The sequence below is a fragment of the Narcine bancroftii genome, chromosome 10 (genome assembly GCF_036971445.1).
Source record: "Narcine bancroftii isolate sNarBan1 chromosome 10, sNarBan1.hap1, whole genome shotgun sequence".
NCBI classification, from domain to species: domain Eukaryota; kingdom Metazoa; phylum Chordata; class Chondrichthyes; order Torpediniformes; family Narcinidae; genus Narcine; species Narcine bancroftii.
The window spans coordinates 54,632,797-54,704,885 of NC_091478.1; the positions used below are offsets into that span (position 1 = coordinate 54,632,797).

Here is a 72,089-nt window from a genome sequence, read left to right on the forward strand (position 1 = left end):
CCTTGCTCTAAAATCTTACCTTATAAGACTTAATTTCCATTCCAGACAGCATGCTGGTGAATGTCCTCTGCACCCTCTCCATCGTTTCCAATCCTTCCTATAATGAGATGACCAGAACTGAACACAATATTCTCAATGCGGTCTCACCACAGATTAGTAGAGTTGCAACATGATCTCTCAACTCCTGAGCACAAGCCCCCCAATTAATGAAGCCCAGCATCCCGTAGGCCTCATTAACCTTCCTCTAAGGTCATTTTGTTCCTGACTTTATAATCAGCTTCGACAGAACATTGATGCAAATTTTTCCTGCATTGACAAGATAAAAATTTAACAATCTTTACAATTTCCCCCATTCACATTTTCTCTCTTCCCTTTGCATAAATTAAAAGGATCGTGCAACATTTTTAGAACTCCAAATATTCACACCCTTTATTAACAGATAAAACAGCTTAAAACACAATTGTATGCACTTTAAGGATATTTTTACTTATTAAGCCTTTGAAACAAAGGATGCAAGGGTAAGTAAGTCAGGCAACATCGTGACAAGAGAGACTGAGCCAAGCTTTTCTCATCCCCTCACATTCCTGGAGGAAGATTTGAGGGGATAAAAGTGGCAAGAATTGTCCACAAAGGGTGGTGGGGAGCATGGAATGAGCTGCCAGAGGAAACATAGAAACAGAAGATAAGAGCAGGAGTAGGTCATTCGACCCTTCAAGCCTGCTCCGCCATTCAACGAGATCATGGCTGATCTTAAAGTTCAGTACCCCGTCCCCGCCTTCTCTCCGTAACCTTTAATACCCTATTACTGAAGAAATATATCTAATTCCCTCTTAAATATATTTAATGAACCTGCCTCTACTGCCCTCTGTGGCAATGAATTCCACAGATTCACCACCCTCTGGGTAAAGAAATTCCTCCTCATCTCGGTCCTAAATGGTTTGCCTATTATCCTCAAACCATGGCCCCGGGTTCTGGATTTTCCCATAATTGGAAACATCCCATCTGCATCCATTCTGTCCAGTCCTGCCAGAATTTTATATGTCTCTATGAGATCCCCTCTCAATGTTCTAAACTCCAGCGAGTACAATCCCAATTTGCGCAATCTTTAACTCCAGGGAGTACAATCCCAATTTGTCAATCTTTGCGAAAGTTTTAGAGGTGGGGTCAGTTCCAAAGTCAAGAAGACATTTGGTGGAGCACTTGGTTCAGAATGCAGCGAGAGGATATGGGCCAAATGCAGGTGAATGGGATGAGGTTAGATTAGCATCCTGTCCAGAGGTTGAGTTGGGCTGTAGAGCCTTATAATTCCATAACAAAAATTGTTGAGGGCATTTAATTTACATTCATTAGTCTACATTCACCAATAAGGCCTTTGACAAGGTCCCACATTGTACACTAATTCAGGAGGTTAGAATGTGCAGGATGCAGGGCAAATGAGATCCAAAACAGAGTTGGGAAAAGGAGGCAGAATATAGTGGAGGGTAGTTTACCTATGATGGGAAGCCTGCAACCAGTGCTAATCCACAGGGGTTGGTGCTGGGATGTTTGCTGTTTGTACATCCATTGTACATGAAGTAATTAAAAGGTTTGCAGGTGAGCAAAGTGTTCACTTTGTAGACAGCGATGAAGATGATTGTGGCCGGTCAGTTGGTGAGATTGTCAGATCAATGACAAAGGGGACTTGATGTGAAGTATGAGGGGATTAGGTATGTCACCGAAGCCTCTCAAAAACTTTTACGGGTGTACTGTGGAGAGCATTCTGGCTGGTTGCATCACTGCCTGGTATGGAGCACCAACTCTCAGGACAAGAATAAACTCCAGAGGGTTGTTATCTCAGCCTGCGACATCACAGACACCAGACTTCACTCCATTGAACACATCTACAAGAGGCGATAAATGAAGAAAGCAGCCTCTATCCTCAAAGACCCCCACCAGCCAGGCCATGCCGTCTTCACTCTACTACCTTCGGGGAAAATGTACAGGAGCCTGAAGTCGAGCACTCAGCGGCACAAGGACAGCTTCTTCCCCACTGCCATCAGATTCCTGAATAATCAATGAGCCACAGACACTGCCTCACTTTGACTTTTTCTTTTTCTGGCACTATTTTTATGTATTTTTGTAAGGTGGTTTATATAAATGTTTACACTGTCACGCTGCCACAAAACAACAAATTCTGATTCACTTTGAGAAGACCAATGAGGTTGGATGGTGAGTGGTAGGGTCCAAGGAGGTACCACGGAGCAGAGAAACCCCGATGTACAAGTTCAAGGATCTCTGACAGAGGCAGCACAAGTGATGGGCTAGTGACGAAGGCCGTGGGATAGACAGAGATATCATGGTACACGTTGGCAAGATGTGGTTTCAGTCAGGCCTGGAGTGTTGTGGTTGCTACAGTGCAAGAGTGAGGTGACGGTGCTGGAGAGGGTGCGAAAGACTCACCAGGTCCCTTGGAATGGGGGAGGCTGGTGGGGACGTGAACAGAGGCAGAAAAGGGATATTGGGGAACGTCACCATGGCAGAAGGATTAGAAATCAGAGAACCCTGGTTTAGGGTAAAATGGGTCTGAGGAGGTATGAGGTAAATTGAGGAATCTGTGTGAGCTTGGACTGTGGAGCATAGTTGGGGGTGGGGGGGATGAAGTCAGAGTCTCTTGCAGTACTTGTCAAACACCAATTTTGGTCACTTACCTACATGAAAGAAATTAATAAGATTGAAAGAGTGCTGAGAAAATTTACAAGGATGTAGCCAGGAACTGAGCAACAGGTTGGGACTTTATTACCTGGAGACGGAGGGTGACTTGATAGAGCAATACAAAATTATGAGGGGTGCAGATGAAGTCAATAAAAGCAGACTTTTCCACTGGGATTGGGGTGAGACAAGAATGAGAGGACATGAGCCAAGTGTGAAAGGTGAATCATTTAGGGGGTACGTGAGGGGAAACTTCTTCCCGTGGAGTGGTGAGAGTGTGGACAAGCTACCAGAGGAGGCGGTGAGTATAGGTTTAAGTTTGAGGTTTCCGAGAAGATTGGTTATGTCGGTGGATGAGCGGGGGGGGGGGGGGGGGTATGGAGGGCTATGGTCCAGGTGCAGGTCAGTGGGATTAGGCAGAATAATAGTTTGGCACAGATTAGTCGGGTCGAAGCTGTAATATTCTGTGGTTCCATAAACAATCAAATTACCAAAAAACAGAAATATGAAATTTTGGGAAAGGTGGGGGGAAATTCTGAGTTATCAGCATGGACTAGATGGGCCAAAGAGCCTGTTTCTGAACTGAGCATCAGACTGTATCACTGACCCTAACTCCTCATCCTACCAGAACCATTTGTGACCTGTCCTCCCTAATTTATTGCAGGACCACTTACGATGAATACAAGGACACGGCAGATTGGCTGCTGGCTCAGACCAGTAGACAGCCATGAGTGGCCGTGATCTGTGGCTCAGGTCTTGGGGGACTCACTGACTGGTTGGGCAACAAGATCGAGATTCCATACGAGAAGATTCCGAGATTCCCCCAGAGCACAGGTCAGTAGGCATGTTACATGCACCAAATGCACCTGGCCAAGACCACATAGAGCCGACAGACCACAGTACACCGCACTAACAGCACACACTACAGTCCCCAGTAAACCCCAAAAACGACACCCACTACAGGTCACAGTAAAACCCACCAAATGCAACCACTAAAGACCACAGTAAACCCCAGCAACAGCACCCACTACAGACCACAGTTAAGTCCAGCAACAGTACCCACTACAGACCAGAGTAAACCCCACCAACAGCACCCAATACAGTCCCCAGTAAACCACACAAAAGGAACCCACTACAGACCACAGTACACCCCACCAACAGCACACACTATAGTCCCCAGAACACACCACCAACTGCACCCATTTCAGTCCAAGTACACACCACCAACAGCACTCACTAGAGTCCCCAGAACACACCACCAACTGCACCCATTTCAGTCCAAGTACACACCACCAACAGCACTCACTAGAGTCCCAAGTGCACCCATCCAACAGCACGCACTAAAGTTCCCAGACCCCACCACCAACAGCACACACTACAGTACCCAGAAGACACCACTAACAGCACCCACTATAGTCCCTAGTACACACCTGCAACAGTACAGACTACACTCCCCAGTACACTCCACCAACAGCACCCAATACATTGCCCTGTACACCCCACCAACAACACCCACTATAGTTCCCAATACGCACCTGCAACTGTACAGACTACAGACCCAAGTACACTCCACTAACAGCACCCAATACAGTCCCCAGAACACCCCACCAACAACACCCACTACAGACCCCTGTACACCCCACCAACAGCACCCACTATAGACCCCAGTACACACCTGCAACAGTACAGACTACACTCCCCAGTACACTCCACCAACAGCACCAGTACAGATTCCAGAATACCCCACCAACAGCACTCCCTACAGTCCCCAGTACACCCCACCAACTAGACCCACTACAATACCCTGTACACCCCACCAACAGCACGCAATACAGTTCCACTTTCAGCCCTCCAACAGTGCTCACTACAGTCCTAGTACTTAACATCAACAGCACCCATTACAGTTCCCAGTACACCCCACCAACTGAACCCCATACAGTCCCCTGTACACCCCACCAACGACACACAATACAGTTCCAAATGCACCCCTCCAACAGCAATCACTACAGTCCCAGTACTCAACACCAACAGCATCCAATACACTTCCCAGTACACACCACCAATAGCACCCACTACAGTGCCCAGTTCACACCAATAAAAGCACCCACTACACTCCCCAGAACACACCATTAACAGTACCAACTACAGTCAGAAGTACACCCCACCAGCAGTATACCTCCAACAGCACTCACTACAGTCCCAATACTCAACACCAACAGCATCCACCACAGTCCACATTACACACCAACAAAGGCACCCACTGCAGTCCCCATTGCACCCCACCAACGGCACCCACTATATTCCCCAGTACAACCCACCAAGAGCACCCACTACAGTCCCCAGACACCACCAGCAACATCATGCACTACAGTCCCCGGAACACACCACCAACAGCACCCAATACAGTCCACTGTACACCCCACCAACAGCACCCACTACAGACCCCAGTTCACACCACCAACAGTATCCACTACAATCCCCATTACACTCCACCAACAGCACCCTCTACTGTCCCCAGTACATTGCCCAACAACACCCACTACAGTCCCCAGTACACAGCACAAACTACACACACTACAGTCCCCAGTACACACCATCAACAGTACCCACTACAGTCCTCATTACATCCCACCAACGGCACCCACTATATTCCCCAGTACAACCCACCAACATTCCCCAGTACAACCCAACAACATGCACAACAATCAACATTACTCCACACCATCACCCACTACAGACCCCACTATATTCCACTAACTGTACACACCACAGTCACCAGTACAGCGCCCAACAACACCCACTACAGTCCGCATTACACCCCAGAAACAGCACGCACTCCAGTCCCCAATACACATCAACAACAGTACGTACTACAGTCCCCAGAGCACATCATCAATATTACCGTCTACAGTCCACATTACACACCAACAAACGTACCCTTACACTCCAAACTACACTCCACCAACTGCAGCCACTACATTCCCCATTACCCACCAGCAATTGCACCCAATACAGTTCCCACTGCTCCCCTCCAACAGCACTCACTCCAGTCCCCAGTAGTCACCACCAACGGCACCCACTACAATCCTCATTACACACCAACAATGCCATGCATTACAGTCCTCATTACACCCCACCAACGGCACCCACTACATTCCCGAGTACACACCACCAATGGCACCCAATACAGTCCCCAGTACACGTCCCCAACTGGATCCACTACAGTCCCCTGTACACCCCACCAATGGCACCCAATACAGTTCCGACTTCACCGCTCCAACAACACTCACTACATTCCCCAGTATTCACCACCAACGGTACCCATTACATTCCCCAGTACACACCGCCAACGGCACCCACTACAGTCCCTAGTACACCCCTCCAACAGCACGCACTTAAGTCCCCAGACCCAACCACCAACAGCACGCACTAGAGTGCCCAAAAAACCCCACCAACAGCACCCACTATAGTCCCCAGTGCACACCTGCAACAGTACAGACTACAGTCCCCAATACACCACCCAACACCCACTACAGTCCCCAGTAAACACCACCAACAGCACCGATTATAGTCCCCAGTACACACCACCAACAGCTCCCACTACAGTTCCCAGTACACACCATCAACAGTGCCCACTACAGTCCACATTACACACCAACAATGGCACCCACTACAGTCCACATTACACACCACCAATGGCACCCACTACAGTCCACAGGACACGTCACCAACAGCACCCACTTCAGTCCCCAGTACACACTACCAACTGCACCCATTCGTGTCACCAGTAAACAGAACCAACAGCACCCATTCCATTCCCCAGTACTCCCCAACAATAGCAGCCACTACAGTCCCTTGTACGCACCACCAACAGCACCCACTACATTCCCCAAATCCCACCACTAACAGCACGCACTACAGTCCCCAGTACACCCCACCAACGGCACCCACTACAGACCCTAGTACACCCCTCAAACACCATGCACTAAAGTCTCCAGACCCTACCACCAACAGCACGCACTACAGTCCCCAAAACTGTACCCACTATAGTCCCCAGTACACACCTGCAACAGTACAGACTGCAGTCCCCAGTACACGCCACCAACAGTATCCACTACAGTCCCCACTACACTCCACAAAGTGCACCCAATACACCACCCAACACCCACTACAGTCCCCAGTAAACACCACCAATAGCATCCACTATAGTCCCCAGTACACACCTAAACATTACAGACTACAGTCGCCAGTACACGTCACTAACAGCACCCAATTCAGTCCTCAGAACACCCAAACAACAGCACCCACTACAGACCCCTGTAAACACCACGAACAGCACCCACTACAGTCCCCAGTACACACCATCTACATTACAGTCTACAGTCCACATTACACACCAACAAAGGCACCTATTGCAGTCCACACTCCACTCCACCAACAGCATCCACTACAGTCCCCATTACACACCACCAATTGCACCCAATACAGTGCCCACTGCACCCCTCCAACAGCACTCACTACAGTCCCCAGTAGTCACCACCAACGGTACCCACTACAGTCCACATTACACCCCACCAGCAGCACCAACTACAGTACACATTACACACCAATAACGGCACCCACTGCAGTCCACATTACACCCCACCAACGGCACCACTATGTTCCCCAGTACAACCCACCAACAATACCCACTGCATTCCCTTGTACATACAACCAAGAGTACCCACTACAATCCCCAGTACTCACCACCAACTGAACCCACTACAGTCCCCACTTCACTCCACCAACAGTATCCACTACAGTCCCCACTACACTCCACCAAGTGCAACCACTACAGTCCCCAATACACCGCTAAACACCCACTACAATCCCCAGTACACACCTCCAACAGCACCCACTATAGTCCCCAGTACACACCACCAACAGCACCCACTACAGTTCCCAGTACACACCACCAACAGCACCCACTACAGTTTCCAGTACACACCATCAACAGTACCCACTACAGTCTACATTGCACACCAACATCGGCACCCACTACAGTCCTCATTACACTCAACCAATGGCACCCACTTCATTCCCCAGTACACACCACCAATGGCACCCAATACATTCCCCAGTACACACCACCAATGGCACCCACTACAGTCCCCAGTACACGTCACCAACGGCACCTACTACAGTCCCCAGTACACACCAACAACTGCACCCACTAGTGTCACCTGTACACACAACCAACAGAACCCAGTACTCCCCATCAATAGCAGCCACTACAGTCCCCTGTATGCACCACCAACAGCACCCATTGCATTCCTCTGTACATGAAACCAAGAGTACCCACTACAATCCCCAGTACACCTCACCAACAGCACCCATTATAGTTCCCATTACACAACACCAATGGCACCCAATACAATCCCCTGTACACCCCACCAACAGCACCCACTACAGGTCCCAGTTCACACCACCAACAGTATCCACTGCAGTCCCCACTACACTCCACCAACAGCACCCTCTACTGTCCGGAGTACACCACCCAACAACACCCACTACAGTTCCCAGTACACCCCACCAACTGGACCTACTACAGTCCCCTGTACACCCCACCAACAACACACAATATAGTTCCAAATGCACCCCTCCAACAGCACTCACTACAGTCCCAATACTCAACACCAACAGAATCCACTATAGTTCCCAGTACATACCACCAACGGCACCCACTATAGTCCCCAGTACACACCTGCAACAATACAGACTACAATCCCCAGTATCTCCATCAACAGCACCCACTACAGTCCCCATTTCACTCCACCAACAGTATCCACTACAGTCCCCACTACACTCCACCAAGTGCACCCATTACAGTCCCCAATACACTGCCCAACACCCATGACACTCCACCAACAGCACCCTCTACTGTCCAGAGTACACCACCCAACAACACCCACTACAGTCCCCAGTAAACACCTCCAACTGCACCCACTACAGTCCCCAGTACACACCATCAATAGTACACACCATCAACAGTACCCACCATCAACAGCACCCACCATCAACAGTACCCACCATCAGCAGTACCCACCATCAGCAGTACCCACCATCAGCAGTACCCACCATCAGCAGTACCCACCATCAACAGTACCCACCATCAACAGCACCCACCATCAACAGTACCCACCATCAGCAGTATCCACCATCAGCAGTACCCACCATCAGCAGTACCCACCATCAGCAGTACCCACATACACTCCACATTACACACCAACATCGGCACCCACTACAGTCCTCATTACACCCCACCAATGGTACCCACTTCATTCCCCAGTACACCCCACCAATGGCACCCAATACAATCCCCAGAACACACCACCAATGGCACCCAATACAGTCCCCAGTATACGTCACCAATGGCACCCACTACATTCCCCAGTACACACCAACAACCACACCCACTAGTGTCACCTGTACACACAACCAACCGCACCCATTCCATTCCCCAGCACTCCCCAACAATAGCAGCCACTACAGTCCCTTGTACACACCACCAACAGCTCCCATTGCATTCCCCTGTACATGCAACCAAGAGTACCCACTACAATCCCCAGTACACCCCGCCAACAGCACCCATTACAGTTCCCATTACACCCCACCAACGGCACCCAATACAATCCCCAGTACACACCACCAACGGCACCCAATACAGTCCCCAGTACACACCACCAATGGCACCCAATACAGTCCCCAGTGCGCACTACCAATGACACCCACTATAGTCCCCAGTACACACCAACAACCGCACCCACTAGTGTCACCTGTACACACAACCAACAGCACCCATTCCATTCCCCAGTACTCCCCAACAATAGCAGCCACTACAGTCCCTTTTACGCACCACCAACAGCACCCACTGCATTCCCCAAATCCCACCACTAACAGCACGCACTACAGTCCCCAGTACAACCCACCTATGGCACCCACTGCAGTCCCCTGTACATACAACCAAGAGTACCCACTACAATCCCCAGTACACCCCACCAACAGCACCCATTACAGTTCCCATTACACCCCACCAACGGCACCTAATACAATCCCCAGTACACACCACCAACGGCACCCAATACAGTCCCCAGTGCACACCACCAATGGCACCCAATACAGTCCCCAGTGCGCACCACCAATGACACCCACTATAGTCCCCAGTACACACCAACAACCGCACCCACTAGTGTCACCTGTACACACAACCAACAGCACCCATTCCATTCCCCAGTACTCCCCAACAATAGCAGCCACTACAGTCCCTTTTACGCACCACCAACAGCACCCACTGCATTCCCCAAATCCCACCACTAACAGCACGCACTACAGTCCCCAGTACAACCCACCTATGGCACCCACTGCAGTCCCCTGTACATACAACCAAGAGTACCCACAACAATCCCCAGTACACCCCACCAACAGCACCTATTACAGTTCCCATTACACACCACCAATAGCACACACTACAGTCCCCACTATATACCACCAACTGCACCCACTACAGACCCCAGTACAAACCACCAATGGCATCCACTACAGTCCTCCGCTCATACCACCAACAGCACCCCCTACAGTCCCCAGAACATCCCACCAACAGCACCCACTACAGACCCCTGTACACCCCACCAACAGCACCCACTATAGTCTCCAGTACAGACCTGCAAAAGTACAGACTACTGTCCCCTGTACACCCCACCAACGGCACCCAATACATTTCCAAATGCACCCCTCCAACAGCACTAACTGCTGTCCTACTAACATAGGAACATAGGAAGTAGGACAGGAGTAGGCCAAAAATGGCCCATCGAGCCTGCTCCGTCATTCAATACAATCATGGCTGATCTAATTTACGACGTACCTCCACCTACCTGCCTTCTTCCCATATCCCCTAATTCCTCTATCATGTAAAAATTTATCTAACCGAATTTTAAATATGTTTAATGAGGCAGCCTCAACCACTTCCCTGGTTAGAGAATTCCAAACATTCACTTCTCTCTGGGAAAAACTATTTTTCCTCATCTCTGTCCTAAATTTACTCCCCCGAATCTTGAGACTGTGTCCTCTCGTTTTAATTTCCCCGGCCAGCGCAAAAAACCTTCCTACATCTATCCTATCCATACTCTTCATAATACTGTATGTTTCTATAAGATCTCTCATTCTTCTGAACTCGAGCGAATACAATCTTAGACGATTTAATCTTTCATCATAAGTCAACCCCTTCATCTCAGGGATCAACCTGGTAAACCTCCTCTGGACCGTCTCCAAAGCCAGTATATCCTTCCTCAAATATGAAGACCAGAACTGGACACAGTACTCCAGGTGCGGTCTCACCAGTACCTTATACAGTTGCAACATTACCTCCCTACTCCTGAATTCAATTCCTCTCACGATGAAGGCCAACATTCCATTTGCCTTCTTAATAACCTGCTGCACCTGCAACCTAACCCTTTGTGATTCATGCACAAGCACTCCCAAGTCCCTCTGCACAACAGCATGCTGTAGTTTTTCACCCTTTAAATAATATTCAGCTCTTTTATTTTTCTTGCCAAAGTGGATAACCTCACACTTACTAACATTGTACTCCATCTCCCAGACTTTTGCCCACTCATCCAGCTTAACTATATCCCACTGCAGACTCTCCACATCCTCATGACAGTTTGCTCTTCCACTCACTTTGGCGTCATCCACAAACTTGGCTACACCACATTTTGTCCCCTCCTCCAAGTCATCAATGTAAATGATGAACAGTTGTGGGCCTAACACTGACCCCTGTGGCACCCCACTTACCATTCTCTGCCAACCTGAAAAACTCCTACTTATCCCGACTCTCTACCTCCTGTCAGACAACCAATTTTCAATCCAGGCCAATATACTTCCCTGGACTCCACTTTCCTGTAACTTACTGATAAGTCTCTTGTGTGGCACCTTATCACACGCTTTCTGGAAATCCAAATGTACAATATCAACCTGTTCCCCTCTATCCATCGCACCCATTATATCCTCAAAGAATCCTAACAAGTTTGTCAAACAAGATCTTCCCTTTCTAAAACCATGCTGCGTCTGCTTGATTGAACCCTTATGTTCCAGAAGTTTCACTATTTCATCTTTAATGATGGCTTCAAGCATTTTTCCAATTACAGACGTCAAGCTAATTGGCCGATAATTTCCAATCTTCTGCCTACATCCCTTCTTAAAAAGTGGCGTGACATTTGCTGTCTTCCATTCTGCCGGGACCTGCCCAGAATCCAAGGAATTTTGGTATATGACCACCAATGCATCAACTATAACTTCTGCCATTTCCTTCAGAACCCTTGGATGCATATTATCACAACCAGGTGATTTGTCTGGCTTTTGTTCCATTAGTTTCTCCATCACTACTTCCTTTGTATCAACTATTTCATCAAGGCCCTCCCCAACATTCGCATCCTTAACTCTGCACTTGGGCATGCTGGACGTGTCTTTCACCATGAAGACTGACACAAATACATTGTCAGAAATACAGACAGGAGATTCTGTGAGCCAGATAGGTATGCCCGCATGGTGTGCTGCCTCCCTGGTGCAAGGGTGCGGGATATCTCAAATCAGGTCCAGGGTATTCTAAAAGGGGAAGGCGAACAGCCTGATGTCTTGGTACATGTGGGTACCAATGACATAGATAAAAAGGAGGAAGTACTGAAAAAGGATTACAGAGAGCTAGGACAGAAACTAAGAAATAGGACAGCCAGGGTGGTGATCTCAGGTTTGCTACCTGTGCCAAGTGCAACTGAGGACAAAAATGGAAGGTTAAGAAAAATGAATGTGTGGCTGAGGGGCTGGTGTAAAGGACAGGGTTTTGGCTTTTGGATCATTGGGATCTCTTTTGGGGAAGGCCTGACCTCTAAAAGAAGGATGGGTTACACCTAAACCCAAAAAGGGTCAATATATTGGCAGCTAGGTTTGGTACAGCCGTCGGGTGCAGTTTAAACTAATTTGGCAGGGGGGTGGGAACCTGTATGATAGGGCAAAGGACAGAAAAGATAAAACAGGAAAAGTTAGGTTAGGCATCGAAAGTAAAAAATCAGAAAGAGCAAGGAGGGTGAAAAAAGCAAATCTGAAGGCTTTATATCTTAATGCAAGAAGCATTCGGAACAAGGTAGATGAATTAGCTGTGGAAATTGAGATAAACAAATTTGATTTGATTGGGATTACAGAAACATGGCTGCAGGGTGGGCAAGCCTGGGAACTTAACATCCCGGGGTATACGATATTTAGGAGGGATCGGCAAGAAAGAAAAGGGGGTGGGGTAGTATTGATGGTGAGAGAAGAGACTGACACGATTGACAGGAAGGATATTAACTCAGAAGATGCGGAATCTATATGGGTAGAACTGAGGAATAGCAAGGGGGGGAAAATGTTAGTGGGGGAGGTATATAGGCCTCCAAATAGTAGTGTAGAGGTGAGGGAAGGCATTAAAAGATAAATTAGAAAAGCGTGCAATAAGGGAACAGCTGTCATCATGGGAGACTTTAATTTACATATAGATTGGACTAGTCAATTGGTAAAAATACTGAGGAGGAGGAATTCCTTGAATGTTTACGGGACGGTTATCTAGACCAATATGTCGAGGAACCAACTCGGGAGCAGGCCATTTTAGATTGGGTATTATGCAATGATAAGGGGCTAATCAACAATCTTGTTGTACGAGGCCCTTTGGGTAGGAGCAATCACAATATGATCGAATTCTCATTCGACATGGAGAGTGATGAAATTAAAACCGAGACTAAGGTCCTGAATTTAAATAAAGGGAATTATGATGGTATGAGACGGGAGTTGAGTAAGATTGATTGCGTGGTGTTTATGAGGGAGTTGACTGTGGATAGACAATGGAAAGCATTCATAGATCTAATGGAGAAATTGCAAAAATCGTTTATACCGGTTTGGCATAAAAATAAACCAAAAAAGGTGACTCAACCGTGGATTACAAGGGAAATTAGAGACAGCATTAGGTCCAAAGAGAGAGCATATCAATTGGCCAAAAAAGTACCACAACCGAAGACTGGGAGCAGTTCAAGATGCACCAAAGGAGGACAAAGGGATTAATCTAGAGAGCAAAAATAAATTACGAAAGTAAGCTTGCGGCAAATACAAAAACCGACTGCAAAAGCTTTTATAAATATGTCAAGAGGAAAAGATTGGTGAAATCCAGAGTAGGTCCCTTGCAGTCGGAATCAGGGGAATATATAATGGGGAATAAGGAAATGGCAGACCAATTAAATTCTTACTTTAATTCTGTTTTCACAAGAGAGGATACAAATAACCTCCCAAGGATGTTGGGAAACATAGAGACTAATGCAAGGGAGGAACTGAAAGAAATCAGTATCTCTAAGGACATGGTCTTGGGGAAATTGATGGGATTGAAGGCAGATAAATCCCAAGGGCCAGATAATCTACATCCTAGGGTACTTAAGGAAGTGGCCATTCAGATAGCAGATGCTTTAAGAATTATTTTCCAGAACAAGATAGACTCAGGATCAGTACCCATGGGATTGGAGGGTAGCTAATGTTACCCCACTATTTAAAAAGGGGGGTAGAGAAAAAGCGGGGAATTATAGGCCGGTGAGCCTTATATCAGTAGTGGGCAAAATGATGGAATCTATTATTAACGATGTAATAGCGGAGCATATGAATAGCAGAGAAGGGATCGGACGGAGTCAACATGGATTTACAAAAGGTAAATCGTGCTAACAAATCTATTGGAATTCTTTGAGATGGTGACAGGTCAAATAGATGGGGGAGAGCCAGTGGACGTGGTGTACCTGGACTTCCTTCGATAAGGTTCCGCATAAACAACTGGCTTCCAAAATCAAGGCTCATGGGATTGGGGGCAAAGTATTGATGTGGATTGAGAACTGGCTGGCAGATAGAAGACAGAGAGTTGGGATAAATGGCTCATTTTCTGAGTGGCAGGAGGTGACCAGTGGGGTGCCACAGGGATCTGTACTGGGACCCCAGCTGTTCACAATTTACATTAATGATCTGGATGAGGGGATTGGATGTAATATCTCCAAATTTGCAGATGACACTAAGCTAGGAGGGGTTGTGTGCATGGAAGAGGGGGTCAGGAAGCCCCAGTGTGATTTGGATAAATTGAGGGACTGGGCAGATACATGGCAAATGCACTACAATGTGGATAAATGTGAGGTTATCCACTTTGGTAATACAAGCCAGAGGGCAGATTACTATTTGAATGGCAATAGATTAATAGATGGGGAAGTGCAGAGAGACCTAGGGGTACTTGTACACCAGTCTCTGAAGGCGAGCATGCAGGTACAGCAGGCGGTTAAAAAGGCAAATGGTATGTTGGCCTTCATATCAAGAGGGTTTGAGTATAGGAACAAAGATACCTTACTGCAGCTGTACAGGGCCTTGGTGAGCCCCCACCTGGAGCATTGTGTGCAGTTTTGGTTACCTTATCTCAGGAAGGATGTTCTTGCAATGGAGGGAGTGCAGAGGCGATTCACCAGGCTGATACCTGGAATGGCAGGAATGACTTATGAGGAAAGATTGAGCAAATTGGGATTGTACTCACTGGAGTTTAGAAGATTGAGAGGGGATCTCATAGAGACATATAAAATTCTGCCAGGACTGGACAGAATGGATGCAGATGGGATGTTTCCAATGATGGGAAAATCCAGAAGCAGGGGCCATGGTTTGAGGATAATAGGCAAACCATTTAGGACCAAGATGAGGAGAAATTTCTTTACCTAGAGGGTGGTGAATCTGTGGAATTCATTGCCACAGAGGGCAGTAGAGGCAGGTTCATTAAATATATTTAAGAGTGAATTAGATATATTTCTTCAGTATAAGGGTATTAAAGGTTACGGAGAGAAGGCGGGGACGGGGTACTGAACTTTAAGATCAGCCATGATCTCGTTGAATGGCAGAGCAGGCTCGAAGGGTCAAATGACCTACTCCTGCTCCTATCTTCTATGTTTCTATTTGTTTAATGCCTCGGCCATTTCCTCATTTTTTGCTACCAGTTTTCCTTTCTCATCCTCCTAGGGTCCTATGTTAACTCTGGACACCCTCTTCCATTTTATATATTTATAACATTTTTTGCTTTCTGTTTTTATATTTTGTGCCAATTTACTTTCATAATCCTTTTTCCCATTTCTTATTACCCGCTTTGTAACCCCTTGCTATCTCTTAAAGTTTTTCCAATCTTCCAGTTTCCCACTGCTCTTTGCAGCTTTGTACACCTGCGCCTTCTACTACTCAACACCAAAAGTACCCACTACATTTCCCAGTACACACCACCAATGGCACCCACTACAGTGCCCAGTACACACCAACAAAAATCCCACTACCCTCCCCAGAACACACCATCAACAGTACCAACTACAGTCACCAGTACACGCCACCAGCAGTAATGACTACAGTTCACATTACACACCAATAACGGCACCCACAACAGTTCACATTACACCCCACCAAAGGCACACACTATATTCCCCAGTACAACCCACCTACAGCACCCACTACATTCCCCAGACCCCACCACCAACAGCACCCACTAAAGACCCCAGGTCACACCACCAACAATATCCACTACAGTCCCCACTACACTCCACCAACAGCACCCTCTACTATCCAGAATACACCGCCCAACAACACCCAATACATTCCCCAGTACACACCAGCAACTGCACCCACTACAGTCCCAAGTACCCACCATCAACAGTACCCACTACAGTCCACATTACACACCAACAATGGCACGCATTACAGTCCTCATTACACCCCACCAACAACACCCACTACATTCTCCAGTACACACTACCAATGACACCCAATACAGTCCCCAGTACACGTCACCAACTGGACCCACTACAGACCCCAGTACACGTCACCAACTGGACCCACTACAGACCCCTGTCCACCCCACCAACGGCACCCAATACAGTTCCAACTGCACCCCTCCAACAACACTCACTACAGTCCACAGTACTCACCACCACATCAACCACAACATCACCCACTACAGTCACCTGTACAGCCTACCAACAGCACCCACTACAATACTCAGACTCCACCACCAACAGCATCCACTAAATTCCCCAGAACACACCACTAACAGCACCCACTATAGTCCCCAGTACACATCTGCAACAGTACCAGCTACAGTCTCCATTACACCCCACCAGCAGCACCATCAAGTCCACATTATACACCAACAATGGAACCCACAACAGTCCCCAATACTCCCCAGCAATGGCACCCACTACAGTCCCCAGCTTACACCACCAACGGCACCCACTGCAGTCCCCAGTACATACAATGAACAGCACCCAGTATAGACCCCTGTATACTCCACCATCACCTCCCACTACTGTCCCCTGTACATCCCACCAATAGCTCCCACTACATTCCCCAGTACACTCCACAAACAACACCCATTACCATCCCCTGTACACCCCACCAACAGCACCCACTACAGCCCCCAGTACACCCCACCAATTGTACACACTTCCTTCATTTGGTGACTTGTCTTGTCAATTGGAGATGGTCATGAACGTTCTCCTGTCTCACAATGTGGTACTCTTCCACATGTGGTGGTTCACATGCTTCCGACCAACAGAGACGGGGGTAGGGTCACTGCGCTGCTCGCAGTCCAGTCATGAACTGGGTCAGAAACACTCCCTCTACCCCACCGACCTTCTGCATTCAGACCTTGTCACCGCTTCTTCCTGCTATTGGCAGCTGACGGTGTTTCACCATGTTTCTGCCCTTACAACAATGCTACTCCTCAATTGTCTTTGCCAGGGGTATAGAACCACTCTTTAGCATCCAGACGTCTTCTCTGCTGATTCGCCCCTGATTCCATTGCATGTCATGAGGCGTGGGAGGGTGCAGGTGTTCCCAACCTTGTTGACAACAGCACTAAAGAGAGAAGAAGCGATTGGCAGTAAAACAGGTACATGGACGACGGCTCTGGCAGTCACTGCACTTCTCGCTGCCGTCTCTGGTCTGCGGGGGCGGTCCAGCCAGTGGGTGGCTGCTACCTGGAGCACGTGCAGTGCGTGTGCAGCTGCTTAAAGCTCTCCTCTCTCCTTCAGTCGCAGGGCAAGAGGGGAAACTGGTGTTTGGCGAACTCAGCTCCCAGTAGTGTGTCTTCATGAAGGGGCATTTCCACTTTTATGAAGGCAACCCAATCGACAAGGTATGCAGGAGGGCTTGTGTGATGTGGGAAGGGGGGGCCGTGGGAGGGGCGGCTTTGGGAGGGGGGCCATGGAAGGGGTTGCCATGGGATGGAGCGCCGTGTATGTCCAGGTGTGTGTGTGTGTGTGTGTGTGTGTGTGTGTGTGTGTGTGTGTGTGTGTGTGTGTGTGTGTGTGTGTGTGTGTGTGTGTGTGTGTGTGTGTGTGTGTGTGTGTGTGTGTGTGTGGATCTGTATGGGGGGGATGTGTTTGTGGGGGGTGCAGGTGCTGGTTACAGACATAATGCGGGAACTACATATAAAAAATGCTACATGGTCAAACCAACGTGTCTACAAATACCCTTGAATCGAATCTGGAATGTGCTCTTTAATCACGTGAATTATTTGATTACAAATTGTAAACTGTGGACCACAGGGGCAAATAAACGAAAAAATGTCTTTGTCCCAAACATGGAGGGGACTGCGCATGGGTGGGTTTATCCATGACACAAAGATTAGTGGAATTGTGAACAGAGTCGAGGGTTTTCACACAGTGCAACGTGGCAGATACAAAGTTGTGGTTCGGGCGAAGAAACAATATAAACAAGTGCAGCTTGGCTCGTGCAGCAATATTACAGCTCTGACGACCTGGGTTCAAATCCCATGTTGTCTCGAAGTAGTTTGAACGTTCACCCATGTCTGCGTGGGTTTCCTCCGGATGATCCAGCTTCACCTACATCCAAAAATGTTTGGGGTTGGTCACGTTAGTGTATTTGGGTGCAGACTCATTGAGCAGAAGGTCCTGTTGCTGTGCTGTATCTCGAAGTTTTAAAAAAATATAAAGTGTGAGGTGTTGCAATTTGGGTGGTCAAAGCAAGGGGTTGGACATCAAGTTAATGGCAGGGCTTTTCAAAGCATTGATGTGCAGCAGGATCTGAGGTCCAGCTCCATTGATCCTTGAAAAAGGCCACACAAGTGGATAGGGTGGTAAAAGTTAGAAATTTATACAAACTTTGAGAAGCATTGATGGAGGAGGCAGTCAGCATCTTTCTCTCCAAGTTAACGTGAGAGCGGCTGTTTCAAAGCGAGGCTGGGAAGTTTGAAGGGACAGGTTATTTACACAGATTGGCTGAACAGGCTGGTTGGAGTGCTTGGGGGTGCAGATGCAATAGTGGTGTCCAAGAGGCACGTGAACACGCAGGGAAAGGGATTTGGATTACGTGCAGGCAGGAGAGCTTTTGTTTAATTTGCCTGTTCTGACATGCAACAGTATTCGCACCTCAAACTTAAGCAGTGACTCCGAACCACAAGCACTGACTGCAAAGCACATCACCTCCCCCAAAATACTGTGGGTAATTAAATAATAATTGAACCTGGGCCAAGCATGCTGGAGAAACTCAGCAGCATGTGCTGCGGCCATTGGAGTAAAGGGGAAACAATGTTTTGGGCTGGGACCCAACAGTGCAAAATCAGGCAGTGTCTCAATATGGAGGTGGGGAGGATGAAGTGAGGAGGGGGAGGAGGGACAAGGAGGAGGAGGGATGAGAAGGAAGAGGAGCAAAGAGGAGGAGGGAGGTGAGGAGGAGGAGGGGAGGGAACAAGGAAGAAGAGGAGACGAGGGGGGACAAGGAGGATGGGGGATGAGGAGGGGGACAAAGATTAGGAGGGACAAGGAGGAGGAGGGGGCACAGCGAGAAGGAGGAAGGGGCACAGGGAGGAGGAGGGGGCACAGGGAAAAGGAGGAGGGGGCACAGGGAAAAGGAGGAGAGGGCACAGGGAGGAGGAGGGGGCACAGGGAGGAGGAGGGGGCACAGGGAGGAGGAGGGGGCACAGGGAGGAGGAGGGGGCACAGGGAGGAGGAGGAGGGGGCACAGGGAGAAGGAGGTGGGGGCACAGGGAGAAGTAGGAGGGGCACAGGGAGAAGTAGGAGGGGGCACAGGGAGAAGGAGGAGGGGGCACAGGGAGAAGGAGGAGGGGGCACAGGGAGAAGGAGGAGGGGGCACAGGGAGAAGGAGGAGGGGGCACAGGGAGAAGGAGGAGGGGGCACAGGGAGAAGGAGGAGGGGGCACAGGGAGAAGGAGGAGGGGGCACAGGGAGAAGGAGGAGGGGGCACAGGGAGAAGGAGGAGGGGGCACAGGGAGAAGGAGGAGGGGGCACAGGGAGAAGGAGGAGGGGGCACAGGGAGAAGGTGGAGGGGGCACAGGGAGAAGGAGGAGGGGGCACAGGGAGAAGGAGGAGGGGGCACAGGGAGAAGGAGGAGGGGGCACAGGGAGAAGGAGGAGGGGGCACAGGGAGAAGGAGGAGGGGGCACAGGGAGAAGGAGGAGGGGGCACAGGGAGAAGGAGGAGGGGGCACAGGGAGAAGGAGGAGGGGGCACAGGGAGAAGGAGGAGGGGGCACAGGGAGAAGGAGGAGGGGGCACAGGGAGAAGGAGGAGGGGGCACAGGGAGAAGGAGGAGGGGGCACAGGGAGAAGGAGGAGGGGGCACAGGGAGAAGGAGGAGGGGGCACAGGGAGAAGGAGGAGGGGGCACAGGGAGAAGGAGGAGGGGGCACAGGGAGAAGGAGGAGGGGGCACAGGGAGAAGGAGGAGGGGGCACAGGGAGAAGGAGGAGGGGGCACAGGGAGAAGGAGGAGGGGGAACAGGGAGAAGGAGGAGGGGGCACAGGGAGAAGGAGGAGGGGGCACAGGGAGAAGCAGGGGTACAAGGAGGAGGAGGGAGGGACGAGGAGGAGGAGGGACGAGGAGGAGGAGGGACGAGGAGGAGGAGGGACGAGGAGGAGGAGGGACGAGGAGGAGGAGGGACGAGGAGGAGGAGGGACGAGGAGGAGGAGGAAGAGGGATGAGGAGGAACAAGGATGAAGTGGATGAGGAGGAATGAGGATGAGGTAAGGAATGAGGAGGAGGGGACAAGGAGAAGAGGAAAGATGAGGAGGAAGGATGGGAAGGAGGAGGGATGAGAAGAAGGAGGAGGAGAGAAATGAGGAAGGAGGGACAAGGAGGAAGGAGTGACAAGGAGGAGGAGGGACAAGGGGGGAGGCGAGGAGGAGGAGGGGAAGGGAGGAGGTAGGGGGGAGGAGATGTGGGAAGGGTTAGATTGTTGAGTATTGACATGGGCCTGAACTGTGCTGTCATCTTATGCCAAAGGTGTTTTTTTTTAAGTATTAATTTGTACAATACATGGTAGAAGGTCCTTCCTTCCGACCAATGAAACCCCTGCAGCTCATTTACACCCAATTATCCATATGTTAGTGGAGGGAGTGGGGCTCTTTGACAAATGGTGCCCAGAACTGATGCACCTCTTGTACACAGGTCACCTTCCCAATCCGTGTATTCCACTTGATGGGAGTTGAGTCACTGATTGTTACCAATGCAGCTGGAGGCCTGAACGAACAGTTCAAAGTGGGTGACCTGATGGTCATCAAGGACCACCTTAACCTGCCTGGCTTTGCTGGAGTAAACCCACTCATTGGCAGGAATGAGGAAAGGTGAGTTCACATCAGGCAGCTCCTCCACTGCATGGTGGGGTCCTCCCCTTCCCAACTTTTCCCCGCCCACAGCCCTGCCCCTTTCCTATCCCTTCCCTTACCCCTGCCCCTTTGCTATCCCTTCCATTACCCCTGCCCCATACCTCCCACACCCCTTCTCTAACCTTGAGCCTCTCCTCGCCCCTCCCCTCTCCCCATCCCCTCCAGTGCGTTGAAGACATGGATCTAAGTCTTGGTGAATCAGCAGTGCAGTGCAGGGGAAGCCCGACACTGTCAGAGATGTTATATAACTAATGGCATCGTGAAGAAAGCATGTCAATCCCTTCACTTCCTCAGGAGTTTGCAGAGGTTTGGTTTGACACCAGAAACCCTGGTAAATTTCTACAGAGGTGTGGTGGAAGGTGTGCTGACCGGCTACATCACGGTCTGGTGCAAGGACATCAATACCCCGAACAGAAAACCCTGTAAAAGATAGTGGACACAGCCCAGGATATCACAGGTAAAACTTCCCCACTATTGAGAACATTTGCGGGGAATGTAGCTGTCGGAGAGTTGCAGTGATCATCAAGGATCCACCCCACCCAGCACACGCTCTGTTCTCGCTGCTGCCATCAGGAAATAGGTATCGGTGCCACAAGACTCGCACCCCCAGGTTCAGGAACAGCTGCTCCCCCTCCACCATCAGACTTCCCAACAACAAACTCGATCAAGGACTCATTTAAGTACTCTTACTTTTGCACTTTGTTGATTTTTTTCCCCTCTCTGTACTGCAGTCAGGTTGTTTACGTTTCTTTGTTTCCATGTATAAGCTATGTATAGTTATTTTGACACTACCAGTAAGTAGTAATTCTGCCACTCCCACATGAAAAATGAATCTCAGGGTTGTATGTGGTGTCATGTATGTACCCTGATAATAAACCTGAAATCTATAATCTCCTCAAACACTTTACAAATGGGACCATGACCAGGTGTGCACTGACTGGTGGGTGGGGCTTGATTTTGATTGGCAGGTAAGATGACTTCCAACTATTTTCCAGATGGAGAAGTCACATGACCCTCCACATTCCCACCAGGTTCCCAACGGGAGTCACGTGACCCTCCACGATCCACATTCCCACCATGTTCCTGATGGGGAGGTCACGTGACCCCCTACAATCCACATTCCCACCAGGTTCCCAACGGGAGTCACGTGACCCTCCACAATCCACACTTCAAGGCCAAAGCCGCATGGTTTCCTGAAGGGAAAATCTTGCCTGACAACCTTGTTGGAATACTTTGTGGAAGTGACCAGCAGGCTGGATAAGAGAGATACAGTGGATGTTGTGTATTTGGATTTTCAGAAGGCCTTTGACCAGGTACTGCACATGAGTCTGTTTAACAAGAGCCCACAGTATAACAGGAATCATACCAGCATGGGTAGAGTATTGACTGATGGGCAGGAAGCAGAGAGTTGGAATATTCTGATTGGCTTCCAGTTGCTAGGGGTGTTCCACAGGGGCCGAGGTTGGGGCCACTTCTTTTTATGTTGTATATTAATGATTTGGATTATGGAATAAATGGCTTTGTGGCCATGTTTGTGGATGGGACAAAGGGAGGTAAAAGAGCAGGTAGTGTAGAGGAAACACGGGGGACTAAGACAGATTAGGAAAATGGGCTGAGACTTGGCAAATGAAATATAATGTGGGAAAGTGTACGGTCTTGCACTTTGGTAGAACAAAAATATAATCGAGCTGACTATTTTCTTAATGGGGAGAAAATTGAATATTCCCAGATGCAAAGGGACCTGGGAGTCCTCGTGCAGGTTGAGTCAGTGGTGAAGAAGGCAAATGCAATGCTGGTTTATTTCAAGAGGAATAGAATATAAGAGCAGGGATGTCATGTTGAGGCTTTATAAGGCCTCACTTCAAGTATTAATTGTAATTTAGGATGGGATCTCATTGAAACATTTTGAATGTTGAAAGGCATGGACAGTGTAGATGTAAAAAGGTTGTTTCCCATGGTGGGAGAGTCAAGGACAAGAGGTACAACTTCAAGATTGAAGGCCGTCCACTTAGAACAGAGATGTATAGAAATTTCTTCAGCCAGAGGGTGGTAAATCTATGGAATTTGTTGCCATAAATTGGAGACCAAGTCATTGGGTGTATTTAAGGCAGAGATTGAAGTTCTTGATTAGCCAGGGCATCAAAAGTTATGGGGGAAAGGCTGGGCAGTGGGGCTGAGTGGGAAAATGGATCAGCTCAGGTTTGATGGGCTGAATAGCCTATTTCTGTTCCTTTGCTTCATGGATTTATGAATGTACAGAAGAATTCCTAAACTCTGGATTGGGTTTGGACCGGAATTTTGGATTTTCCGGATTCTTAAACAGTACTTGTAAAATTCAAATTTAAGATGGAGTAAAAGAGAGATGAATGGGTAAATTTTGATAGTTTATTCATTAGAAAATACAGCCTTACTCCTGTTTAAATATTCTGTCCGCTGGCGGTTTTAATTTTGCCGTCCATTGGGAAATCAGGCTATTTAAATTAAATTAATGAAAACAAAGCTTGTCAGTAACTATGAATTCAGTTCCACGCATGCGCAAGGAACTTGATTCTCCAAATCTTTCAGGTGCTTCATTGCAAAACTTGCCATTTACACCTTTTGCTGATGCTGAAACCCATCTGAGAAAATAATTGTTTGTCCAGATTAATCGGACTGGGAAGCAGAGTTGAAATATCACATCTTGGTATCAGAATTTATTGTCATGAACAAGTCACAAAATTTGTTGTTCAACATCACATTAGGGTTAGGGTTAGGACAAACATTTATATAAACCACCTTACAACAATGAATAAAAATAGTGCACAAAAAGTTAAAATAAGGCCGTGTCTTTGGTTCATTGGTCATTCATGAATCTGATGGCAGCGGGGAAGAAGTTGTCCTTGTACTGTTGAGAGCTCCTGTACATTTTCCCGATGCTAGAAGAGTGAAGAGGACAGGGCCTGGGTGATGGGGGTCTTTGAGGATAGAGGTGGTTTTTTTTAAGACACTCCCTCAATTAGATGCCCTCGATGGAGTGAAGTTTGGTGCCTGTGATGTCGCAGGCCGAGTTAACAACCCTCTGGAGTTTATTCTTGCCCTCCATATCCAGAAAGTGCTGCAACCAGCCAGAAAGTGAGCTGACTGGGTGTGTCAGGGTCTGGTATTGGAACACCAATACCCCTGAGCGTAAAGCCCTCCAAAATGTAGTGGATGCAGCCCAGGACTTCACAGGCAAAACCCTTCCCGCCATCAAGAACATCTACAGGAAACACTGCCGTCGGATAGCAGCAGCAATCATCAAGGATCCATCCCACCCAGCACGTGCTCTGTTCTTGCTGTTGCCATCAGGAAAGAGGTACAAGTGCCACAAGACTTGTACCATCAGGTTCAGGAAGAGCTGCTACCCCTCCACCATTAGACTGCTCAACAACATACTCAATCAGGGATTCATTTAAGGACTCTTACCTGTGCACTATATTAATATTTTTAATTCTCTCTCTATTGCTTGATCAGTTTATTTACATTTGTTATCTGTTTGCAGTTCTGGGCTGGGTACAGTTTTTTTGCACTACCAACTAGGGGTAATTCTGGCTCACCACAGGAAAAAGAATCTCAGGGTTGTATGTGATGTCATGTATGTTCTCTGACAATAAACCTGACATCTGATCTGAATCTATGAACTGGGCAATAAACTGAGAGGTGGAAGGATGTCGTCGAGTTTCACAGCACAAAAAAGGCCCTTCAGCCCAATTTCATCATGTTGACTAAATTATCTGCCTGAGCCAGTCCCTCATGTTCCTTGAAACCTTTCCTTTCGGTGTACCTGTCCAAATGTCATTTAGAGTAATGGACACAGGCCTCCAGTCTGAAAAAACATCCTTCCACAATCCACCCATCCCCCCATGACTGGTGCACAGCGACACCCAGGTATCGTTGCATCGCTCCTTTTCACTAATAATGCTGTAGCCTTGTCTGTCCCTCCACTCTGTCCAGTCCCACCTGGTCAACGATGCTTCATACGCCAGGATGCTGCTAACAGAAAGACCACAGTCTGTCCAGGTTTAGCAGCAGAAGGTCGAGCACCGTCACACTGAGCACTGGCACACCTCAGGGCTGTGTGCTCAGGACGCTCCTGTTCACGCTACTGACCCACGACTGCATCACTAGATCTAGCTCCAACAGAGTCATCAAGTTTGCAGATGACACAACAGTCGTTGGCCTCGTCAGCAACAACGATGAGCTGCACTACAGAGAAGAGGAGGGAAATCTCATAATAAGGCATGAGAATAACAACCTGAGTCTCAATGTGGACAAGACAAAGGAGATGATCATGACTTCAGGAGAACCAGGAATGACCACTCTACACCTTAATACCTCAGTAGTGTAGAGTAGAGAACATCAGTTCCTCGGAGTCCACTTAACGAGTGGCCTATCCTGGTCACACAACATCTCCTCACTTGTCAGGAAGGTGTAACAGTGCCTGCACTTCTGAGAAGACTGAGGTGGGCAAGGCTGTCATCCACCAACCTGTCAACTTTCTGCGGGAGTTCTATAAAGAGTGTCCTGGCCGGCTGCAACCCAGTGTGGTTCAGTTGCAGTAGAGCATCAGATCGGAGATCAATCCAGAGCAGTAGAGAGGATCACTGGGGTCTCTCTCCCCCCACCCTCTCCATTGACATGATTTACTGATTGTTGTCTAAAGAGGTCTCAGTAAATGATTGAGGACCCCAACCGCCCCGTATGCAGCTTTCAGCTACTCCTATCGGGAAAGTGGTATCAGGAGTCAGAGCTAGACCCAGGCAGAGAAAATGCTTCTTCCCATGGGAGTGAGACTGGTGAACAAGCGATGAACTGCTCATACAACCTTCTGAAATTCTACTATTGATTTAACAATAATATATTTTTTTGATATTTGTATGTACATACTATACATTTGTATCGTTTGTCTGTATGTCTGCATGCGTGTTTGCAGAGTGCCACAGCAAGAACTGGAGAATGCTGTTTTGACAGGTTACACAATCAGGTGCTGTAAATGAATTTGGCGGAGGCTGGTACAATAGGGGGGAATTTAAAGGACTCATGGATGGATGAAAAATTGAGGGCCATGCCTGAGAGGCAGGGAAGAATGATATCACTGTTGAGCAATATAGGTCAGCAATATAGGTCAGCACAACATCATGGGCTGAAGGGCATGCCCCTCGTGATTAAAAATCTCGACGAGGCCCCTCCTTTGTCCCCGACGCACCAGGGAGAAACGCCCTGGCCTGAAACTCAAGTGCCCAGTTTACCCCTCCCTAGTCCCCTAACTCTCACATCACTGACCCTAAAGACCCCCCACCCACCACTGCCCCTCCCCATCTCGCTGCAGATGGGTTTTACGGTGTGGAAGTGGTGCTGCTGGTCACACTGACGACGGGAACTTTGTTTATGGTACAGCTACCTGCCTGAGTTACAATTTATGGATTTATACATTTAAATTAATTTAGACATACAGCTTGGTTACAGGCCATTCCAGCACACAAGTCCGTGCTGCCCCAAATGCACCAATTAACCGTTGCTTTTAATTTTTTTTGAATGGCGGGAGGCACCTGGAGAAAACCCATAGAAAACACAGGGAGAATGTGCCAACATGTAGGATTCGAAGCCCAGTCCCGATCACTGGCCTTGTAATGATGTTGCACTAACTGCTACGCCATCCATACCTTACATTGAGTTACACAGGGAAATATCCTCATGGGTGTGCTGGAACGACTTGGAGCTGTATGGGGGCAGCATGTGAAACCTGCTGTCTCAGCTCCTTGCATGTGACAGGTTTACTGGCTTTGGAGGCGATGCAGCAGAGATTCACCAGGTTGATTGCAGAGGTGAGAGGGTTAACCCACAAGGAGAGCTTGAGTCACCTGGGCCTGGACCCAATGAAGACTGAAAATTTTAGAAACTGATAAAACAGTGAAATGGATGGAGGCATGAAGGCTGTTTGCACTGGCAGGTGAGACGAGGACTCTGCCTCAAGATTGGGGGAATAGGTTTGAGATGGAGATGAGGAGGAACTGCTTCTCCCAGAGAGCAGTGGATCTGTGGAATTCTCTGCGTGAGGAAGCAGTTGAGGCTGCCTCATTAACTATGTCTGCTTCACTGTCACTGGTTCAAGGGGATGTCACCACAGACTTTACAGAGGGTTTTGCAGGTTGTTGAGGTCCACATGCATTGGAACTGACCATCTTTCCTTGCCCTCAGGTTTGGAACACGGTTCCCCTGCATGTCCGATGCTTATGACCGGAGCTATCTCCAGCATGTATTGGATAGTGCCTCGGAGCAGGGGTACCGAGACTTCATGCGTGAGGGGGTGTACTGCATGGTTGCTGGACCCTCGTACGAGACCGTGGCAGAGTCCCGCATGCTGAGGATGCTGGGAGTGGACGCAGTAGGTGAGTTCATGAAAGATCAGTGCCACAGACAAAGAACGTCCAATTCTGTGCTAATGCCGCCCATAGCCTTCAACTCCTCCAACCACATCCACAGAACCATAGAGCACTACAGCACAGAAGCGGCCCTTTGGCCCATCTAGTTTGTGCCCCCTCCCATTGAATTTCAGCCAGAATTTAGCCTTACCATTCATGTACCTGTCCAAATTTTTCTTAAATTTCCAAATTAAACCGGCATTAACCACTTCAGCTGGCAGCTCATTCCACACTCACTCCTCTCAAACTTCTCACCTTTCACCCTTAACTTGCGTCATCTAGTTTATGTCTCACCCCTACTGCGGCAAAGAAAACCTGCTTGCATTTACTCTCTTAGTACCAATCATAATTATGTAAACCTTGTATCGGCCCGTTAACTGGGACGTGACCTGGTACACAAAATGGCTGACGAACTTTATGACTGTGCAGACCCTGTGGGGGCCAATGACTTTAGTGTCAGGTAACCACCCACACAGCGTTAAACAGTGACCAACAGTGGGAACACCACCCAGTTGGAGATCTGCGCAGCTGTGACATCACTCCTGACATCAGCAGTGAGGAGTGAATATAAACAGAGCAGCTAGTGCAATAAATCAGTCTTCAACTTTAACTCCTCAGTGTGTGTCTTCTTTCCATACTCAGTGGTAGTGCACATGCTACATTGGTGTCCCTGACAGGTCCAACAGTTGGACCCGAACATGACTTCATGCGGTTATGTTGAAGCTGCCAACATACTGGGCGTTGCAGCCACACGTGTGGTTCAAACATGCCAAGGCCCAGTTCCACCTTTGGCAGATCAACACCAATGACACACGTTACTACTACGTGCTGAGCTTGCTCAACAAGGACACGGCAGAAAGGGTTGTCGATTTCCTACAGCAGCCTCCAGAGCAAAGCAAATATGATGCCCTTAAGGAGCTATCAACCTGCACTTTCGGGATCTCACGGCGCGAGCGCTCCGCCCGATTGCTACATATGGACGGTTTGGGGGACAGGGCTCCATCCACCCTCATGAGCAAAATGTTCACCCTTGCTGAGGGACACAGGCCTTGCCTGCCCTTTGAGCAGATTTCCCTGGAGCAGCTGCCAGAAGCTATCTGACTCTTGCTCATTGACAAAGACTTCAGCGACCCAAGGAAAGTCGCAGCCCCAGTAGATGTGCTCAGGATAGCGAAGAAAGAAAATGGTGCCTCGGTGGAGCAGATCACTAGGCCCCACACACCCGGCAACAAGGCCACAGCAAACAGAGAGGCACGTGGACCCCCCGACCCAACAATACTGTTACTATCACTAACGATGGGGTGTGTATGCCCATCAATGCCGTCCACCCTGCGCATTTCAGGGAAACACCATGGTCAACCATTGTTAATGGCTGCGGCAGTTGGCCAACGTGACAGCCTTCTCCACATATGGGACTCTCTCTCAGGAAGGTGCTTCCTTGTGGACATCGGCACCAAAATAAGTGTTCTCCCCTCTCCTTGGCCTACGACTCCTGGATTGGCAAACCGGGCCCAGCACTGAGGGCAGCAAACAGCATGACCATAAGAACCTTTGGTACCCGCACCATCCCCACCGCTTCAGCAGCAACCAGTTCACGTGGATATTCATGATTGCAGCGGTGGTGCAACTGGTCCTGAGAGCAGACTTCCTGCCTGTGGGCCCTACCTTAAAGGGTGACAATTGGTGCATTACAGGACTTTCAAACCATGCCCCTGGGGGAAGTCAAGTTACCTACCTCCCACCTCGACTCCATCTGTCAACACATTCCCGTAGATTCTAGCAGAGTACTCTTTGACCGTGGCGCCACAGTTTTCCATTTCTGAGTTGAAGCAAGAGGTAAGGCACCATATCCTCAATGAGTTCACCTGGTCCATGCCAAAGTGCGCCACCTTCCCCCCAGAAGCTCACCCTCGCCGAGGGGGAGGTTAAAAAATGAAAGGGCTGGGGATAGTGCAATGATCCGACAGCCCCTGGATGTCCCCCCTTCACATGGTTCTGAAGGTAGCAGGAGGATGGAGGCCATGTGGTGATTATTGCTGCCTCAACGAGGCCACCACACCCGACAGGTTTCTCATGTCACACATCCAAGACTTTACCACTAACTTACAAGGGGTACAAGTTTTTTCAAAAGTCATTCTCATCAGGGGTTATCATCAGGTCCCAGTCCATCCCAATTACATCCCTAAAACTGCCATCATTATCTCTTTCGGACTCTTTGAATTCCTGAGAATGCTATTTAGACTTAAGAACGCAGCCCAGACCTTCCAGAGGCTGATGAATGTGGTGGGCCAGGATCTTATATTCATCTATTTGGACGATATTCCCATTGCCAGCCACAACAAAACAGAGCATGCGGCCCACCTAAAGTGCCCGGCTGCAGGAATTAGGGCTAACTATAAACCCTGCTAAGTGCCAGTTCAGGTTAGAAATTATCGACTTCCTAGGGCACAGAATCAACAGGTATAGAGCGAAACCCCTGCCCGAAAAAGTGGAGGCTTTTTGGCATTTCACCAAACCCCGCACAGTGAAGGGGTTGCAAGAATTCACCAGTATGATTAACTTTTATCACCGATTCATACCGGCAGCAGCTTGCATCATGTGCGCCGTTTTTGCACTCATGACGGGGAAGGCTAAAAACATGAGCTTGGACAATGAGGCCTCGGACCCATTCCAAGGATGCTCTGGCCAACACCACCCTCTGTTACACCCCAGGCCAGAGGCGCCAACCGCTTGTGATAGTACAGACCTATCACCAATGTATATAGTTACAGTATCTAGAGTGTAATGACTGTGCTTCCAGCGATTTGCTGAGACCTTAGCCACGCCTACTGTCTGGGCCTTAAAGGGTTGTGTCCCAAGCCAGGTCGGATGATTCCGGACTGGTCGGCCACCTGTGAAGATCTCCTGTCTTTTGCTAATAAAAGCCTTGGTTTGGATCAACAAGTCTTTGGTTCTTTCAACGAGCTCTACACCGCTCTCACAGTAGGCGCCTCTACCACAGTGGTAGGGGACGTTCTGGAACAATTCATCAAAGGGCAATGGCAGCCCCTGGCCTCCTTTAGCAGGCACCTCCAGCCATCTGAACTCAAATACAATGCCTTTGACCGGGAGCTATTGGCGCTGTACCTGGCAGTCAGGCACCTTTGGAATTTTCTGGAAAGCAGGCAATTCAAGCACTTCTTGGACCATAAACTGTTAACTTTTGCCTTCCACAAAAGAATGTCTGACCTGTGGTCGGCCAGGCAGAAGCGGCACCTCTCATAATACATGTCAACACAGACATCCAACTCATCGTGGGTAAGACCGATGTGGTGGCCGAGGCACTGTTCTGTCCCACGATTAAGTCTCTCCAGGCCCTGTCTCAGGAAATAGACTATTCTGCCATATCCAAGAAACAGCAGGACGACCCTGAGATCCTGGCATACAAAACAGCAGTTTCTGGCCTCCAGCTGGGGGATGTCACAATTGGCCCTGGTAACCAGACACTACTCTGCGACATCTCCTCCGGAAAACCCCGCCCCATGGTGCCAGCAGTATGGAGGTGGCAGGACTTAGATGTGGTGCACAACCTGGCACACCCAGCCATCAAGACTTCTGTCAAAATGGTGGCCAGCAGGTTCGTCTGGCACAGCCTCCAGAAACAGGTCAGTCAGTGGGCCAAGACCTGCACACTTTGCCAAACGTCCAAAGTGCAGATGCATGTCAAAGCCTGCACCCCCCCCAAAGTTTTGAGCCAGCGCAACATTGGTTCAGCCACGTCCATATTGACATTGTCGGGTCACTACCGGTCTCCCGTGGGGTGAGATATCTCCTCACCTTGATTAACCACTTCATGAGGTGGCCAGAGGTGATCCCGCTATCCAATTCAACCATAGAGACCTGCACCAGGGCACTGATTAACACCTGGATGTCGAGGTTCAGAGTCCCAGAGCATACAACCTCTGAAAGAGGTTCAGTTCACTTTAGGAACCCAGCTCCACCATACCACCCTCAGGCCAAAGGGTTGGTGAAGTGGTTCCACAGGGACCTAAAGATGGCCTTGATGGATCAGCTCAAGGGACCGAACTGGGCAAATGAGTTCCCTGGGTTCTCCCGAGGTTCCGCACTGTGATGAAAGAGGACTTCAATGCTTCCAGAGCTGAGATAGTGTACGGCGCACTGTTGGTGATACTGGGGGAGTTCTTGGCCACCACCAAGAACCCAGAGGACCCCACGGCCTCATTGACTAAGCTGAAGGAAATACAGGGTGTGCATCCTCTTTCCAGCCTTTGCGGTAGCATGCCTTCTACAACCTCAATCAATCTCCCTTCATTCTCTGGCACTCCAAGGAATAAAGTCCTAACCTGATTAACTGTCCCTGCAACTCAGTTTCTCAAATCTCCGCATCTTTCAATTTTATTGATATCTTTCCCATAGTTTGGTGGCCAAATCTGCTCAAAATACTCCAAATTTGGCCTCACCACTATCTTACGCAATTTCACCAAACACCTCAACTCTCATACTAAACACTTTGATTTATGAAGGGCCAAAGTGCCAAAGGCTCTTGTTATGACCTGGTCTTCATGTGATCCCAATTTTAAGAAACTTAGTATCTACTGCACTCCTCAGTGTCCTCCAGTTTACAGTGTATGTCCTTCCTCATTATCAACAGAACTGCCAGACTTCAGGATCCTGTCCTAGAGTTGTGCAGACCAGGACCGGTCTGGGATTGGGCTCAGGTGGGGCAGGTGTTTCCCTGTACACAGTTAGGTGTGGCCTGGTGCTAAAAGTGTTTCCCTCTGCAGGTATGAGCACGGTGCCAGAGGTGGTCCTTGCCAGGCACTTGGGCATGAGAGTACTGGGCATCACTCTTAACACCAACCGGTCTGTTATGGAGTATGACAGCGCAGTCCAGGCTGAGCACCAGGAGGTGCTGCAGGTTGCCCAGGAACGAGCACAGGTCCTGCAGGGGCTGGTCGCCAGGGTGGTGGAGAAGATGAAGTGAAGCTGGGCCACCACACAGCAGGACCACTAACCCGTCCACATGCCTTACCCACACCTATGCCCACTGACCCATCCACACATCCTACCCACGGCTATGCTCACTGACCAATCTACACACCCTACCCACAGCTATGCCCACTGACCCATCCACACACCCTACCCACGGCTATGCCCACTGCCCCATACACAGCCCATCCCAGCACCACACACCCCTTAAACAGCCCACCCCAGCACCACACATCCCATACACAGCCCTCCCCAGCACTGCAAACCCCTACACAGCCCACCCCAGCATCACACATCCCCTACCCAGCCCTCCCCATCACCACACACCCCCTACACAGCCCACCAGTGTGTACATATCCCTCTATCATATACAGAGCCCACCACATTATACACAAGCCATCCACTGTTTTGCACTCCATGCACAGTCCATCCAGTGTGTGCTCAACCAGTACACAACTCATTTATTGTACATGTATTATGCCTTTCACCTTGCCCACGTGCACACGCCACCTTCTCCATTCACCACCTGCCCACCCAGCCACCCAAAATGCACTCTCACCCACCCCCCCCCCTCCCCCCAGATTCACGCTCCAGCCACCAAGGCATTCCCTGCCCACTTCATGGACGCTCCACCCTCCCAATACAAACCTCGCTCTCTCGATACCCTGTGGCTTCTAGCGGGTATCAACTGACACGTTAAAACGAAAGGTTTCGTACTTCATTTTTATTAGTGCTCAGGCTGCTTCAATGTTTCGGCCAACGATTAACTTGCAACAGTTCTGTGTTTGATTTACTGTTCTAGCTTGTTCTCCTGGCTGCGACATGAGATATCTGGCTGGCTCCGGACGGGTTGGCGGCTTTTAGGGAGCTCCACCCTTGGACTGTTTCTTGTGCAACGTTGTGTGTCCTGATTATTGCCGCTGATGTCTCTGACAGTTCTTCTGGAAGACTTTTCTGCCTTTCTTCTCGAGACTTCATTGTCACTCCTGCCTAGGTCTCTGATCATCATCTCCAGTCCACACCGGGCTTTGAACCCTGCGCCGTCTGTACCTTCTCCTCATGTCCTACTCAGGAAACTAGACTAAGCCTCTGCCCGCATTCATCCATAAAGTGACTCCCCGAACCTTAGCTTTTACCACCCTTGTGATGGCCATTGGCGCACACCTCTCCCTCACGGATCGCCCGCCCTCGGCCTGTCCAGTTCGCGGAGCCCTGCCTCGACCTGTGCACGGAGACTGTCTGGAGCTGGGAGCTCGCCAATGTGGTGGGAAGTTCTGAACTCCACTGAGGCTGAGTGAGTCAGGCAGTGGACGGCTCAGGGAATGGACTGTCTCTTTGCTGCTGAAGTGATCAACCTTGCGAGCAGCCTGTTCACTTTCAGCCCTCCCCCACCTGCTCTCAGAGCAGGAGCGGGAGGGCTGCAGTCAATATTGGACATTTGGAAATTAACTGCGCACATTAATGTGTTGGAGAAACTCAGCAGGTCATGCTGCATGCAGGCAAAGTAACGGGTCGCCAACGCTTCGTCAGGTAGAAGCTCCAAATAGGCAGCCACCTAAATAAAAAGTACGGGGGGTAGGGACAAGGGGCAGGGCCAGGGGCAGGAGTACAGGTTCACGGGTAAGATGTGGATACAGGTGGGAAAGTAGGAGTGGAAGGGTAGGGGGTAACTCTGATAGGAGAAAGAAGTGATGAAGGGTTGGGGAGATGCAGGACAGAGCGATAGGCAGAGAAAGGGACGGGGAGGGGGTAAAGCGGACAGTGGAAAGGTGGCCAGCAAAGCGATCCCCCAGCCTGCGTCCAGTCTGCCCGATGTGGAGTGGCTCCGGATGTATTCTAGGAATTACCTATTTGCGTATCTTCCCGTAATACACAGAACGAAGGGCCCAGGCGTGAAATGCCGGACACTTTTTTAACTTCCTCTGGACGTTGCGTGACCTGCTGAGATTGTATCCTACACTCAGCCCCAAGATCTGTAAACCGTTGTTCAATTCTTCCTGAAGGTTGCTGCCTGCACTCAGTTCGCCCAGGGTCTCAGCAATGAACTGATAGAAATCACATTGTGTCACCTACTCTCTGCCAAGCTGCTGAATATCTCTCCTCTTTGAGAAGTGATCTGACTCCCTTTGTAACGAGATTATGTGAACTGCTTTATCAACTGATAGAGAAAATCAGGAGGGGCAGAGATAGCGTGGATGCTCGCAGTCTCGTCCTCCGGGGAGGTGAACCTAAAACTGGAAGACCCAGATTTAAACAGGACCTGGGGAAGGGGGGCATCTTTCACACACTGGGGGCAGTGGAACAAACTGCTGGAGGAAGGGGTTCGGGTGGGGAGAATCACGTCTCAAGTCATACAGCATGGAAGCAGGTCCACGCTCATCCCACTTGCCTGCATTTGGCCCGTTTTCCCGTAAACCCGTCCTATCCATGGATCCGTCCAATTTTTTTCTTAACCATTGCAATCGAACCTGCTTCAATCACCTCCTCCGGCAGCCCGTTCCATACATCCACCACCTTCAGTGAGTGTGAAAAAAAATTATCCCTCAGGTTCCTGTTAAATCTTTCCCCCTTCACCCTAAACCCGTGTCCTCTGGTTACCGATTCCCCTGCTCTACGTTCACCCTCTCGTGAATCTGTCCACCTGTATCAGATCACCTCTCAGCCTCCTGCGCTCCAAGGGATAAAGCCCCAGCCGACTCGAGCCCTCCCCGAGTCCTGGCAACATCCTCGGCAATCTTCTCTGCTCCCTCTCCAGCTCAACGACGTCTTTCCTGTAACACTGGCTGTAATAGTGATTCTTTACTGTTGCACTGTTTATTGAGGTATCTTGACATTTACTGCTCCATTCTTCTATTCTCTCTAATGGTGGGCGTTTATTGTTACACCTATTTTTTACCGTAACGCTACATTGTAACCCTGTTTCTTTACGCAGGAATCCTGAAAGCAGAGACAATGGAATGTTCTGATACTAACCTGTAAGCAATACTGTATAAATAGATATAAAGGCAAATAACCAGACAAATAAACTCGAAATCTCCAATTCATTTTGGTGTGTTTATTGGAACAAGCAAAAGTCCTGGAAATATTCAGTAGGACAAGCGGCCATCCGTTGGGAGAGAAGTGTTGCCGATTAAAGGAGAAGAATAAACTGGATGAACACATCGAGCCTTTTGCCCAGAGTCAGGGAGTCAGTAACCAGAGGATGTAGGTTGAAGGTGGAGGGGACGGATTTACAGGAACCTGAGGGGGAACATTTTTACACGGGGGTGGGTGCAGTGGTTGAAGTAAGGATGACTGCAACGTGTCACATTTGGACGGGTGGCTCTTCAAAAAAGGGTTTAACAAAGATTTTCCTTGCTGTTGCAATTTTATTTTGGAGCTACCCATCTTATCTCAGAACCAAGGCCATCACGATGTGTGTGTGTCGGGTAAAGGCAATACAGTCACACACACTAGCCATTAAATCATGTGCCCTTCGCGCTTGCCCACTTGGCCAGGGACCTTGGGAAATGATTTCATGGCCACCAACACCCAATAGAAGGTTATGGATGTGAAGGAGGAGTGGAAGGGATTGTTGTGGACAACTGTTCATCCTATGGTCTATGAGCCACCCAATGAGATGCATCAGATTTCAGTTGAGCTCCAGAATGGCATCATTTCTATCATGGCCAAGCCCAGTATTTCCAGCCCTCTCCTGACCTGTTCTGGAGAAGCTGGTGGTGGCAGGTTCTCCCGCTGGGGCATTTCCCAGGATTCTGACCTCATGCTGAAGCAAGATCAGCGACCAGTTTCCAAGTGGGAGACAGCGTACATCACCCTGCAGCTGCTGTGCTTCTCGTTGGTGGTGGCAGCGGCTGTAGTTTTTGGAGGTGGTGTGGGAGAGGCCTGGGCAATGCAAGCTGCAACGAGCCTTTCATAGACTGTGGTGCTGGGAATGAATAGTCAAGGTGGAAGGATGGCATGCTGGTCACCTCCAACGTCAGATGCTCAACAAAGCATCGAATCCCACCAATGAATTAAAAAATGGTGTCTACAGAGAATGGGGTGAATGCAAGACACAAACATGCTGGAGAAACTCAGCAGCTCAAGCAGCATCCAAAGGAAGTAAAGGGGGACCAACATTTTGGCCTGAGTCCTTTGCAAGGCAGTGGCCTGAATACAGAAGAAGGGGGAGGGCAGAGGAGAAAGGAAAGGGCAGGGAGAGGAGCACAGATAAGAGCTGAGAGGAGCACAGGTAAGAGGTAAAAGGTGGATACAGATGGGAGTAGAAGAGAAAAGAGCTGAGATGATTGGGGAGGGTGGTTCTTCGAATAGAGAAGGTCGGAGAGGAGGTGGGGATCAGTGAAAAGGAGGCAGAGGGGATGGGAACTCATGGGAAGGTGTCAACAGAAATTGGAGTAGTCGATGGTTGGAGGGTGTCCAGTTGAAATATGTTCCTCCAATTTGCGGGTGGCCTTGATTTCACTGTGCATGAGGGCCAGGGACAGGTGTGCCAGTGCAGGAAATGTGTGGAATTGAAATGGTTGGCCCACTGGGAGGTCATTGCTGTGGCAGTGGGCAGATCAAAAGTGCCCAATGAAATGATCTCCCAGTATTCCTCCTGTCTGCACAATGGAACGAGGGGAGATGGACTGGTAGTGTTGAGGAAATGGAGGCTGCAGAGGACTTGGTCGGCACGGATGAGTTGGGCCAAAAGGCCTGTTCTATGCTGCTCAGCTCTATAATTAAACATCATTCACTGAAGCTCAGTGTTACTTTGAGACAGCACTTAAAATAATATCAGGTTTGAACTTTTCAAAATCTATCTCTTTGAGGAGCCTGACATTAAAACTCAGAACTGATTTCATTGCGTGTCAGTTCAGTTAATTTCTGTCACAAATGATTTTGATCTTCTTTTCATTTATTTTTTCCTGAATACATCTGGCTGTTTCCCGAGGGGGTTCTGACAACCTTTCGTCTTCTGACCATCAGTTTCTCGATAATGGAAGTGTGCGAATCTCAATCTGCCTTGCTGAGGGTTTCAATCCCTCCTGTTCCATCTGCTCTGACTACATCAGGCCATGAAGAGGCAGCCCAGTCGCTGCTGTATCTCAGCTCCAGGGTCCCCGGCTCCTGTGGAGTTTGCACGTTCTGCCTGCAACTGTGCGGGTTTCCCTTGGGGGCTCCAGTTACCTCCCACATCCCAATGATGTGCATTCAAGTTGTTGGGGATGTGAGAAAGAACACACTTCAGGGAAATAGTGGAGATTTCTCTGCGATGACAGAGACTTGATGGGCCAAATGGCTTCCTTTTGTCTTGTAAGAGAATATGAGAAAGTTTCAGACTTCACATCATGGCTTCAAGCCTTCGGGTGGGAGGGAAGAAAGTCAAAGGGGGACACCTTTTTCACACAGAGGGTGGTGGGTGCAGGAAACAGATGCTAGAGGAAGCAGTAGAGGTGGGTACAATTGCAGCATTTAAAGATGGGTACATGGATAAGAAGAGTATGTGTCAGAGAAGTGGCAAATGGAATACAATATTGGAAAGTGTACGGTCATGCACTTGGGTAGAAAAAATAAATGGGCAGATTATTTTCTAAATGGGAAGAGAATTGAAAATCCACAGATGCAAAGGGACCTGGAAGCCCTCATGCAGGATAACCTGAAGGTGAACTTGGAGGTTGAGTCAGTGGTGAAGAAGGCAAATGCAACACTGGTGTTCATTTCCAGAGAAATAGAATCTAAGAGAAGGGATGGTCCTCTAGGTGAGGCCTCATTTGGAGTATTGTGGGCAGTTTTGGGCTCATTTAAGAAAGGACGTATTAATGATTGGGAGGGTTCAGAGGAGGTTCACAAGGATGATTTTGGGAATGAAAGGGTTGTCATATGAAGAGCCCTTTGCCTGTACTTGTTGGAATTTAGGAATGGGGAGGGATCGCATTAAAACATTTTGAATGTTGAAAGGTGTGGACCTGCAGATTCACAAGTGAAGCGTTGTTTTACCTGGAAGGATTGTTTGGGGCCCCAAATGGTGGTGAGGCAGGTGAATCTGACTGTGACTGGGGGAGCTGTGTATGGCAGGGGCATGGCTCCCCCACATTATTATTGCACATGCTTCGGATTGGTGTGTGCGCAAGTAGGGGGCTGCACTGTCTATTTCCACCACCCCCCCACCCCATGATGTGAAATCCCTCCCCATCACATCTCCTCACCACCTCCTCTGCACCAAATTTGGCTGGTCTGCCCACCAAACCAAAGCCCCAGAATCTTCTGCAAACTCTCCAAAACGTCATGCCTTTCATACTGACAGAGTTATACTTTGGCCAAACTGGTTTACATGAGCCAAATTCATTTTCCTGCATTCCATCCAAATCTCTCTAACCTCTTCTTATCCATGTACCCATCTTTAAATGCTGCAATTGTACCCACCTCTACTGCTTCCTCTAGCACTTGTTTCCCGCACCCACCATCCTCTGTGTGAAAAAAGTGTCTCCCTTTGACATTTTCCCCTCCCACCCGAAGGCTAGAAGCCATGATGTCTGAAACTTTCTCATATTCTCTTACAAGACAAAAAGAAGTCATTTGGCCCATCATCTATTTCATCACAGAGAAATCTCCACTTATTTCCTTGAAGTGTGTTCTTTCTCACATCCCCGACAACTTGCCCCAATTCTCCTGCCTCTCAGTTAACCTGGATGCACATCATTGGGATGTGGGAGGTAACTGGAGCCCCCAAGGAAAACCCGCACAGTCGCAGGCAGAACATGCAAACTCCACACAGGCAGTGCCTGGAGACAGGATGGAGCCTATGACTCTGGAGACCCTGGAGCTGAGACACTGCAGCCACTGGGCAGCCTCTTCATGGCCTGATGTGTTTGTAGTCAGACCAGATGGAACAGGAGGAATTAAAACCCTCAGCAAGGCAGATTGAGATTCGCACACTTCCATTATCGAGAAATTGATGGTCAGAAGACGAAAGGTTGTCAGAACCCCCTCGGGAAACAGCCAGATATGTTCAGGAAAAAATAAATAAAAAGAAGATCAAAATCATTTGTGACAGAAATTAACTGAACTGACACGCAATGAAATCAGTTCTGAGTTTTAATTTCAGGCTCCTCAAAGAGATAGATTTTGAAGAGTTCAAACCTGATATTATTTTAAGTGCTATCTCACTTCCAATCTCTTTTCAGTACCAACCGCTCAGTCCAAGATTCCGCCCTGCTCCAGCTCCCTCAACAGCCCCTAAGGCTAGAGCTGGATGAGGTTCCCACCCTGGATGAGACATATAAGGCAATCGAACAACTGAAAAGTGGCAAAGCAGCAGGTATGGATGGAATCCCCCCAGAAGTCTGGAAGGCTGGCGGCAAAACTCTGCATGCCAAACTGCATGAGTTTTTCAAGCTTTGTTGGGACCAAGGTAAACTGCCTCAGGATCTTCGTGATGCCACCATCATCACCCTGTACAAAAACAAAGGCGAGAAATCAGACTGCTCAAACTACAGGGGAATCACGTTGCTCTCCATTGCAGGCAAAATCTTCGCTAGGATTCTACTAAATAGAATAATACCTAGTGTCGCTGAGAATATTCTCCCAGAATCACAGTGCGGCTTTCGCGCAAACAGAGGAACCACTGACATGGTCTTTGCCCTCAGACAGCTCCAAGAAAAGTGCAGAGAACAAAACAAAGGACTCTACATCACCTTTGTTGACCTCACCAAAGCCTTCGACACCGTGAGCAGGAAAGGGCTTTGGCAAATACTAGAGCGCATCGGATGTCCCCCAAAGTTCCTCAACATGATTATCCAACTGCACGAAAACCAACAAGGTCGGGTCAGATACAGCAATGAGCTCTCTGAACCCTTCTCCATTAACAATGGCGTGAAGCAAGGCTGTGTTCTCGCACCAACCCTCTTTTCAATCTTCTTCAGCATGATGCTGAACCAAGCCATGAAAGACCCCAACAATGAAGACGCTGTTTACATCCGGTACCGCACGGATGGCAGTCTCTTCAATCTGAGGCGCCTGCAAGCTCACACCAAGACACAAGAGAAACTTGTCCGTGAACTACTCTTTGCAGATGATGCCGCTTTAGTTGCCCATTCAGAGCCAGCTCTTCAGCGCTTGACGTCCTGCTTTGCGGAAACTGCCAAAATGTTTGGCCTGGAAGTCAGCCTGAAGAAAACTGAGGTCCTCCATCAGCCAGCTCCCCACCATGACTACCAGCCCCCCCACATCTCCATCGGGCACACAAAACTCAAAACGGTCAACCAGTTTACCTATCTCGGCTGCACCATTTCATCAGATGCAAGGATCGACAATGAGATAGACAACAGACTCGCCAAGGCAAATAGCGCCTTTGGAAGACTACACAAAAGAGTCTGGAAAAACAACCAACTGAAAAACCTCACAAAGATAAGCGTATACAGAGCCGTTGTCATACCCACACTCCTGTTCGGCTCCGAATCATGGGTCCTCTACCGGCACCACCTACGGCTCCTAGAACGCTTCCACCAGCGTTGTCTCCGCTCCATCCTCAACATCCATTGGAGCGCTCACACCCCTAACGTCGAGGTACTCGAGATGGCAGAGGTCGACAGCATCGAGTCCACGCTGCTGAAGATCCAGCTGCGCTGGATGGGTCACGTCTCCAGAATGGAGGACCATCGCCTTCCCAAGATCGTATTATATGGCGAGCTCTCCACTGGCCACCGTGACAGAGGTGCACCAAAGAAAAGGTACAAGGACTGCCTAAAGAAATCTCTTGGTGCCTGCCACATTGACCACCGCCAGTGGGCTGATAACGCCTCAAACCGTGCATCTTGGCGCCTCACAGTTTGGCGGGCAGCAGCCTCCTTTGAAGAAGACCGCAGAGCCCACCTCACTGACAAAAGGCAAAGGAGGAAAAACCCAACACCCAACCCCAACCAACCAATTTTCCCTTGCAACCGCTGCAATCGTGTCTGCCTGTCCCGCATCGGACTGGTCAGCCACAAACGAGCCTGCAGCTGACGTGGACTTTTTACCCCCTCCATAAATCTTCGTCCGCGAAGCCAAGCCAAAGAAGAAAGAAAATCTCAAAGTAACACTGAGCTTCAGTGTTAATTATAGAGCTGAACAGCATAGAACAGGCCTTTCGGCCCAACTCATCCATGCCGACAAATTTGACAATTTTTCTGGCAGCTTTTTCCAGGTACCCTCAGCTCCATCTTAATTCTCTCCTCTCTCACATTAAACCTCTGCCCTCGAATTCTAGAGTAACTTTAACACAGAAATGCTGATGGAACTCAGCTGGTCTCGCAGCATCCATGGGAGGTAAATATATAACATTTCAGGCCTGAGCCCGACGTTGAAGAAAAGGCTCGGGCCCAAATCGTCGGCAATGTACCTTTACCTCTGATGGAGGCTGCGAGACCAGCTGAGATCCTCCAGCATTTGTGTTTTACTACAATCACAGCGTCTGCAGGATATTGTGTTTCACTCCACAATGGTCTATGCTGGGAAATAGATTCCATGAATTCCCTTTAGCTGTGGCCCTCATGGTTTTATAACCATTGTAAGATCACCCCCAGCTTCCTATGCTCTGGAGAATAAAGATCCTGGAGCTCAATCCCTCCAGCAACATTCTGGTGAGTTGCCTCAGCACACACTTTGATGTATTGATGTCTTTCCTTCAGCTAGGTGACCAGAATTGCACTCAGTTCTCCAAGTGATGTCTCACTAATGTCTTCAATCATGAGTTCCCCATCTTTGTTCTCTGAACCCTGCCCAATGAAGGTCGCGTGTCAAACACTCTGCCCACCTTTACATGTTGGAAAGGGAGAAGATTTTATTTGGAATCTGCTTTGTTTATTGGAGAGACAACCTCAGCAAACTCCACAAATGGTCGGTGTCGGTGTTTGTTTCCACCTGGTGGGCTGATGTGGAAGTTTAGATCACTTGGGCATTCAAGGCAAGGTTGCAGAATGCATTGAAAATTGGCTTTATTGTAGAAAGCAGAGGGTGATGGAGGGAGGTTGTGTTTTGGACTGGAGGCCTGTGACTAATGGTTTGTTACAGGGTTCGGAGCTTGTGCCATTGCTGTTGGTCACCTGTATCAATGACTAAGATGAAAACATACTTGGCATGTTTTGCAAGTTTGCAGATGACGCTAAAGTATCTGGTATTGTAGGTAGTGAAGACAATTGTCAAAGATTGCAGCAGGATCTTGATTCATTGGATGGGTGGGCAGAAGAATGGTTAATGGAATTTAATGCAGAGAAGTGAGAGTTGCTGCATTTAGGATCTAACCGAATGATTCTCAACCTTTTTCTTTCCCCTCACATCCCACTTTAAGTAATCCCTATGCTATCGGTGCTCTGTGATTAGTAAGGAATTGCTTAAGGTGGTATGTGGGTGGGAAGGGAAGGTTGAGAACCACAGCTCTAGACTCAGTTGTTACTGAAATATTTTGCTTGACAAAAATTGTCATTGGCCCATTTCTTTTGGAGTTATGAAACTGTGCACATAATGAGACAATGAGGTACGATTAAAACAGTGGTTTTTAAACTTTTTCCTTTCCACCCACATCTCACCTTAAGCAACCCCTCAACCCCTTACTAATCACAGCACCGATGGAACAGGGAATACTTAGGTGGGATGTGGGTGGAAAGGGATGGTTGAGAACCACTGTCCTAGAGGCTCAGACGGTCGGGTGGTTCTCTTCACCTCTGTGATCGGTGCAGTTCCACTGGTTTTATAATGGTTGGCCCTGTCACATTTGTGGCCTGAAATGTGAAGTTAATAAAACATTAAACACAAGTTTATCAGGTAAACTTCTTAGTGTCTTTTTATTCTCCGGTTTCCTTTGTTCTCCTGCCTGTGTTCTTATCTCTCTCTCCTACCACGTGACTTCCGGTACATCTCATACATATTCATTATCATGACATCCCTCCTTTAATCAGAAATAAACTTTACCTTCACTTACCAATATTCCTCGGAAACATACAAACATCGTAACTAATGGTAATACTTTAACTCAACTACATAAAATTTACTTCCTACAGCATTCATACATGCACTTTATGATATAAGATTAAAATACTGTCCCAAAGTTCTTATTAAAACTATGGCACAAAGTCTTCGTATCGTTTGGGCACTTTCCGGTTTCGTTTCGGCCTGCCTGCGATATTGTCGTTGCTTCTCGGTTGTTCACTCTCGGCATCGGAAATACTGCTTGCCACGGCTTCGGGTGTTTCTGGCGCTCTAGTCACTTCATCAGGAGTGCTGGTAACTGCCTCTGGAACATCATCAGGTCTCTCAGTTTCAGCATCTCGTATTGGCCTTTCAACCTCATCGCTCGATATATCTCTGGACTGGTACCTTTTTACACCTGAGACATTTCTCTTATACAGGACTCCAGTCGGAGAATTGACTGTCTCCATACTGCCACTTCTGGATACGACAGTATAGGGTTGATGGTAATAAGGTGTGTCTAGCTTACCACCAGTTTCATGCTTCACTAGAACATTATCTCCTGGCATGATGTCTGAGTACTTGGCTCCACGTTTCGAATCTGTGTACAGCTTTGCTGCACCTTTCTTTTCAGCATCGTGGTCCCTCATCTCCTGGTTGTCTCGGATTTCCTTTATTTCTGGCATTTTTGTGTGGATTTTTCTCCCAAAAAATGCTTCTGCAGGACTTTTTCCAGTGGTTGCATGAGGCGTTGCTCGATAGACAACCACATAAGATAGCAATGCTTCTCGCCAATTTTGTCCTTCAGCGTGTGCAATCCTCAATCGTTTTTCAATGGACTGATTTTGTCTCTCTGATTTTGTCTGTTGGCTTGCGGCCCTTTAGGAGTTACTTTATGATGGTGGATACCTGTGGTCCTCATGTATTCCGTAAATGTCTCTGAAATGAATTGTGGACCATTGTCAGAGTATAATGTAACAGGTAATCCATATCTTGCGAATATCTCTGCTAACGCTTGTATTGTTTTTTCAGTGGTTGTGGACTTCAACACCACGTACTCATAGTATCTGCTGTAGTAATCCATCACTACCATAATTGATTCACCCGTCGGTAAAGGTCCAAGAAAATCAACAGCTACGTCGATCCATGGTCCTGTCGGAAGTTCTGGCGGATTACTCCTACTTGTGATTTGACATCCGTGACAAGTTTTAACAAATTTCTCGGCGTCTTTATCACAACTTGGCCACCATACCTTGGTCCTGAGGTTTTGCTTGGTACCAACAATACCTAGGTGTCCTTCATGCGCTAAGGATACGATCTTCGGTCTCAATCTTTGCGGTATCACCAATCTGCAACCTCTTAATACACACTGTCCGATGCAACAAAGTTCGTCTCTAATGGGAATGTAAGCCTTGTGAGTACACTTGTCCCATTGTCCACTCTGTATGCATTCTCTTACTTCCATGAGTTCTGGATCACGTTCGGATTCTCTCTCGACTTCCTTCATAGTCACAGCTTTCGGTGTCGCCTGAATAGCTACGAAGCGTACAAAGCTCTCTGTTTCTGTTCCCAATTCTGTCTTGGATTGTGGACATCCATCCTTCACCAATCTGGACAGCGGATCAGCAATGTTTGTTTTCCCTGCAATGTGGATTACTTTATATTTGTAGGGTTGTAGTCTGAGTACCCATCTCTCTATTCTGGCACATGGTTTGGATCTAGGTGCATAGATCACCTCTAATGGCTTATGATCTGTGATGAGTTCAAATTCAATGCCGTATAAATATGCATGGAACCTCTCACAGGCCCATACAAGTCCGAGTGCTTCTTTCTCTGTCTGAGAGTATCTTCTTTCCACATCTGATAACGATCTGCTGGCATAGGCAATGATTCTTGGTCCTCCATCATGCATCTGGACCAACACGGCTCCTAAACCAACTTGGCTGGCATCCGCTATGACTTTGGTTAATGCCGCCGGATCGTAATATCCAAGAGTTTTTGCATCTGTCAGGCTTTGCTTCAGCGCTGTGAACGCTTTCTTCTGCTCAGATCCAAAATGAAATGGTACACCTTACCTGGTTAGTTTCCTTAGTGGTTCTGCCACTGTAGCGAAATTAGGAATGAACTTTGCACAAAAATTGACTAATCCTAGGAAACTCCTCACCTCTGTTGCGTTCTGAGGTCCACGTGCCTCTGCAATAGCTTTCACCTTGGCCTCTGCAGGGTTTAGTCCTTTCCGTGTAAGTCTGTGTCCCATGAAGTCCATTTCTGACACACCGAACTGGCACTTGTTTCCATTCACGGTAAGGCCTGCCTCCTGTAGTCTAGATAGTACACGCCTCAACCATTTGTCATGCTCTTCCTTCGTTGGTGCATGGACTATGATGTCGTCAGAAATGTTGGCAACTCCAAGAATGCTTTGAATCACTCGATGGATTTCATACTGGTAGATCTCCGAAGCTGCATTAATTCCAAATGATAGTCTCTTGTAACGATACAATCCACAGTGAGTCACAAATGTAGTTACATCTTGGGAACCAGGATCCAGCTCTAATTGATGATAGCCCCATTTCAGATCAATTTTTGAGAATACCTTGCTGGTAGTTAGTTCTTGAAGTATTTCCTCCACTGTTGGTATAGGGTGTCGTTCTCTAATTATAGCTTCATTGGCCATTCTCATGTCAACACATAGTCTTATGTCACCCTTTGGTTTGGGCACAATCACTACTGGGCTGACCCATTGTGTCGAATGTTCCACCGGTTCAATAATGTCTTGTTCGATCAATTCTTTAATTTTGGCTTCGACTTTCCCACGAAGTCCAAACGGAGTTCGGAGCATTGGTTGTGCCTTGGGTTTGACCGTTTCATCTACCGCTAGCTTCAATTGTCGACCTTTCAGCTTTCCTACTCCTTGGAAGACTGCGGGGAATTCTTGCTTCATATCCTCGTATGACTGAATTGAATTGACACAAGCTCCAATATGAAGTATTGCCAGGTCTTGCGCTGTGCTTCTACTCAACAATGGTTCTCCCCTCTCTTCTATGACCATAAACTCTGCTTCGGTGTACTTATCTCCAGCTTCAACAGTTGCAGTAAAACATCCAATGGTCTGCAATGGCTTGGTTGCTGTCTATGGATACAGTTTCTTGGAACACTTCTTTGAGGTACAGATGATCTTTTTCCTTTTCAACTTCTCCCATAAATGTCGATCAATCACATTACTGTCACTGCCTGAGTCTACAATGACCTGAACTGTCACTCCACCAATGATCACTGGGACTTTCTCATGATGTACTTCATTCAACGTAAATTGGTAACAACTCTGTCCCTCCTGGGTATCATCATCGTCACCGTCTATCTGGCGAATGGTATCTTTCTTTCCAGGATACTTTCCTTTCCCCCAGACTTTGCCTTTGGAAGTTGTACTCTTCCTCTTCTGGTCTGCATTGGACTTGCTTTTGCACTTCTTTGCAAAGTGGTCCTTACCTCCACACTTTTTGCAAACTTTGCCTTTGGCCGGGCAATATGGGTCTTTTCCAAAGTGACCTCGGTTTCCACATCAATAACACTCCACGTCCTGTGTCGGCGTATATCTTGGCTGATTATGGCGATGTGAGAGCCTCTTAATTTGCTGGCTTGAGTTGTCTTTCAGGGTCATGGTATGAAATTGCCTTCAACAGCCTCTAATGCAGCAGCAATGGTTAAAGCATCGGTGAGTTCCAACTCACTCCCTCTTTCCAGTAGACGTCTTCTGAGTTTATCTGATCTGCAGTGCTGTACGACTTGATCCAGTAATTGGTTGTCCAAATCAGCTGGCATGTAATTGCATCCATCAGCTAGCTGGCGTAGTCTCGTCATGTACTGAGCAATTGTCTGGCCATCTTCTTGTATCGTTCTCCGAAACAAATGGTGTTGAAATGTAGCATTCGGTGTCACTACATAGTGTGCATTTAATGCATCTACCGCTTTCCGGTACTCATCTTTTCTTCCAGTATTCAAAAGTGTCTTAAATGTTTCCCGAACTGAGGGTCCTGCGGTGAAAAGAAGTAACGCCCTTCTCTGCGCTTTTTGTTCAACTGTACCGGTATGTAGAAATAGGCCACGACTGTCGGCGTAGGATTCAAATTCTTCCAGCCATGCCTTCCACTTCACACTTACAGTGCTTGCATCACCAGTCGGGTCAAAATGAGCAATTCCACTATGTGTTAGAAAGTCACTGTTTGCCCCAGCCATGAGGAAATATTCCAGCCCCAAAAGTACTGAGTCACAGAGAAAATTCGGCGATCACCGTGTATGTAAGTTGTCTGTAATCCTCTGTAATCTTGTTTAGTCTTTAATTTTCTTCAAGCTTACCCCATCCTCATCGCCAATGTCACATTTGTGGCCCAAAATGTGAAGTTAATAAAACATTAAGCACAAGTTTATCAGGTAAACTTCTTAGTGTCTTTTTATTCTCCGGTTTCCTTTGTTCTCCTGCCTGTGTTCTTATCTCTCTCTCCTACCACGTGACTTCCGGTACATCTCATACATATTCATTATCATGACAGGCCCCATTGATGGTCATGTGTCCTGAGGCTGGGGAGGGAGGGCTGGCTCCATTGGAGGTGGGTCTTGGTTGAATGGAGCAGGGTCCAGGGCGTATGGCGTGGTGAGTGAGGGTGGGTCGCTAACCTGCATTGAATCCCTGATAGGGGCAGTATAGATGTAGGTAGGACCTGCGTTGATGGGGTGGGGAGTGGGCAGGGGTTTCCAGTATGCGCCAGGTCCCAGACGGGGACCGTGTCCTCATAGCTGTCCAGGTACACCACGTTGGCATATTGAGGGTTGGCATCCAGGAGTTTCACCTCCTCGACCAATGGGTCAGACGTGACCCCTCACCTGATTCTAGGGATGAGAGCCAGTGTGAATCCGGTCGCCGACTTCTTGGGGAAGGAAAACATGCGCTCATATTGGGTTGAGTTGGTATAACAGAGATCAGATGGCATGGAGTACTTCCAGCAGGACCTCCTGCCAATGGGACCCCGCCAGGCCTTTGGATTTAAGAGCCAGCACCAAAATGGGGAGTTTTCTCTCTCTACTTGGCCATTCCCCCAAGGGTTGTGACTGGTCCTCCTATTAGTGGCAATGCCTCGAGACAACAGGTAGTGCCGCAGTTCATCGCTCATAAAAGAGGACGGCGATCACCGTGTATGTAATTCGGGTACCCGAAGAGGATAAATATGCTGTGGAGCACCTTTTTGATGGTGACTGAGGTCATGTCAGAACAGGGGTTGGCAAAAGGGAACCTGGAGTACTTGTCAATGACATTTAGGAAGTATACGTTCCTGTTGGATGAGGGCAGGGCCCCTTGAAATCAATCCAGAGTCATTCAAAGGGATTTGTGGCCTTTACGAGGTGCGACTTGTTGAGCTGGATGAACTGTAGTTTGCATTCCACACAGACCCAACAATGTCTGGTCAATGACCTGATATCCTCAATGGAGTAGAGAAGGTTCCAGGCTTTCACGAAGTGGAACAATCTTGTGACTCTGGGGTGGCAAAGGTCATTGTGGAGGGATTAGAGGTGGCTGAGATGCACGCTGGCGCATGTTCCCTGACATAGGGCATCGGGGGTGGGGGGAGGGAGTCGTTGAGCTTGTCCGGCCAGTATCGGATGCTGTAGTTGTAGGTGGAGAGCTCGATTTTCCACCTCAGGATTTTGTCATTTTTGATCTTACTCTGCAATTTGGTATTGAGCATGAATGCAACAGCTCATTGATCCGTTAGCAAGGTAAATCTCACCTGGTCAAGTAATGACGCCAGTGGTGTACTGTATCAATGATGGCCTGCGCCGCCTCCTCAACAGAAGAGTGCTGGGTCTCAGGACCATGAAGGGTATGAGGAAAAAAAGGCTACTGGCCTGTCTGCCTGGCTGAGAGTGGCAGCCAGCATGAAGTCTGAGTCATCACTTTCCATCTGGAACAGGATGAATTCAACTGTATGCATTGTGGCTTTGGTGATGTCTCCCTTGATATGGGCCAAGGCTGCCGGGCTTCTGCCGATAAGGGGAAGGTTGTGGATCTTGCCAGGGGTAGGCTTTATCGGCATAGTTGGGCACCCATTGGGTGTAATAGGATAAGAACCCCAGGCACCTTTAGTACCTTGAGGTTGAGCAGGATAGGGAGTTCCATAAGAGAACACATGTGGTCGGGGTCAGGGGTGATGACACCATGAGGCGCGACGCATCCGAGGAGGGCCAGGCGAGTTGTGCTAAACACACACTTGTCGCCGTTGTAGGTCAGATTGAAGGACTTAGCAATGTGAATGAATTTGGCAAGGTTTGCGTCGTGATCGTGCTGGTCATGGCCGCAAATGGTGACATTATCTTGGTAGGGGAATGTGGCCATCACCATCTGATCCATTTCCCTCTGAGATATGGAGATACCATTGGTGACTCTGAAAGGTACCTGGAGGAAACTAATTTTGTGCTCTTTATTGCCCATCTGAAATCCCTTAATTTCTTTATCAGTTCTAATTATTTCTGCCATGGGTAATGCAAATAAAAAAGGTGACAATGGACAACCTTGTCTGGATTACCTTTCTAATAAAAAAGCTTTTGATATTTGTCTATTCATTGCCACTTTTGCATTTGGCTGATCATATAATGCTTTTATCCAATTTACAAAAGTATTTGGAATTCCAAATGTATTAAGTACTTTAAACAAAAAGCCCCCCCAAATCTATCAAATTCTTTCTCTGTATCTAATGCAACCACTACTGCTGGTATCTTAATATTCCATTTATTGTTATATACACAAAAGAAATAGGAGCAGAAATTGGCTACCTGGCCCATCGAGCCTGCCCTGCCAGTCAATAAGAATGTGGCTTAGCTGACTGTGGACTCAGCTCCACTGACCTGTCTTTAGAGTCATAGAGTTCTACAGCATTGAAATAAGCCCACAGACCCAGCTCATACATGCCAAACAACATGTCCCGTTGTATTAGTCCATTTGCCCACATTAGATTCATGCACTCCAACCCTTTGCTTCCATGCAGTTATTCTAGTGTCATTTACCTACCTCCCCCCACCACTTAGTCTGGTAGTTTGTACATATGTGCCCCCCCCCCCACCAAGTAAAAAACTGTCCCCTCACTTCCCTTCTAAATCTCACTCCTTTCACATTTTCTTTTCCCCATAATCCTTAATTCTCCTAAAATTCAAAAATCAATCTCACTGTGCCTTGCTACATTTAATGAGGCAGGGTCTACTGCTTACATATTCTAGTGAGTACAGTCCCAGTTACATAGGCTAACCCCTTATCACTGGAATCAACGCAGAGAACCAGCTCCGCATCATCTCTAAAGAAAGTAGGAATTAAACAGAAAATCTGGTGAAGTTGAGAGCAATACACAAATGTAGTGGAGAAATTGAGTAGATCACGTTGCATCCACAGGAAGTCGAGGGCAACCAATGTTTCAGGCCTGGGTCCTTCCTCAGGAAGAAGAAAAACTGGCAGATACCTGAATAAAAAGGTGGGGGGTGGGGGAGGAGAGGAGAGAGGAAGGGGGAGAAGGAAAACAAGCTAATAGGTAAGAGGTGATAGGTGGATATAGGTTATATTAATGCTGAATTAGAAATGTCAATATTAATGGCTTTTATCAGCTGCAAGATCCTCTTTGTGGTCAACCATTTTAATTCTACATACCATTGCCACACTGACATGTTTGTCTATGGCCAAAATGAGGCCACCTGCATAATGAAAGAAGAACAACTTATATTCTGTCTCAGCAGTTTCCAAACAGATGGCATCAATATCAACTTCTCCAATTTTCTTGCCCTGCATGAGATTGGCCTGGTACATTACCATATCTCTGATCCTTTGAACTAAGGAAGGATACAGTAGCCTGAAAATAGTCCAACAAAGGCTTCCCAAGAGATTCTGAGAATGGGGTCTCCCAACAAGATAAGCAGTATGGATTTATATTCTCTGTGATAGTACAGATCTATCACCAATGTATATAGTGTATATAGTTACAGTATCTAGACTGTGCTTACAGTGATTGGCTGAGAGCTAAGCCACGCCTACTGTCTGGGCCTTAAAGGGTTGTGTCCCTAGCCAGGTCGGATCATTCCGGACTGGTCGGCCACCTGTGAAGAGCTCCTGTCTTTTGCTAATAAAAGCCTTGGTTTGGATCAACAAGTCTTTGGTTCTTTCGACGAGCTCTACAATTTTATTAGCAAAAAGAATTTTTTTTGAAAGGGATGGAGCATTTAACTCGGCCAGAAAAACTTGATATCGACCCACAGTCAGCTACAGCCTTCAAAGCCTTTAAGTTCTGGCTGCTGAACTTTGAAAACTTCCTGAGGTTCATTGAGGTGGAGGAGGATAACCAGCGTCTGACAGCATTGCTGTCTATGGTGTCCTTGAGAGTCTACGAGAACATCCAGGATAAGACCACTTACACCGCAGCCATAAAGGTACTGAAAGAACTGTATGATCATCTGGTGAACAAAGTTCATGCCCGGCTCGTGCTTGCGTCAAGGAAGCAACAGCCCGGCGAGTCCAGCAGGGCATATTTACAAGTATTAAAGTTGTTGGGCAAGGACTGTAACTGTTTGGACAAAACTGCTGCCGAGATCACAAACGATCTCGTCCAGGATGCCTATGTGGCCGGCTCCGATCGAACGAAGTGAGGCTGCGCTTGCTCGAGCAAGGGGTAGAAAAACTAGAGGACGTGGCCCGGATTGCAATCACAATGGAGGATGCAGCCTTAAAGTCCACCAAGTTCTCTAGGGACTGGACCCCACGTTCTGATGTGAGTAGAGTGCCCTTCTACCCTGCACAGTCGAGGAGATCCACTCCATGACCCGAGCCTGTTCGGTGTGTGCTGAATGCAAGCCCCACTTCTTCCGTCCGCATAACCCCCATGTTATCAAAACCACCCGCCCCTTCGAGCGTCTTAGTGTAGACTTTAAGGGGCCCCTACTGTCGACCAACTGTAATAACTACATCCTTACAGTCATCAACGAGTACTCCCGCTTCCCGTTCGCTGTGCCCTGCCCAGACACCACTGCCACCTCAGTGATACATGCCCTTCACAGTATTTTCACCATTTTCGGGTACCCCAATTCCATCCACAGTGATAGGGGGTCCTCATGCATGAGCGCAGAGCTGCAACAGCACCTTCTGGAGTGTGGTATCGCTTCAAGCAGGACCACGAGCTATAACCCACGCGGTAATGGCCAGGTCGAGAGGGAGAATGCCACCATATGGAGAGCAGTTACACTGGCTCTCCGGTCTAAAGGTCTCCCCACCTCTCACTGGCAGGAGGTTCTCACTAGTGCCTCCATCCACTCCCTCCTATGTACCGCAACAAATGCCACCCCCTACGAAAGGATGTTCCTTTTCCCGAGGAAATCCGAATCAGGAACCACTGTACCGGCATGGCTCACCGTCCCTGGCCCCGTCCTTTTGCAACGCCACGTCCGGCACTCAAAGAACGACCCCTTGGTCGACCGAGTGATTCTACTCCACGCGAACCCACATTACGCCTACGTTGAATTCCCAGACGGGTGGGAAGACACTGTTTCAGTGCGGGACCCAGCTCAGGACGCGGTAGACCCAGCAAACCCCCCAACCCAACCTTCCCCAACACTTTATTCCCCAGGCCCCGAGCCGCAACAGAAGGACCAACAGCACCCCAACGACCCAGGCCACCCTGCCGACAACACTACTGGGGAATTGAGCGAAGGAGCGGTCGCACCCGACGAGCCCGCTGGCGACACCACTCCAGAGACCCCAATCCCGGCACCACGGCGTTCACGCCAGATGGTCAGACCCCCTGACCGCTACAGTCCTTAACCTACCCCTTCCTTTCATTCTCTCCCTCGTTTTTTTATTTTTTTTTTCCAGGGTCAGTTCTCCAAGAAGGGGTGAATGTGATAGTACAGATCTATCACCAATGTATATAGTTACAGTATCAGCGATTGGCTGAGAGCTAAGCCACGCCTACTGTCTGGGCCTTAAAGGGTTGTGTCCCAAGCCAGGTCGGATGATTCCGGACTGGTCGGCCACCTGTGAAGAGCTCCTGTCTTTTGCTAATAAAGCCTTGGTTTGGATCAACGTCTTTGGTTCTTTTGACGAGCTCTACATTCTCCAAGAACTTTGAGGAATAAGATGTACTCTTGTTGATACATGCAAAATTTATTTTGATAAATGCAAGGATGATGTTTCCCCTGCCTAGGGTACATAGATGGCATCTCTACCCATGCCATCTTCATGATGTGGCAAAAATACTGCAGAAAGCCACAAAAACCCACACTGCCCACGCCCCTCCCCCTCCCCACCCCCACTATGAAGCCTTTTGTTCCTCCCTCAGCTGAGGTGGCTCCTGTTGCCTTTAGTACTGAGATTATCTCCCTGGTGTGACTGGAAATTTCCAACAACAACACACAATCACATCAGATGTCGTTTCCCCCCCCACCCCCCCACAAACCTCAACCACTGCATGGAACAATTTTGATCCTGCCCCAGAGGATGGAGGCCAGGGACCCCAGTAGATCCGTTCAATGGTCCTGTCCCACCGGCTGACCCTAGGCCATTTATCAGAGTGGCTGTCCACTGGGAAATGAGAAACAACCAGCACTAGATGCCGCTGGTCAATACGGGGGCAGAACACAGTTATCCCTAGGAATATCAAGGGGTGAAGGGGGGCCAGTTAGTATAGAGGGGCTAGGGGACTCCATCCTCTCTACCAGAGAGGTCACTCTCTGGCTCTCCATTGCCAGCAAGCCTCCCAGTCTTGTCCTGGTCCCAGTAGCAGCCTCCCCTGTGTGCATTTGTGCACCAGGGCAGTCACTGCATACCAGCAAGGAATATTTTGGGTTGCCCAGGCAACCATTGTCATTGGGGTGGCCAAATGGACTCCCCTTGTCATTCCACCCCTCTCCCACGTAGTTTGCAACCACCAATATTGGGTGCCAGAAGGCAATGAGGAGATCGTGTAAGTGATTAATGCCTTCATAAAGGAAGGGTGATCAAACTCACCATGTCCCCCTACTATAATCTAAACTGGCCCGCAAAAAAAAATGGCATGTGGCGCTTGACAATAGATTAGCTGAAATTAAATAAGTTCCCCCTTCCCCCCACTGCAGCGAGGACCAACGTGGTCATGTTGGTCCAAGACATTGCGAGCAGGACTAACAAACCCTGGTATGCCATGGTGGTCCTCGCCAAAGCATTCTTCTCCATCCCCTTAAGCCCTTAAGCATGCAATCCACTTTTTCTCCCCTTCCCAAGGGATATTTCCGTATGGCCACCTCTGCCCGCGACCTCAAAAATTTTGCCCCACCACCCCCCTCCCCCCCCCCCCCACCCCCGATATCAATGCAAGTCATTACATTGATGACATTCTGATCCAGGGATCCATGGAGAAGATAGCAACACAGGTATTGGACTCCTTCACCTCTGCGCTCCATGTTCATGGCTGTGATCAATTAGGAGAAAATACAACTTCATTGGTACAGGAAAATTGGGAGTAGGTTTGAAAGTCCTTGTCTGTGAAGTGTGTTTTCATGCAGGAGCATGTAGAACACGGGTTCCCAATCTGGGGTACATGTACCCTCAGTGGTACATTTGCACTTTTCAGGAGGTACATTGGGTCTGAGAGAATAACCACTACTGTACAGTACATGGTGTTGTAATCTGCAGTCAGATTGCACAATGTCGTGTTTTTTTTAATCCTTAATTTTTAGGGGTACACGGAAACCTATAAAAGTGCCCAATGGGTACAGAGGAACAAAAAGGTTGGGAACCCCTGATGTCAAAGATGGGCAGCCACTGGTATCAGAGTGCAACCTGGGTCAGATGTGAATGTCTATATAGTTGTTTAGTAGTATTATTTGATGTCTTCCCTCATTTGTCTCCTGTGTGTTCAATAAAGTTACCTTTGATTGTAATACTTGAGTCCAGACTTGTCTCTGTGTGAACCCACCAAACCTGATAACTTCCCAAAGGCAACACTAGGCCATTTCAGAGGTCAATTAAAAGTAGTCCATATTGCTGAGACCAAGGTCACCAATGAGCCAAACCAGATAAAGACAAATTCACAGTAATCAAATTCTGCAATAACCTTGTCCTTTCATATTTGTCGGATTTATTAACTCTGTTCCAAGTTAATTTAATTCATTGTCAAATTTAAAAACCCCAAATAGATTGGTGGGATTTGAATAAGTCACCAGAACATGAGTCTGGGGCAACCTAAGCACTTTTCTATCAAAAGGCAAATTTGAACTAATGCCTTTGCTTTTTCAATCTCTTTCTGTAAACTGCACTGCTAATCTTTTCACAACATAACAGCTTCTTCAATTCTTATCTTATCGATAGGTTCACTCTAAGTATAAACTTCTGATTATATGCTTCCTTTATGAAAGCAGGTATGTTATGTAGGACTAGATGTTAACATCCCTTATTGCACTCCTGAGACTTGCTGCCTCAACTCTGCGGGGTAGCTAAGTGAGTGGTGGCATCTTCTAGATTATCGTGGGTGCTCTCCTTCCTCAGTGTTTTGCTGATAGACCCACGACACCTACAGAGGGTTCAGCAGTGAATCCTGACATACCGGGCTCACCCCCTAGATACCATTCACTCCCTTGGGGACCCAGATGGAATCCTTTCTCCTCATCCAGAGCCACTGACTACCCTTTTCAGCAGGTCTGGAGAGATCTTTAACTGCTTGTCGATTAATCTTTCCTCGCCCTCCCAACTCCCAGAATAGCCTTGATGTCAATGTGGCTACAAATCCGCTGCAGCCTAATTCAACTGCCTTCCAGCCATGTTGCTGCACATCAGCTAAAAGCTCAGCGCCCCTCAGCTTCTCACACTAATGGCCTCCTCCACCACATCCTCCCAGGGCACTGTAAATTCGATAATGTAAACAAGATGGAGTGAGGCCGACCACAGCACAAGGTTTGGTCTGAGGCTGGTGTCCGCGATTTCATTTGAGAAGCAGAGCTTCTGGCCTAAGTCTGCTGCCATCTTCCAATCACATACCCCACCACACTTGATGCTCACCTTCCTGGACAAATGGTGTTAACTGATAGTGGAATGAAGGGGGAGGTAGAGCTTTGACACTCATCTGCCGACACCGTAGCACCTGGTTATGATTGCAGGGGTTAAGGCCTTGAATGAGGCTGGTCTTGCAGCCCACCAAAATATGTTTTAGTGCTTTAGTATTGCTGAAGTCGGGCAGAGGGAACATATGGGCTCTTCTCCATTCCACTGGCCAAGATTCATGGTGGGCAGCAAGACACCATTGTGGTGGTGCGGCACAGCTGCAGTGGCCACTTCAGACCTGTGAGTGGTCTATTTTGTTTTTATTTTGTTGTAAGTTTAGTAAGTTTTAGTAAGTAAGTAAGTAAATAAGTAGTTAGTTAGTAAGTAAGAAATTTTAAGGAAAAGTTAAATACATGGTTAGGAAATATGATTTAGATAGCCTGTTTAGATTGAAAAGGAAAGTAACTCACCTTCCCAAAGACCTGAAAAAGTCTGCTTCCCAGGCTAGGCCTCAAAACCTTGAGCTCGAGTAGATCACGGAGCCAATGAGAAGTCTCATGAGCACGAAGCCAACGGGACAGGAGGCACTGGCGAATAGCCGGAGGTAGGGTCCTGGGCCTGCTCCATGGACTAGGCCAAAAAGCCTCAGGCTCACGCAGCTTGTGAAGCTGAGTTGGAGCCGGGATGGGAGCCCAAAGGAAGCCACCGAGGTCGGGCAACTCTGGGAAGTGACTGGGGCCGACTTGAGTGGAGCCTTGACAGCACTAATAGGGGATTAATAGGGGATCCATTGAAACCTGCCGATGGGGAGCTGAAGAGAGCAACCAGCAGGGACCTGATGGTAGCCTTTGGAGGCAGGGCGAGGGCAGCACATGGAAAAGGAGGCGATACGAGAGGAGGAGGAAGTGTGGCAAGCAAACAGGGGTAAGTGCCAGGCTGAGGGAAAACCCCTATTGACAAGTTCTCCCATCCATCCTACTTAGCAATGTGTGCTCCATGAACAAGATGGACTATATCCCTCTCCAGAGATCTGTACAACGTGAGTACAGAGACTGCTGCATTCTAGTCTTCACTGAAATGTGGCTTGGAGATAGGATCCGGGACCCTGCCATTCAGCTGTATGGGCTCACTTTGTTTCGGGCGGACAGGGACGCTGGGCTGTTTGGCAAGGAATTGTGCATTTACATCAATATGGAATGGCATAAGGACGCTGTTGTGGCCATTCGCCACTGTTGGAACTTGCATGTGGCTGTCAGATGCAGACAGGTGATAGTGGTTGAATTCAGGAGAGCCCAGAGGGACCACTCTCTGTGACCATCGATGGCTACCATGAGGTAGTCAGGAGCACCAAATTCCTTGGTGTGCATCTGGCAGAGAATCTCTCCTGGTCCCTCAACACCAGATCCATTGCCAAAAAGCCCCAACAGCACCTTTATTTCCTGCAGAAGTTGAGGAAAGTTCAGCATCCACCCTCCACCCTCACGGCATTTGACAGGGGATACATTGAAAGCATCCTGTGTAACTGCATCAACACCTAGTTCGGGAACTACACCATCCCAGAACACAAGTCCCTGCAGCATATAGTAAAGATTGCTGAGGCTCACTGCCATGAAGGACATTTATAATGGCCATTGTTTGTGGAAAGCCATAAACATTGTGAAGAACTCCACACACCCCTCCCACAATCTGTTTTCCCTCCTGCCATCCAGGAATTGGTACATAAGCATTCGTGCCCTCATGACCAGATTGCAAAACAGCTTTTTCACCAAGCCGTGAGGCTTCTGAACCTCAGGGACACAGGGCTAGCGTATGTAACATGTATGTTATTTATAAAAAAGTTTCTGATGTAATTTAGCTCCACAATCCAGAGAAACGCTATCTCGTTTTCACTCTACACTACAATAATTATGGTATGAACAACAAATAAACGCGACTTGACATCGAATGCAGCCCCAATGATGAAGCTCGCTCTGAATATCTCCATCTCCCACAGCTCTTTCCAGGAGATCTTCCTTTTTCTCCACTCCCTTCCATCTCACCCATTGCCCTTGCCTGAACGACGGCCTTTGTATAACCTGCCACCTACTCCTGCTGGCGCATCTCCTCTGTCACAAGCGTGTGTCTCTGAGATGGAGCAGCCTTGTTCCAGGCTGGTGTACTGGCCCCAAGTCTAAAACCATTCCTCCCTTGCTGCATTTGGCCCATGATGTCCCTTTGCTTGAGTGCCGCCTTTGCTTGCTTAGTTGCTTCTGATGGAATTTCCTCCCAGTATCCAGGATGACAACAGCTTGCCTCTGTACACATCATCTCCAGTCTTACTTTGGCACACTTATATTCTTCTGAAAGACTGGAAATGGATAGCTCTAGGACTACTTTACCATAGAGCCCTATGCTGCTGAGGCATCTGGGAAGACCAAGCCGCTTCCTCACGTGTAAGTCGATCAGTCTCTCCAGCTTTTCCATGCTCGAGACTGGAACTTCATACAGGGTTAGTGGCCACATGAGGTATGGTAAGAGCCCAAACTGCATACACCAGAGCTTCAATTTGGCAGGTAGTGTGGTTCTGTCAATGCTCTCAAGGCCACTGACAGCATCTTTCCTGAGCTGAAGTACCTGCTCTGCATCCTTGAGGGATGCATTATAACACCAACCTAAGCTTTTCATTGGTTTCTCAAAGACTCAGCTCCCATGCAGAAGCATTGGTCCTTGATGATGGAGATGCTTCTGGACTTGCTCGGCTTGATCTTCACCCAACCTGTTTGATGTTTTCTTAAAACGTCCTCAACAGCTACAATGTGCACTGAATACTTACTTTATCTGTGTCCTTTGCCTCCATTTGAAATCTTCTAGCTGAGTATTTGTCAAACGTATTTCCTTGCTATCTGCTCATACTGTATATATTGTGAGAATATTTTCATTCAATTTAATATTCCCTGCTAATCTTACCAGTGTATGCTTCCTGAGTGAACTTTTTCAATATCGTTCATTTCCTTTCTGTAATCTTGTTATTAAGAGCATTCTACTCCTAACATTTGTTGTAGACCTTTTTCTTGTCCATATTATCCTCATTTCTTTACCACCTTCCACTTCCCCTCTGGCCTTCAATTCAAACATGAGGTGTCATGTCCTTGCACTATCTGCTATGTGCTTTCTAAATAGAAATTAACACTGCGACCCCTCTCTCCGCCTCTGTCATTCCTGAAGATTCCACTCCTAGCTTGTCTTGAGTAATCTTTCTATTAATGTGACAATTTACAAATGCTGATCATCAACCTTAGTTGTTGCCATGTAAACAGAGATGGACCTTAAATTAGATGTCTCAGGCATCAGGTTTTCTGTGTTTCTCAATTTGAAGCCTGCAATTCTTGCATTATTTCTAAATTTCACCTATTTTTGGCATTCCATCCTGAAAATCACATTTTGACTTGAGTTTAAATAAGAAATTATTCTGACCAGATCTGTGTTGATATCCTGGTGACTTGCCAAGTAATGATGAAAAAATTAATATGCAGGACGTGAAATGGCACTCATTACAATTCCAATTTATATCATTGACTTTATAATATTCAAACCGGTTATTCCCAGGAGATTTGACTTCCATTCAAATGTCACTTTAAAAAATTTCAAGCAAATATTAAGCAGAAGTCGATTATGCTGTACAGCCACCTAGAAATCCAATCACATTGAATTTTTCAGTGTTATGCAAATAAAAATGTTTGGGTTTTTTTGGTGTAAAGTGGGATTACAACTACTTCTCAGTTGTTTCACTTTACTGATAATTTTACTGATTACTTCCCTGTGTGATATATTCTAATAACCTGATGCAATATCCTTTTTAATGGGGCCTAAGATTATATCATTTCATGGGAGCAACATCACGACACAACTGGAAAAACTGCCTTCCTTAAAGAACATTGGCTTGAGACCCTCCCCCCCCCTCCCCATTAGACAAGTCGCTACTTTCTTTCTCCTCTCTGCTTCTCCCACCCACACAGCAACATGTTCTCATTGTGAGTAATTGCAGACTGTAATCAGACAGACTTTTTATATTTCTCATTTCCACCAAACAAATAGGCAAAATGGTAGCAAGGAAAGTATCTTTTAAATTTAAATTTTAAATTTAGACATACAACACAGTAACAAGCCATTTCGGCCACAAGTCTGTGCCATCTGATTTACACCTCATTAACCTACACCCATAGTATGTTTTGAACGGTGGGAGGTAACTGGAGCCCCCGGGGAAAACCACACAGATATGGGAAGAACATACAAACTCCTTAGAGACAGCGCAGGATTTGAACCCAGACTGGTCCCAATTGCTGGTGCTATAAAGGTGTTGCGCTAACTACTTTGCCAACCATGCCGCTCAATCAAGCAATTAAAATTTCTAATCAATTATCAGAATGCTTGACCATGGTCAGTATCAAAATGATCAAAATGTAAATATCCTATCTTTTTAAATCTGTAATCCCCTGAGTTTGAAAGGATGAGAGGTGACTTTTATCCTTAGTAGAGTGACAAGAGCAGATGTCTTAAGTCATGGAAGAAACATGAACCAGGAGACAATGACAAGATGAGAAACAGTCATTTAAAACTGAAGAGCGTAGAAGTTTCTTCTGAGGGAAGCAATCTTTGGAACACAGCCCCAGAGGATGGTGGAGATTGTATCATTAAAAATACTTAAAGATGTAAATAGATAAATATTTGAAAAATTGTGGAATTGAGGGTTATGGAGGGTCGATACAAGGATTTGAGGCCAGTGTGGATCATATAGGGCAGGAGTATGGGGCCCAATGGCCTTCTTCTGTTCCTACTTTGTACTCTGTTTATGGGATTTTTACCTAGTGTTTGATGTAGATAGACCTGAAACAGGTGTGCAAGATAAACAATGGATCTGAATGTCAAACTGTTTAAAGAGTAGAAAAAACAAGTAGGTTTACATTGAACCTGAGGAAAAATTCATGTAGGGTCATCCGAGGTGTCAGTATTAGAACAATTATCACCCAATGTGATTTGGATTCAGAAATGCTAAACAAAATTGTCACATTTGTACATAACTGCAGATAACAGGGGGCAGATCAAGGAAAAATACATAAATGCCCAAAATTGCAACAGCAAGCCATTTTATAGTACCCACTATTGGTTTGACTTGTTCACCTGATTAATATTGTCAACCAAAAGCTAGTGCAAGTGAAAGTTGAAACACCAGAGTCCTCTTTTGTATACCTGGGATCTAAGTGAACATAGCATCGTAACTTTGTATATGAATCATATTAAAGGATTTGTTAGAGTTAGAATTAAAGGGTTATAAGGCCACCATCCTGTCAACTTTCTACAGGAACTCTATCAAGAGGACCCTGCCCAGCAGCATCTCAGTGTGGTACAGTTGCAGTAGACTGGACCATAAGAGCGGCAGAGAGTTTTCCTCCCCCACAACTGGGATTGTTGACTAAAGATGGCTCACAAAATCAGTGAGGATCCCTAGCACCCTGCACCTTCCAGCTCCCCTTGTCATAAGTGATATAGGAGTATCAGAGCCAGAACCCCAGGCTGAGAAACAGCTTCTTCTCACAGGCAGTGAGACTGCTGAACGACTGATCAACTGCTCATAAAACCCTGCGTAACTCAACTATTTATTTAACAATAATATTTTTTATTTTGATATTTGAATATACGTACTGTCCATATGTATCATTTGTCTCTATGTGTACCATGTCTGTCTATGTTTGTAGGGTTTTACAAAGAGGACCAGAGAACGGGCTTTCATTGGGTGGCACTTGCACAATCGGATAATAAATAAACTTGAACTTAAAATTAGCAATGTTAAGACCAAAAGGAAGTGTAGATGGAGAATTTAAAATTAAATTTTACGCAGGAAGAAATAAATGATGAAATGAAAAAGCAGCAAAAACAATGTAAAGAGTTGGACTGAGCTACCAAAATGCTAGTGTTCATTTTCAATGTCAGGAAAGTTGACAGTGTAAATAATATGCGTCACATTATTAAAACTGAATGTATGCCCAAATTTCAGTGTCCTATACAACCATGTAACATCACATCAGTCAATGCATTTCTGAAGAAATGCTAATTTTACATGTTAATGTTAGAGCTGCCCATCTTCAACAACATTTACCTTGATCTCTGCATTAATAGCACAGCTACAGAAGTCACTAATATTTATAATATAGCAGCCAATCTAAACCATGATATTCAAAGTAAGCAACAGAAAGGCACTATCTATCAGACAAACTGGATCACAATCACTCCATCGTGCCAGGATAATCAAGGATCATGTTGAAGGGGATTTAACACAATATACTTGAAGTGTTTCTGAAAAGACACTTTGGCGAAGAGACATGGACAGCGGGAGGAGAGGGGGCAAAGAAAGGGCAGATGAGATGCAATGTTGAGAAATGCACGGTTATACCTTTTGGAGGAGGAAATAAACAGGCAGATTATTATTTGGATGGGGAGAAAATTCAAAATGTGGACGTGCAAAGGGACTGCGGATCCTTGTGTAGGAGAACCTAAAGGTTAACCTCCAGGTAGTAAAGAAAGCAAATGCTTAGTTGGCATTCATTTCAAAGGGAATAGTGTACAAGAGCAAAGAGATGTTGATGAGACTCTATGATGCCCTGGTGAGAACTCATTTGGAGAACTGTGTGCAGTTTTGTGCCCCTTATCTTAGAAAGGATGTAATGATGTTGGACACGATATAGAGAGATTTCCCAGGATGATTCCTGGAATGCAAGGGCTACCATATGAGGAGCGGCTCTTGGACTGTCTCATTGGAGTATAGAAGAATGAGAGGGGATCTCAGAGAAACATTTTGAATGCTGAAAGGATTGGACAGAGTAGATAGGAATAAGATAAGTCTTAGAATTAGAAGGTACCCATTTAAAACAGAGATGAGAAGAAATTTCTTTAGCCAGAGGGCCGTGGATTTGTGGAATTCATTGCCACATACGGCTGTTGAAGCTGATCATTGGGGGAGTTTAAGGAGGAGGTTGATAGGTATCTAATTAGTCAGGGTATCAAGGGATATGGGAAAAAGGCTGAAAATTGGAAATTAGATGTGAGAATGGCTTTAGCTCAGGGTGGAGTTGCTGAGCAGACTTTATTTTGTGATCCTCAATATGACCAATTTGTATTAGCAAAGGCAGTAGAGTAGAAGTCAACATGCTGCACAGTTTAGTTCTATCACACTCAACAGACCATGAGGAGTACTGCTTCCAATCATTAACAAATCACAATAGAAGAGGCTCCAACACCAACAAGCACTGATGTATGAAATGAGGAAAGTGGTCAGTCAGTTAGGGATTTTCAACTTTCGAAGGTGATGTCTTCAGAGAACAAATAAACAGCATAAAAATCCCACATCTTATTTTAGACACAAGTACAAAAATCGATCAAAGATGCACAGATTCAAACCAACAGAGAAAAAATTTAACACTGGTGTCACAGGTTCATTTATAGTCAAAAAATGATGAAGACAGGGTATGTACTTCAAGATAGAGTTCCAATCTTAAACCAAACAACTGAAAGGAATTTGCTGGATGAAGGAACCAATGGTTCAAATGCATCGATTTCTCTCAAGTCTCTCAGCAGTGACTATCCTACCAGCCACGACAATTGAAAATAAGTCCTCTCACGTCAAGCTTCTTGTCTTTGTGCATTTCACATTCTCGTCTCTCTGATTATTAACATTGTTCTCTGAAAACCTGCTCCTTTTATTGAGATGTCAATGACAATTGTACACATTCTTAATTCTCACAGTGGTGAGATCCACACTCACTGTTAATTTACTCCATACACTAACTTCCCAAATTTTCCCTTTGCCAAACTAGCATTTTCTAAGAAAACTTGTTTCTAATTTTGTTTTTCATGGAAATATGATATTGGATGAAGGTAAGCCCCCTACTGAGGACAAGGTTCCATCTCAGAGAGCGGAAGGCTGGAGGGGATGGTGAAGACCCTCAGGGGTTAGAGGGGTGAGAGGGCGGGGGGGTGGAATGTTGGACTATTTTCAGTACTTCATTGTTTGATTTGAGGATTTGCATCCATCACTGCCCATGGTAAAATCTGTCTCTACTGCTCATAAATTGTTCTCATCTCCATTTTTGTGTTGTTGGAGGGAACCCAGTGATAAATCAGCAAGCATAAAGCTTTATGCTGCAATTGTTCTATCTGATTTCCTTTCATTCACTGTGATAACATTGTTACTATTTCCTCATGGTCTCTCTCTCTCTCTCCTCTCTTCATTTGTCTTAGCTTCAGGGATCAAATGTTGCTGGGTTTGGAGGCCACATTTATCGACTCAAGGGAGTGGATTGAGGAATCTGCACGAGAAGTTCCCAGATGACATTCACATGGCTTCCAGGCCTGAGCAGTCCAGATTTCTAGGTCAAGCATTTCAGGCCTGGAAGCCCTGGGAACCTGATCATCTTTGTTAAGATATCTTACTTCTCTTCACTCCACCCCTAGCCAGTTTTCAGTCTTTTTTCTTACACATTCTTGTTCTTTGCTAAACCTTGAAGAAAGGCTCAGGCATGAAATGTCGGTAATATATCTTTACCTCCTATGGATGTTGCGGGGCTGACTCAGTCCCTCCAACATTTCTGTGTGTTTTTAAAAGATATTTTACTCACAAACTTGCCTTGAGAAATAACTATGTAGGCTTGGAATAGGTGACTTTTAATGCTGATGTTTCTTCTAAGCAAATATAACTTGATAGTTTGCCATGTAATCATTAGATATGTTTTAAATATTGAGTAACATTCTGAAGCAGGAGGATGCCTGGAATATTGCCCATTAATTAGATAATCCAGTGCCAACAACATTTTGTCCAAATGTGGGCATAACACCCTTCCAGCAGGTTCCACTGGTTCACAAAACGATCCGCTGGGATCCAGAGGGGCAAATCAAAATGTAGACATTCAGGGGTTCTCAATGTCCTAAGCTCCCTGCATGCCCATTTGCAAAGGAAAATCATGTGGAAAAATAATAGCACCTGTTGATTTTAAATAACTGCTATGTGCAGCCATTTCAGTAGAGTTCATCAGAACAGCCAGAAAGCAAGCTAGAACAAAGATGATTGAAACCAGGTGGGGGATTCCAGGAGTTTTGACATTACAAGGCAGGGTAGGTAAGGAAAAATGATGCTAGAAAGAAAGATCTATCAAGCTCTTAAAATAACCAAATCTGTACTTTTCCATCACATGGATACAAATGGGGGTTAAGTTCTGAAAAAATGTATTTTAAAGTGGGACTAGGATATGCAATAATTTGATTTTTCTCAAAATATTTCTTGCTTTAAGGGATAAGTTGTTAGATACCTACCACAACATTAAAATACAACAGATATGTGAGAATTTCAATTTAATGTACATTGTTTGGAGTGAGTGATGAAGCATGGGGAAATTCAGCATGTCCCTGAGCTTCTCACTCAATAGAAAGTATTCCTGTCCGGCTGCATTACAGCTTGGTACGGGAACTGCCCTGCTTAGTACGGGAACTGCCCTGCTTTGTAGCCACAAGAAATTGCAGAGTTGTCAACCCAGCTCAGACTAGCTCACAAACCAACCTCTCCATCAACTCTGTTTATGCTTCCTATTGGATCAGGGGAGCAGTCAACATATCGAAGAAGGGCCATCACATCCTGGTCACACTTTCTTCTTTCCACTTCCATCATATTAAAGATACACAAACCAGAAAATATGAACCTCCTGATTTAATGACAGTTTCTTTCTTGCTATTATTAGAATTTTAAATGAAACTCTCTCTGGCAATAGTTTTTCACTGTGAAAACATACAAATGTTGGAGGAAATCAGTCGGTCTTGCAGCGCCCATAGGAGGTAAAAATAATTACCAACATGACAGGCCTGATCCCTTCCTTAAGGTACAAGGATCTGAATTAAAAGTTGGGGGAAAAAAAGGGGAAGGAAGAAAAGGTGTTAATTGGATATGATAATTCTCACATTTTGGCTCTGTGAAAGGAGACCAGGAAAATGCAAGGGAATGAGAGGAACTTCTCAGGAGCTAGAGGAAAGGAGATAGGGGGAAGAAGATGGGGCATGGTGGGGGGTGGGGGGGGGGAGATGGGCAGGTGGTTCCTAACAGAAAGTCGATGTTAATGCCATCCAGTTGGAGGGTGCCCAGATGGAAAATGAGGTGCTGTTCCTCCAATTTGCAGGGGGTCTCAGTCTAGCATTGACCATTGACAGATATGTCAACAAAGGGAATTTAAAGATCCTACAAGTTTCTACAGATATATTAAAAGCAAAAGGATAGTAAGGGATAAAATTGGTCCCCTTGAAGATTAAAGTGGGGGAGATCTTAAATGGTTTTTTTTTCATCAGTATCCACTCAGGAAACAGGCACAGAGTCATGAGAAGTAAGGAAAACAAGCAGTGAGGTCATGGAACCTGTACAGATTAAAGAGGAGCAAGTACTTGTTGTCTTAAGCAAATGAGGGTGGATAAATCCCCAGGGCCTGACAATAGGCTGGTGAAGTCAGCAGAAAAGTGCAATTCCTATCAGTGGAAAAAGAAGTGCTGGAGTTACTGAAGCAAGTCTTGGAAGCATTTGGGGTTGGACAAAGGCTTCAGCCAACAGGCATAACTGATGATCTGCAGAGCCAATGTCTTGTCAGCACTGCCGTGCAAGTGCAGATCAGGCCATATGAAAAGCTGAGCCAATTTCAAATTGGCCTTCTGAAGAAATTGAATTGATCTATTCAGGGGTGGCCAAGCTTTTAATTTTTAAGTTAGACATAGAGCACAATAACAGGCCAATTCAGCCCACGAGTCCATGCCGCCCAATTAACCAACACCAGAAGATAGTCATGGGCCGAAATGTATGTCTAAATTAAAAATTAAAAGGTTGGCCACCCCGTAAAATACTAAAGGCAAGCATTTCCAATATCCACAGATTGTTTACAAAATCACATGAGATAAAAAGGCCATGTCAGCTTCTAATTTTTCTGCACTGAGCATTTGAGAAACAGTGCTGTGAGGAGGAACAGAAGTCCTTCAAGTACTTCAAAACTATTGATTCTAATTCTTGAGAGACTCTGAATCAAAATGGTTCCACCTAGTGAAGCCTCATCCACTGTGACGATCCACAGGGTATGAGTAAAGGGGATCTGTTGAAGAACAAACAGCATAAATCTTTTAAATGTTATTGATAAGATTTATATATATCAATTTATATTGATATACTGCAGAAAACAAAAAGCATAAGTTTACCGAGCCAGGCATTAATCGGTTCACAGAAATCAATGGGAGATAACTGAAATCTTTAAGTATTTGGTTTTGTTTTGACATTTACCAGAAAGATAAAAGGAATGGATGTGGCGTTGGATAATGGCATTGGATAATTTCAGAAGGTTGTGAACTCGGCCTGCGACATTACAGGTGGCAGACTTCACTACATCGAGGACATCTACAAGAGGTTGGGTCTTAAAAAAATCAACCTCTATTCTCAAAGACTCCCACTACCCAGGCCATGCCCTCTTCACTCTGCTACCATTGGGAAACAAGATACAGTATGGCGACGCACACACTTGTTATGCGTGGTCAGCGGGGCAGTCATGACAGAGATGGCGATGTGTTGCCATCTCTTCTGCTCTATGACGGATGTGGGCGTGCGTATTTGCGTCAGCGTGATGCAAGCAGCAAGGCGTACACGCGGTCCTACTGCACAGCTGAAAAGCAAGTGCGTGAAGTTTAAATAAATATTCCTGCTGCAACCTCAGAGCTCACAGTCTGTTCACTCGCTCGCATCCAGCACGCTACAATTAGTGACCCTGACGAGTCTCCACGTTCTGAAGACTCTTACTACAGGATCCCGGAGCACTCAGCGCCATAGTGCTCAAGCTACCCACATTTTGGACCAATCGGCCCCGTACTTGGTTTGGCCAGGTGGAGGCCAAGTTCCAGCTCAAGCAAATCTCCTCGGACTCCAGCAGGTATTTCTACATCATTAGTTCCCTCCACCAAGAGACCGCTGTCCACGTAGACGACCTCATCCAAGCATTGCCGGAGGAGGGTAAATACCTAGCCTTAAAAAACCTCCTCATAACCACCATTGGCCTCTCACACCATGATAGGGCAACCAGGCTCTTGCATCTCGACAGTTTAGGGGACCGCCTGCCGTCCCCCTTGATGGACGAGATTCTCACACTGGCGAAAGGACATAATGTTCAAACAGGCCTTCATAGAGTAAATGCCAGAGGACATTTGCCTCCTGCTTGCTGACACCAATTTCAGTGACCCTAGGAAGGTGGCTGCTAGGGCCGACGTCCTCTACCACACGTAACATGAAAATCCAGAGACCCTTCACCGACAGCAATTGCCCCACAGCAACAGCCCCACAAACCAAGCCCACCAGCAGATAAGCACCCCTCCTGCCAGACTCAGAACCCCACAGAGAAGCATCTGCGCTTCTATCCCTAGCGCTTGGATGCGGAAGCTAGAAAATGCCATCAACCCTGCTTGTTTCAGGAAAACGAGCGGGCCAGCTGCTGTTAGTGGCTGCGACGGCTGGCCAAGAATACTGCCAAGAAGATGTTATGTGATAAAGTTTATGTTTGTTCTTCGTTACCCTGCTACCTTGAAGATCTTTATCCCAGGACAGCAGAATATATTCTTTACAAACTTTCTCAAGCAGAAGAACTCATTCGGATTCTTCCTCCAGTTCAACCCTTGGTTATCATGGACTTTTATTTCCCTTTATTTAGTGAATTTTCAATCAACATGAAGTTACAAAGCCAACAAAATATAAAAAATGTTAGATATATACAATAAAATACCAGAACCAACGTACATGTTGATGTACAAAGAAAGAAGAATCAACACATGATCAAATTCTGCACTATTGTTGATCATACAAAATTACACACTGTGCTGATCCAGCAAAGTAGGAAATAGAAAAACAAAAAGAGAAAAAAGATAAAGAGCGACTCCGTCCCCTAAAGGAAAAGGAAAAAATAAGGGTAATTCTCCCATATAATGTGACAAAGGCATTAATTACATACAGATGAAGCATTACGTGATTCATCCAGAGCTTACTCCTCCCTTAAAGGATAAATGCCTTGACAAAGACAGCACTAGGGATACTGGAGATAGTGGTATTGGAGACTGGAGGGGGAATCATCAAAGGTGAACTCCAATGTATCTTAATAGAGATTCCTTATTCTTAAAAACATATTATAACAATTTCTGAAGTTGTACGTCATCTTCTCCAGGGGAAAACATCTATGTATTTCTGACTTCCAACAGGTCAGACTCAGTAGGGAATCAGATTTCCAAGTAATGCTATGCATTTCCTGGCCACTGATAAAGCAAGTTTAACAAATTTCAATTGATATTTCAACAGCTTCATTTTAGGTTTTATAATCTGCTAATTTCCCCAATAAAAACAATTCTGGCATGTGACGGTATCAAATTCTGATAATTTGTTCCAGGGAATTCCCCAAATCTTTCCAGAAGAATCTCACCTGAGGGCATGAGCAGGTCAAAGGCAAAAAGTTCCCTATATCTTGACCACATCAAAAACAAAAATTCAGATTTCAATGTATTTAATTTTTGCTGAATAAGGTACAGCTGATGCAAAATATTATATTCCACCAGCCTATACCTTGTAACACGGGGATGCAGACTGGCCCACAAAATGTCAACGAATGTGGCGACTGTGCGGACCTGAGGGTGACACCAGCCTTTGTCCCAGGTGACCTCCGCACGGTGGAAAGCTGGGGAATTCTGATGATCCCAGGCCGGATTTCTGATGATGGGAAGCCCTGACATCACCACCTGGGGCCTATAATGGCGACAGCCAGAGCAATAAACCAGTCTCTATTTCAAACCTTTAGTGTGCTTGTCATTCTTCTCCACACTCGCGTAGCATGAACTCTACATTGGTGACCTTGACAGGTCCAACCAGCATTTGGACCTAAAAATGACAGATCAAGTGGAGCCAGCGACCATCCACGTGGTCTAACTCGGGTTCCCACCATTTTGAGTGTTGCAGACACGTGTGGCTCCAGCTTCAGCACATCACCGCCAACAACACCCACTACTTCTACATCATGAGCGCCAGGAGCAAGGTAAATATGCAGCCCTCAAAGAGCTGTTAACCCGCACTTTCAGGCTCTCCCGCTGCCAGCGGGTGCCTGATTGTTGCATATAGACAAATTGCAGGACAGGGCCCCGTCCACCACAATGAGCGAGATGCTCGCTTTACCAAGGGCCACAAGCCTTGCCTGCTCTTTGTACAGATCTTTCTGGAGCAGCTGCCCGAAGATATCTGACTCTTGCTCACGGACAAGGACTTCAGCAACTGTCAGAGAGCTGCGGCTTGGGCGGACATGCTCTTCAGCGAAGGACACCAGTGCCGTTGTAGACCACATCAGCAAGTCCCACAAACAGCCGCCTGTGAGACCAAGACCAGTGGAAAGCCGTTCGTACCCCGGGACAGCTCTGCTACTATCATCAAAGATGGGGTGCAGAGGCCTGTTGATGCTGCCCACCCTGCAGGTTTATGGGAAACGCCCTGGCAAATCATCATTGATGACTGTAGCGTTTGGCGCATGTGATAGCCTCCTCTGCGTCTGGGACTCAGTATCAGGTGGGCATTTCCTGGTCCACACAGGTGCCAAGATAAGCGTCCTTCCTCCCACAGGCCTCAACACCCACAACGGCAAGCAGGGCCCAGCACTGAGGGCAGCCAACAGCTCCTCCATCTGGACTTTTGGTATGCACACAATTCCTCTTCGATTCGACACAGCCGCTTTACATGGTCCTTCACCCTTCCAGCATTGGTGCAACCACTCCTGGGGACCTACTTTCTTTGGGCCCACTGCTTGCTGGTTGAGGTCAAGGGATGGCATTTGATGCATGCCAGAACCTTTCAGATTCTGCCTCTCCCCCACCACCACCCCCCCCCCCCCCCCACCACCACCGGATTCTATAACACTCTTGAACAATGAATTTGCCTGCATCCTGGCGGAGTTCCCCTCCATAGTGGTACCATACTTCTCCGCATTGTACCTTCCCAAACACCTTTCTACCAGTTTGTCTGGCATTATATCTTTATGTAATGAACACATCTGATCTATACCCGATTCTTTTAAAATGCTTGCATGCAATTTGTTCAGATCAGCGGCTTTGTCCTTTAATTTCTATTTTTAGATAAATAATTTTTTATATCATCTGCACCCTGCCACATAACCAAGAAAGGAATCGTTCCATGTTTTTTTTCCATGTTC

At 47.2% G+C, this 72,089-nt stretch overlaps 1 protein-coding gene across 1 annotated transcript; it reads left to right on the forward strand.

The window, feature by feature from the left end:
* The first annotated feature begins 2,634 nt into the window (after window positions 1-2,634).
* On the forward strand, window positions 2,635-32,856 carry LOC138743825 (purine nucleoside phosphorylase-like). Its single transcript, XM_069899426.1, is given in 6 exon segments — window positions 2,635-2,645; window positions 3,353-3,522; window positions 17,826-17,929; window positions 21,215-21,390; window positions 27,649-27,839; window positions 32,657-32,856. Coding segments are annotated over 6 exon segments (852 nt in total).
* The last annotated feature ends 39,233 nt before the right edge of the window (window positions 32,857-72,089 follow it).